Here is a 72,089-nt window from a genome sequence, read left to right as displayed (position 1 = left end):
CCCAATTAAAACAGAAGCATTCCAGTGCAGTTGGAATTATAAATCATTAATAACAATGCACTCCAAGTATCCCTGAGGGAAGTTTGTATTTCTTTCTGGGCACATTTTTTTTCATAGATTCATAAAACCATAGAATGATTTGGGTTGGAAAGGACCTTCAAGATCATCCTGTTCTCCCCCTGCATTGGAAGGGACCCCTGCCACTAGACCAGGTGCTTAGATCTCCATCCAGCCTTAAACACTTCCAGGAATGTGGAGTCCACAGCCTCTCTTGGCTCACCATGCTTATAGTTAAGATTTTTTTCCTAATCTCTAATTTAAATCTCTTTGTACTATCACTATCTGCCCATGTGAAAATTGCTCATGTTTTTTCCTAGGAACTCTTCTGCTATGGCCAAGGGAAGCTATTAGTCTTTTTGCCAAGGTATTTCCCCAAGTCCCTCCTGTTTTTCACAGACCACCACACCACTGGAACAGCAGCAATATCCAGCCATGTGCCACCTGAGAGAGCTGTGTCTCATGGGAAACCAGTGTGGGCTTGTCACACTGGATGACCAATTGTCCCTTCTCCTCAAGTGGGTAGGTGCAGGACCAGTGGGTTTGGCTCATCTGCTTTAGCATGAATACAGTGTGAAAATGGAATCTTATCACTCTCCCTTTCTAATCACTCGTGAGGGAAAGACTCTCCAAGGTCCTACTTGCCTGGTCCATTTTAGACATCTGCTTCTGATAAAAAGTGATGCTGTTGGCACCTGAAGGATGAGATGCCACCCTGAGGGACCTGGACAAGCTCAAGAAATAGCCCCATGGGAATCTCATGAGGTTTAACAAGGCCAAATGCTGGGTTGGGGCAGCCCCTGGTGTCAATCCACGCTGGGGGATGATCAGACCAAGAGCAGCTCTGCCAAGAAGGAATTTGGGATGCTGGTGAATGAGAGGCTGGACATGACTCAGCAATTGTAAACTTGCAGTCCAGAAAGCCAAACTTGTCCTGGGCTGCATCCACAGCAGTGTGAGCAGCAGGTGAGGGGGAATTCTGCCCCTCTGCCCTGCTCTACTCTGCTCTGGTGAGACCCCCACTCTAGAACTGCACCCAGCTCTGGGGTCCCAGCACAGGAAGGGCATGGAGCTGTTGGAGAAAGTCCAGAGGAGGCACCAAGATGATCAGAAGGATGGATTCCATGAAAAACCATTTGATACTGTGCTCCTTGCTGGGAGATGGCTCCCAGTTCCTTGTCTGCAAAGAGATTCAGTGCAGCTAAGCCAGGTGTAGACATCTATATTTAGCAGATATATCCTGGTCTAAATGATGTAAGCAAGGGCATCCCTAAATCTGTAATAGAGTAAGAAACTGAATAATTTGTTCCACTCTCTAGATCTGGAAAGTTACAAAAAATAACAAATTTTTGTTTTATTCCCATGCCAGTAATTAAGAGATGCATCAAATATATGAATAATACCTGCATTTCTAATTAAGCTGTCACAAGTGCCTTAACTCCACCCTCTCTACTCTCACACAAGGTCAGTGAGATGATCTTTAACTACTCTTTTCCAAAATTATAGCTGTTCAAACTTCCACCTGCTGTCACAAGGGGTAGAACCTGTGAATTTTGTGGGGGGTGGAAATTCAAGCTCTCAGATTTTGGAGTGGTTGTTCTCAGCCAATAATAATTTAGGGCTCTTATTTCTTGCAGTTTTGTATTTTCATTTCTCATATGTTTGAACTCAGTTGCTTTAATGGCTGCACAACACTTGCCACATGCATTCTGAGGTCTGGTCTCCCAAAAGAAAATTCAGAAGTGGCTGGCAATCCAAGCAAGTTCAGCTGAGGATTTATTAAGTTACATCTCAATTAGTCATTCATTAACAAGCTGTCCTTGTGTCTCACTTAGCAGAATTAACAGAAATCATTGCTTTCTTTCAGCTGTGCCCATATTTCCCAACATATGTGGATGACATGCAGTTGGTTTGAGAGGGAACTCAGCAAAATGGAAGTCAAGAGAAGGACAAAATCTGCAAAAATGAGGCAGCACCACACACCAGACAGGTCACATTTCCACTGACAGCAGAGAAGAGTCTGAGAAATGGGAAACTTGTGGGTGTCAGCCCAAATCCCCCCTTCCCCTGCCCTGTTCTACCCCTCTTCCCAGCCACAATTTGGGAAATCTTCACTCAGGAGGAGGCTGAGAGGGGGAGAGCAGCAGCATTTCAGACACAGCAGGGGTAGAACCAAAGCCTGTCTCAGCTGTGGCACTGATTTGTGGGCAGAGGGGTCCCAGGACATGTGTGAGCCTCAAGGCCAGGGACAGGTAGAGGGTTTCTGCCACATCTGCTGCCTGGAATGAGGGAAAACCACAGGGAATGCTGCACCCTGAAAACCATCACTGCCTGGGCCCATGGAATGCCCCTGTGATAATCCCAGGCTGCAGCAATTTGTGTGTGTGAAGTTCAGGATCCCAACGTGGAGCTCAATATGGGCAATAAAGAGCAGATGTTTGAAGCATTATGGTCCCCTAGACAAAGCCTCAAATGGTTTTTGGAGAGGGAGATTAAGCTCTCAAATCTGTATGATGCTTTAGACTACTTCTCCTTGTCTGTCTGTCTGTCTGTTGGCCTCCCAGGCCTTAATCTCAGCTGAAATAACTCAGAATTGTGGTCAAAAAATCCATGTTCAAGGATGTTTCACTCCAAACCAAGATGTCAAAGCCTGGTCATTCACAGGTAGTCTTCAGGCAGTACCAGTGAGCTTCTTGGAGTATGACAAATACCTCTGTGAGTTCAGGAGCTGAGATCTCATTTATTTCAATTTACTGCCCAGCTCCTGAAAATCAGGCACTGTCTGAGTCTCCTCACTTTGTCAGGCAGCTTCTCTACTTGGCATTGTCCAGTGGCACTTACACAGGTTATCCAAAAGGCATCTCTGAGGCTTTAATTTTAATCCTGATTTAGACAGACAGACAGAGGATTGTCCTTGACCCACTTTGGAGATATCCTTCATTGTGGAGGGAAGTGCAAAGGGAATTGGAGACAGAGAATGGTTTCAAATTGAAACAGAGTAGGGTTAGATTAGATATTGGGAGGAAATTTTTCCATGTGAGGGGGGTGAGGACCTAGCACAGGTTGCCCAGAGAAGCTGTGGCTGCCCCATCCCTGGAAGTGTTCATGGCTGCAGAGGGCTTGGAGCAACTGGGATAGTGAGAGGTGTCCCTGCCCATGGCAGAGGGCTGGAATGAGATGGGTTCCAACCCAAACCATTCTATTATTCTGTGATTCTGTGATTTAGACCTACACACAAATATGTTTATCTTTATGTACAGATATACACATATTGCTCTGCTGAAGTCCTGAAAAGTGAATGACACTGGTTTAAAGCTGTCTCTGTTGCAACTTGGATCTGTCACTGGTTGGGAAGTTGTTTTCTACCCGGAGAGAGCAGAGTGACTTATTGGAAAAACAGAGTACCTAAATGAGACCTTTCCTGTGTATAATGAGTTTTGTCTCTGTAAAGCAGGTTGCAGTTTCTGGAAGCCAACAGTACTGGCAGGCATTGGACTTGGTGATCCTCCTGTGTCCCTTCCAACTCTGGATATTGTATTCTCTGATTAAAGGATCTTCTCTTTTGGAGGGCTGACAAATGGAGCATCACAAAACCTAGAGCAAAGATACACAGCCAAGGGTCAGAGACCAGAACACAAGATATTTGCTTCTCTCTGGAAGCACAACACAGAGAAAACCAGTCAAGTCAGTGAGGGAGGGAATTTATCATGGCCTGAGAGGTTGAACTGAGAGTTCTCTCCATTTCAGTCTTCTGGAGATGTGCAAGAGCATGTCACAATTGCCAATGGAGACAAAAATTACAAAAATAATCACAGTGGAAATTGCCCTGGTACCATTTCTGTTGGTGGACACCACATGCTGGACCCTTTAGGATTTGTCACTAGTTTTCAATTTTTTATTCCCCTCCTGGGGCACAACCCCAAACTTTTGCTGCCACCAGATCCAGGTTTGTTTCTGCTGCTGCTTTGATCTGTGTCTGCTGCCTGCTGTGAACAGCTCAGCCTGGGGGGAAACCAAGCTCAGCTGTGGTACCAGGCAGCCAAATCTCCATCAGGGGAACAGGGTAGGTGGTGCTGAAAGATCTGGAGGGCAGGACAGTGCAGGGAAGGCTGTGGGGGGAAGCAGTGGCTCTGAGCAGGGCAGCACTGCAGGACTAGCAGATCTTTGGGAATAATCTGACTCACAGGCTTGTGGTTTTACAGCACCTTTAATTGCTCTCACCACTCTGCCTTCCAAGAGATCCTTGGATCTGTCCTCACAACCTCTCAGTGAAGGTTGTGGTGTGTGCTGCTAACCCTACTCAGCAGGGCAGCAAGAAAGGCATTTCATGGTGGAGAGATTTAACTGAGATCACAGAATTCATTGAAGCCAAGCCCTGAGATTGAAGTTGACCTTTTTGAATCCCTTTGAAATGTTTCCTTACAGCTGACCCTGCAGAATCAGTTCTCAAGCTTGTAAGATTATGTGTTAAAGCTTTGTGTTGAAATGTTCCTTAAAAAGAGAATTGGTACCAATAGCTAAATCATCATTCACACCAAGACATGCAGGGCTGAAGACATGAAGGTAATGCAAATATCAGGTGCCCAGAATTTTACAAATATAGGTGCTTCTTTAATAAACTGAAAAATATGTTCTCATTATGAACCTAGGACTCTAATTTAAGAGTTGCAATGCACAAAATATTTCTTTTTGGACAAAACTGAAGAAATTCAGATTCAGTGGGCAAGGAGAACTTTTCCATTTGGAATGATTCCTGTTTCTGTGCATGTCTCCTACTGCTTTTGTGATCTGCAGAAAAATTAGGAGGAGTACATATCTACTGGCACCCCAGTGCCTCCATTGTTACAATGAAAAAAGAGAGAAGTCTCAGAACCTTTAAAAATCTATTGTGAAAAATTGATATTCACTTCTATCTATTTTTTCATTTGGCTAATTTAGAAGTTGGCTGAAATTTCTGAGGAAAAAACCAGTTGTGTGTGAATCCTATCCTAAAAATAAAAAAAAAACTAATTAAAAAAAATAAAAGGTAGGAAATAGTGCAGTTTCATTAGAAAAACATAATTTTTTAAAAGCAGTGCTTTTTTTTTTTTTTTTTTTTTTTTTTTTTTTTGGTATCAGCTTGAAGACAAGAAATGGAGAAATCTTTCCTCTTCTTTTGGGTGGTATGGAGAACTCAACTCAGCAAGACTGACCACAGTTCTCAGCTTTGTGCTCCTTTTGACCTATCCCTTGGCACTTCTGTGGGCCTTTTCCCCATCTATGGAATTAGAAAAACCCACCACTCTTCTCTCCTTAATGTATTTTATCTTTAAGCTCCTCTGAGCAGGAATTTTTCTTACTTCTGTTGTTCTGTAAGTAGGAAATGGATGGATTTGATTCCCTAAACAGACATTTAAAACCAAAAAAAGTACCTTAGTCCATTATATAATTATTTGATGATATAACTCAAATGTAAGTGAATGGGAGGAAAAGTCTGTGGTGGATGAACCAGGTTGTAGCTAGAATTTTTGGATATATTTACCAGTCTGTCCCAATATGGCAGCACCAGCTTTCTCCCAGTCCAAGATGCCAGGCATGAAATGAGCATTAACATGAAATGAGCATTTGAAGATGAAAAGCAGACAAAGCAAACCAGCCATAAATGTGGAATGAATATGGAGCAGCCTGGTTACACTCCAGACTGAAAGAAAATTTCATCCACTTTTCAGTGAATTGCAAAGTTAAGTCACCCCAGTAGCTGTCAGGAGTGACAAAGAGAGAGCATCTCATACTTGTGCAGGAATAGTACATTTTATGACCAGGGCAATTTCTTTTTTTTCCTATTGGAAAATGAATGTTTTTCCATAGAGCTGCTGGGACCCAGCCATCCTCCAGAGGTGCTGGGGACACACAAGAGGTTCTGAACACGACCATTCCCTGCTGGCACACAGTGACTCTTGCCACACAGTGACTTATGCAGGGGTTGCTCTCATCAGTCCTGGTTCCTTTCACATCCATCCCTGCATGGGACAGGGAGGGATCCCTCTGACAGGCTGGTTCTGAATTGCTTCCACAGCCTGGGCTGACACCCAGTTTCTGAGGTGATTTATTCAGTAGCTTGGTAGAAGCTGGTTTATAATGCAGTGTGGTCTAAAGTGATTTTGCTTGCATCCATCCATCCATCAACACACTCAGAGTCACTCTGCTGGCCACTAAAAGGGTTCCTGGCAGGTGTCTTTGCTATGAGGCTTCTCTATCCTGTTCACACATATTTTTTAAGCTATTGAATTAGAATTAGTTAGAATGCCAAGTTTTCAGCTGAAAAAGCTCATCACAAAGGAACTTGGCCTCTGAATCCTTCTGGAATTGCATATCATCTTCTGGGGAAATCACTGGAATGATATTTTTTGAAGTGTATTAGGATATCAAAGTGCCTCATCTTTGTACTAAGTTCTCAGATGTGCTCACAGGGAGAGAGAGGGACACAGAGTGAGAGTGAGCAGGGACCTGGTTCTCAGAAGTATTAGAACTTCTGCAAAGCCCAATGAATGTTAAACATTAGAGTCTATATTACACCTGAATGCATTTTTACAGACTTTTCTTCTCTTCTTCTTTCAAAGAAGAATAAAAATGAAATCAGTACATCTGAGCATGAGGATTGTAAGTTTATTTCAAAATCAACCAATTTAGAGTGTGGTTGTTCTGCAAAGATTACTGCCTGATGGAATTCTTGTTTGCCATTGCTTTCAAGTAATTTGTGAGCATTTTCAAACCAAGTGTTTTCTAGGAAGGCATTGTCATGGCAGAACATTATCCTTGAACTGAATGACTGAGAGTTTAAAAAATAGAGAGGAAAGGGGATGGATTAAAAAATAAATAAATATTTTCACTGTAAGAGCATCTTGTTGGAGCAAGTCCTGAGGAAACCATGAAGATTAGAGAGATAGAATACTTCTCCCATGAAGAAAGACTCAGAGAGTTGGGGTTGTTCATCTTGAAAAAGAAAAGGCTCTGGGGAGACCTTAGAACCCCTTTCAGCACTTAAAGGGGCTTAGAGAGCTGGAGAGGGACTTTGGACCAGGGCCTGGAGTAACAGGAAAAGGGGAAATGGCTTTAAACTGACTGAGGACAGGTTTGGAATCAATTCTGGGAGGAAATTGTTCCCTGTGAGGGTGGTGATGCCTGGCACAGGCTGCCCAGGGAAGCTGTGGCTGCTCCATCCCTGGCAGTGTTCAGGGCTGGACAGGGCTCTGAGCAGCCTGGGACAGTGGAAAGTGTCCCTGCCCTTGGCAGGGGGTTGGAAATGGATGGTCTTGAATGTCCCTTCCAACCCAAACCATTCTCTATTATTTCTCTGGGACACTTGCCCTGCAAATGCTCATCTCAGCTGGGATGGGATGCAGTGGAATTTCTCTTTCTATCACCAAGATCTGTGCATGGCTCCAAGCACAAATATCACAAACTCCAGTCGTCCTCATGCCCACTAAAGACTGGCACAACTCTTCTGCTTCTTTGGAATCAAGATGCTTCTCCAAACTTAGCATTGAGCACGCTGAAAATCCACTTTAACTTCTCCTTCAGTTAAAAATGTGATGGTGAAAAGGTGAGAGGGAGCCTGGATAGTGTGAGATGAGTAGGAAAAAATGTGCAGTATCTCAGTTTACCAAGAATTGTGGATGGGAGGAAATACAGATTAAAGCGAATTTTTCTTTTTCTGGTACTTGTGAAATGTTGAAGGCCCTTGTTGAGGCAGGAACTAATTTGCTGTGCCAGGCTCTAGTTAGGGCAGAATTACATCCTCTGGCTGTGTGGAGAAGAAAGTCACTTTTCATGCTCATGCATCAAGGGTTTCAGTCTTGTGTGAGTGCGCTGGAGCTTTGCCTCTCTCAGAGAGCTCATTTTGCACACAGAGCTCCCTGGCTGGTGCACAGTACCTCCCTTCATTTTTACCTCTACAGTAAAAAAAAAAAAAAAAAAAAAAAAAAATCAAGGCAATATGCTTGTTCAGTTCTGTAGAGACTTTCACCAGACTCTAAGAAAACCCTTCTCAGACCCTTTCTAACACTGTGGCTGTTCAGAGGGTTGATGATCTTCCTGGGAGACGCTGCTCAGTTTGTTTTGAAGATGAGGAGCATTTTATCTTTTGCATTTTGCATTACTAGGAAGGGCAAATTGCCCATTCACACTTACAGAAGGTAGTTTATTCAGCTGTTATTGGGTGTCTGGATGTCTTTTCCCAAATAATCTCAGATCCAGTAGAGGATGTCCCTTCAGTGTTTCTGAATATAAGGTCACTAATCCCTTGAATTTATCTGTGTTCTCCAAGGTGGGTAACCCCAGGGAGCTCTTTTAACTTCCCACAGGCTGAACACACAACTGGAAATAGAAAATACAGAAAAAAAAAAAAGGAAAAAAACATCTCCCCACCAATACAGCAAGACAGTCAGGAAAATCAGGAACTTAGATTCATATGGCCAAAGCCCAGAGTCAGGACCATGTGTGGGAACACACAAAATACTCAACTGCCTTGAGAAAACACTGCCAGAATTGCAGTGAAAATTAAATCTCTCCCTTTTTCTCCCTTGTGGGTGTCTGAAAGGGCCATTTCTGCAGCAGATGTCTTTTTAGGCTCCATAACTCATCCTGTCCCTGGTCCCTGTGTGGACACAGCTGGGAGGAAGCTGAGCTCAGTCCAGTTCCAGGGTGGAAAGGGCAGTTGTCACTTGGGATGATGCCTGCAATTATTCCTACCTCTGTAGCTCTGCTTGCTGATGAAGAACTTGCTTGAAAAATAATTTGTAATAATTCTTCTCCTGGCTGCCTGTGCTGTAATTATTAATCATTCTTCATTTTTATGTGATATGTACTTGCTTCCTGGTTAATATTTTAAATTGATATTGTGTTGTTTTTGTAATTATTAATAACAATACTGTTATTTGAGCATGATGATTGTGATTAGAGGTAAATGCAATTTCCCAATGGAAAATTATTAAGCTAAAAATACCAGCTTCATCAATTTCTATAATTTACAGTGGCATCTTTACAATTAATTCAGAAAGCAATAAGTCAGATTAAAATTCATGGATTTATGTTCCAGCATTTTGCTGAGCACAAACCTCCCATTATATTCATCAAATCTGGAGGAATGGTTAAGTGCACTGTTTAAGATGAGTTCATTGGTCATACTTTGGCTCACTGTTGCTAACTGATGTGATATATGATATAATCATATATGATATATGATGAGAAATATGATATAATCATATTTCTTCTTCAACAAAATAAATTTCTGAAGGAAGTGTCAATAAAGAGAGCAGAAAACTTTGGTCCACACAGCTCGGGCTCCACCTTCTTTCAATGTTTTTACCACACTCTGGACCATCTGGGCATCTCTCTGCATCAGGCAGTGACATCTCGTGTCTGGAGCACGTACTGCAAACAAACCTGTGCCAAATGTCTGTCCAGGACATTAGGAAATGGCCAGAAAAATCACAAATCACAGGATGGTTTGAGTTGGAAGGGATTCCTTCAACATCATCTTCTTCCATCCCCCTGTTGTGGGCAGGGTCACCTTCCACTATCCCAGGTTGCTCCAAGCCCCATCCAGCCTGGAGTTGAACACTGCCAGGGATGGAGCATCCAAAGCTCTGGGTAACCTGTGCCAGGCCCTCACCACTCTCACAGGGAACAATTTATTTCTACTATCTAATTTAAGCCATTCCCATTTTAATGCCATTCCTCCTTATCTTCCCAGTTTGCATCAAACTTGCCATGATAAAGGAGAAAAGCTCAGAACTTGATGCTCTAAATTAATGTTACCTCCCAATATTTTCAAAATTTTGTGTAAAATACCTCCTATGGTGTTTTCCACAAAGTGTTTGGCAGACACTGTTTCAGGCTCTATGATTTACTCAGCTCTAAGTCTCAGAGAGACACAAAATGTGCTTCACATTTTTAGGGCCACAGTATCTTAAGCTTTGGGTGGATTTATCCAAAACCCACACTTGGATGTATTTAAAAGTAATTTTCAGGATCCCCTCTGTGTTGCTTGGAAAAAAGTGGCTTAAAAGGCAGAAGAGATGCAATATCATAGAATCATGGAAACACAGAATCATTAAAATTGGAAAATACCTCCAAGACCATCAAGTCCAACCTTTGACTGAACAATGTCATGTCCACTGAACCATATTGTGAAGTGCCACATCTACTCATTTTTTGAATAATTCCAGGTTGGTGACTCTACCACTTCCCTGGGCAGTCTGTTTAAAAACTCTTCCAAGTGAAGAAAATGTTCCTAATATCCAACTTGAACCTCCCTTGAAATATATACCCTTGTGAATATAATTTAAATATTTAGGAACTAGCAAAGACATCTGGCTGTTCTTTATGTTGTGGAGAAGTTCTGCTGCAGCATAAAGCAAAGATGAGGACTCACTCTGGACCTCTTGCAGAGACAGCTACAGGAGCACAGTGTGCAGCTTTAGACCTTCTCAGAGGAGTTTGGAATGGAAATGGTGAGGCTTAATTAGCAGGCAAAGAGAAATCAACATGGTTCATATAATAAATTATGTGCCACATATAGAACAGGCAGATTTATTTTATCATTTGTGTGTAGGGATTAAAGTTTAGTTGATAATTACTGGCAATCACATGTAGAAAGTTCATATATACTCCAGATTTTGTGGTGTCTTTCAGAAGTCCCAGGCTCCAAGTGGTTATCCTGATCCATTCCAGAGATCTGATTCACTTGAAGATAATCCTTGTTCTCTTCTCCTCCTACTTCCATTTTTGTGTTTAATATTTTATAACAATCGACTGTGAGCAAGTTTAATATTTCCCCCTGCCACCAGCAGAATATATTAAGTTTTCCTTTAATGTGTCAATTAGCCAATTCTTTGCTTCATCAATATGCATTTGTCACCAGGGGCTTTCACTAAGCCAGACCAAAACACAACAAGGACACCAAACGTCTAGAGAGTCTTTCAGCCTTGCAGCTGCTTGGGTTTTTTTTTTTCAATTCCCCTGTAAGAAGCTTAGACAATGTATTAGAGAAATTGGTTAATTAAAACATAATTCCCAGATCCATGGCAATAGATACTCAGCCTTGCTGTGCTACTTCTGCTGGTTGGGTTAATAAATCACTGAAATGATATAATTGTTTTCCTCAGCATGTGGAGAGCTGAAATGATTTCTGTGGTAGATTTGTTGAGAATTATTGCAGCAAAATGCAACTGGCTTCCTTTGAATCCCAGGAACTTCCATTTCCAGGCACTGCACAGGAATAAAGGAAATTATGAATCCCATTTGATCTGGTGAATGGAGGCAATAGCTTGGACAGAGGGTTAGGCTGAATTTATTATACATAACAGATCATGTGATGCAACTACTGGCACAATTGCTTTTTGTTAGGAGAGGGTGGTCTGGCTTTATTGGCCTATTCTTCATTCAGAAACCTGCTGGAAGGATCCCCAGAATGCTTGAGTAGCTTTTTACACGACACTTTTGATGTTTAAATCACTCATGCACAGTTTATCACCTCCAAAGCCCCCCCAACAGGTAAGTAAATATAATTTCCACTCTTACAGATGTGAGAAATTAAGGCATAGAAAGCAAAACACTAAAGTTGCTCACCGATTAAACAGGAGAAAAGAAAGTCACTTATTTCTCTTGCTAAAAAGTAAATCCTCAAACCCCCCCCCCACCTTTTGTGGGGACCATAATTATTAGTAAACAGACTCACTTCAGCAAACATAGCATTCAAAATGTGTAAGGAGCAAAATAGATAATACATGCAATTTTCACAGCTCCTGAAAGAACCTTTATTTTTACTTTTTAGCCAAAAAATTATGTTTTCACTTAGGAATTGACTATTTTCTCTTAGAAAGAAAGGAAAATAGTTAAAAATAATCTGAACATAAAATGCCATATTCCAATTTTGATCAAAAGGAACATCTTGTTCCTTCTGGCACAAGAATATGTCATTTCATTTAGATTTTGTTGAGAAACAAAACAAAACCTTTCTTATCCCTAAACATCAGCTTGAAAACAACATTTCATTATTTTTCTTATTGTAACAACTCTTGTTCCATCAAAAGGATTGCTGAATGACAGATTCAATGCTTGCTGCTAACAGCTGAAAAACAGACAATTCTCTTTTTATTGTAATCTTCAGCTTGCATCATAGAACCAGAGAATCATTAAGGATGAAAAACCTCTAAGAGCAGAGTCCAGCCATTGACCCAGCACTGCCAAGTCCATCACTGAACCATTCCCCAAGTGCCACATCCACATATTTTGTGAATGCTCCCAGGGATGGTGGTTCCACCACTTCCCTGGTCAGCCTGTTCCAATGTCTGACCACACTTTCAGGGAAGAAATTTATCCTGATATCAAGAGAAGAATTTTTTTCTGATATCCTTCTAATATCTTCTAATATCCTAAAGTTGGAACTTGTGTTGTTGCAACTTGATGCCATTTCCTCTTATCCTATTACCTGTTATTTGAGAGAAAAACTGATTACCTGGCTAAAACCTCCTTTCAGGGAGTTGTAAAGTGCAATAAGGTGCCCTCAAAGACTCCTTTTCTCCAGGCTGAGCCCTCCCAGCTCCCTCAGTTGCTCCTCATCTGACTTGTGCTCCAGACCTTTTCAACACTTTCCCCATTCTGAAATGCACAAGTGCATCAATTATTTGCACCTCTGTCCTGTCCAGATTATCAATTTATAGAGCTGGATAATTCCAAGTCCTTCCTCTTTGGTTGCTAACCCCTTAATTGCAAGCCATGTCTTTGTGTGCTGCCCTCACCAACCCCACTGCTGCCCTGGTCCACAGCAAGGTCTGTAATCCACAGATAAAGGGGTTCTATAATTCACAGATAAAGGTGTTTTGTAATTCACAGATAAGGGTTCAGCTGCAAGTTAATATCCATGAAGGAGGCAGTGGGCAGATATTCATCTTGGCACTGACCAAGCGTGCAGCTGGGCCTGGCTGCTCCAGCAACATGACACTTTATTTTTATAGATGAAACACAAATTACCATCTTTGCCCTTCCTTCTGGTTCACAATGCAGTAACAAGGCTTGTAATGTACAATAAGGGCTTGTAATATTTGCATGACCAGATGCCTTAATAGCATTGGGTGCACCTGCCTGGATTTTATGTTCATCCTCTTTTCTCTGTGTGCCTCTGGGGTACTGACCACAAAAATATATATATTTCTCCATCTTCTTATCACCCTTTCTTCCTTCACATGCTTGGTTCTGCAAGAATGTTATTGCATGGCAGGATCTCTTCTGTAGATTAGTAAAGTATTTCCAACATTTATTTATTGCCAATAACTAGAAGTTTCACAGATTAACCATGTGAAGAACTATGTGTTTGTTTGCTGTTTTTTTTTTTTAATACACCATTTACTATCTAAATTGGATGCTTGCTGTTGCTTTTACTGAAAAGAAAAGTGAACATCTGATTCTTGCTCCCCTCCCCATGTCATTTCTGATTTGAGGGGCCTGCAACCTGACTGATTAGGAAAATAAGTTTGGGTCTGTGTTGTTGCACACACAAGTGGTGTGTAATAGATCCACTGTCCCAGGAGTGTGTCACTTACACCACTAAACATCCTTTTTACCATCAGCATAAATAATGCAAAGCCATGGAAGCTGCAGCCTGCTAAAGGAACAGCACAAGAAACTATAAATACATTAATTACTGAGTTATTTTGCAGGTGTTATTCTTGACAGTACATTTTTGTCTGGGAATTACCTCACAAGTGTGGCTGTGGCAGGGAGATGTGCAGAATCTCTGCCAACCTGATTAATCCACCGTGATTTGAGTGGCAGGAGGTTTTTTAATGTTTCCAGATTGTTCCTTTTCTATTCTCCAAAATGATAGATGTGGAGCAAACCCCATGGACTGATGGATGCTGTAACCATGGAGTGAGTGTTGTTCATTTTGACAGACTTATTCTCAGGCACTATTTTTCTAAGCTCCCATTTCAAACCCATCAATTAAAACCTGCTCTGCCCAGGGAGCTCAGGTTTAGCATTGTGAGTTCAGACACACCAGCCAGGCAAAAGGAGATGAGGAAAATGGTCCAGAGATGAGCACTGGCTTTGAGTGGTCAGAAGTTATAAAAACCTTTCAGCAGCCACACACAGCAGAGCTCATTCACAGAGGCAAAAGAGTGTAAAAACTTGTGACTATGCTACAGATTGCTGAGGGACAGGAGAGTTTTGAGCATTGGCCCAGTCCTCCCATATTAAAGATGGACTCTGGTTGTCATTTGCTCCTTTCTTGCCTTTGGGCATCACTTTTCTCTTCCTTCTAAGTTTTTCTTATTTATCAAAAATGTTAGTCAAAACAGTTTCTGTACCACTTTGATTTTATATATCCCTTGCCTGCAATTTCCTTTGGGAAATTAAATAAAGTCCATGGGATAAGGCAATGCTTGTTACAGGCAGAGTGGTGGGGGAATTATCAATGTGAAGCTTCATCTTGAGTATGCAGAACTCTGGGGCAGACATCACAGTCTACCTTACCACACAGTTTCAAAAGAACAGAAAAGCTCTTTCTGAAATGAGGAAAATCCAGCAGATAGTTTTGTTTGGGTTAGGTAACATTTTCCAAAAAAATGAGAAACCTGATTTCTGTGTTGTACAAATGAGTCGTCATAGTATTTAATTCAGAAGAAAACAAAATATTAAAACAAACAGATCAAACTATTAAAAGAAAGGGGAGGAGAAAAATGGAGGAAGGAAGGAAGGAAGGAAGGAAGGAAGGAAGGAAGGAAGGAAGGAAGGAAGGAAGGAAGGAAGGAAGGAAGGAAGGAAGGAAGGAAGGAAGGAAGGAAGGAAGGAAGGAAGGATGGATTAGATGGGAAGGTGAAAATTTTGAAAGAGAATTGAATAACCTGAAAATCTGACTGTGCAAGAATCAGAGAAAGATAAATGTGGTTGTTAATCTTTCCACTGTCTATTGCTTTCCATGGAGCTCAATGAATTGCCTTTCTCTTCTCCTGCCACCATATCCTGCCATCCTATGCTCCTGGCCAAGGACCATGACATTGTCCCCATTCCAGCATGGCAGAGTGAGCACCCAGAGCAGGACACAGAGCTCAGCTACAAAACAAGACTGTGCATGGCTGTGAACTACAAACTTCTGGCTTTCTCCCCCCTGTAACTCAGTGAGCCACCAAAGAATTTGATATCTAATATCAACATATGATCTGACATTTGGCATCCCACCCACAGGATTTTCAGGAACCTGAGAGACATTTCCATCCAGTTCTTCATCCTTCTGAAAAAGAGGTGCTAAAATCATAAATATACAGTAAAGTCATGGGAAATGCAACATGAAATGGCTGAGTTTGGGTCTGTAAGCCTGGGGAAAGGGTCATAACTTAATCCTGGAACAAGATGCATGTTGGAAGGTCCCCCAGATCCATCAGCAGAAAATACTTATGTATTTTATTTAATAAACTCTTCTTTTCTCCTTGTCAATATGGCTTTAGCAAAACCAACAGCACAGGGCATGGAGCTCCATCTGTAGTGTATAATAAGGGGGTGTTGTACATTGAACAAACATTATGATTTATTTTCAAAAGGAGAGAGGTGCCACAGATCCTTGTGCTCTCAGAGACTCTAATTTATTGCCTAATTAAACACTTGCTGCCAAATTGTCCATCCTGTCATTTTTAATTCCTGGTCTAATATCCCAGACAACAGAACACTTAAGGAGGCTCCTTTCTACAAGTGAGGCTTAAATGAAGAAAGATGTTAATGTGTGTTTCCTAATCAAAGTCAATAGGCTATCAGGAGCAATTATTCTTTAGCAAGTCTGTTCTTCTGGCACCATGAAATGTGTATGAATCTGCCAAGGTCTGCTGACACTTTATCCCCTTGCTGTCGAGGCAGAAGTGAGGCCAGCGACTCAAAACTGAGAGAAACCCTTGGGAACACATGAGGCAACAGGGACAAGTACAACATATTTCTTTTTAGCCTAAAACTGGATTTTCTTCTTTCAACAAGTGTTGTTTGGAATGAATGCCAAGGCATCTTGAGAAAGGGGACACCTTAGGACATTTTCTCTTTGACCACCATGTACTGTCACTGCCTTGTTTATATGTTACCTTTTCTCATTCCTCTGAGGTGGGGATGCTGGGCCCTACTGCTGGGAAAATGGGCCCTAACCCTGAATTTTACAGAGTCACAGCTCTTCTCTAGGTCTGTCCTAGAAGTCTTACAGAGGACTGCAAAAAAGTAAAATTTAGGAGAGAAATAGACTTGAGAAATTCATCCTCTCTTAACAGGAATCACAGCTTTGTCCCTGTAAGTACTGACATGCTGCTTTTAAGTCCTCCAAAGTCCTAATTTCTCCAGGATAAACCATCCCAATTCTTCCACCCTCTCCTCAGCAGCATGTGATGATCTTCTTGTCCTTTAGGTGCTTGGAAATAAATTATATGAAGCTTTGTTCTCTAATTTCCCCAGGAAATAATGCAGATCAGTCTGTAATTCCCTCCATCCTCCTTCCTGCCAGTTTTGAAGGTGGACATGACAGCCTCTGGTCTTGTCTGTCCCTTCACTGCACATCCTTTTCCCAGTGTGTCCATGAGCTGGCTGGGACTGTAAGCCATGGCTTTGGATGGAGGGTGGCTACTGTGGTGTCTTCTGTGAGAACCTTGCAGAAGATTCCCTTTGGTCTGGTGTGGTGATGTAGGCTGTGGAGAAAGGAGCCCATGCCAGGCTTGCTGGCAGAACTTGTGAATCTGTGGTGGATCTGAGTTCCTGAAGGACTGACCCCATGGGAGGGGTTCTGACTGGAGCAGTTTGTGAAGAACTGAGCCCCTGGAGAGGGCTGATGTTGGAGAAGTTCATGGAGAGCTGTCTCACATGGGAAGGAACCCACATTGGAGCAGAGAAAGACAGTGAGAAGTTCTGCCTTTGAGGAGGAAGCAAGGCAGAGACAATGGGATGAACTGACCATAATCCCCTTTCCCTTCCTCTATGCCACTGAAATGAGGAAAAGTAGAGAAATCAGGAGTGGAGCTGAGCCTGGGATGAAGGGAGGGGTAGGGAAAAGGCATTTTTAAGGTTTGGTTATACTCCTCTGGTCTGACTGATAAAAAATCAAACTGATTTCCCTCAGTGGAGTCTGTTTTGCCCATGCTCACAGTTCCTGAGGGATCTTTCCCTGTCCTTGCCCTGATTTCCTTTCCCTGTCCACCTGAGGAGGGGAGGGAGAGAAGTTTTGGTGAGCACCTGGTACCCAGCCAGGGTCCACCCAGCACAATGCTGCACCCAGGATGTCACATCCAGGGTGTGGGCTCAGTTTCTGTTCAGCCTCCTGATGTTGGTTATCCTCTGTGAAAACCTCCTCCCAGATTCTCCCACCTGAACATGGCCATGGCCTTATTTCTCTTTGGATCCAGCAAAGCACAGTGGCAATAAAACAATTTGCAGTGCCTGTGAAACTGTCAGCAAGTTCAAGGGCAGCAGAGTAACTACTCATATTTTTTTGCTAATTTTTTTTTGCTTAAATTTTAATTTTTTTTTTAATTTTTTTAAAATTTTAAAATTTTAAAATTTAATTTTTAATTTAAAAATTCATTGCTTAAATTTTTTTTTTTTTGCTTAAATTCTTTTTTTTTTTTTTTTGCTTTCTTTTGCTAAGAACTTTGGACATCCCTCTAGATGTCAGCCTTGGTGGTCTCTTTCTGCAGTTTGTCCTCATCCATCCTATTACCCCACATCTCCCTCCACCCCTACAATATTTAAATACAGACACCTGTGTTTGGTTCCCTGTTTTATTTACAGATATAAAGTTCCAGATTATGATGTTCTATTATATGTTGAACAGTAGCAGGTAAACTATTTGCAGTGCCTGTGAAACTGTCAGCAAGTTCAAGGACAGCAGAGCTGCAGGTAACTACTCAAATGTTAGGTTTTTGTGGGGCATTCATCTCCTCTGTGTCTTTTCTTATTCATCCCTCCCTCCCTATTCAGCTTTTGCTATTTTATCCCTCAAATTAGTGACACGATGCTTCCTGTCTCTGCTTGACAAGTCAGCATGAAGGCTGAGAATATGTAAATGGGGTGTGAGCTGTTATTATCACCTCTAGATAAACCTGGTAATATCTCATGTCAGAATTTATATCCCTTTATAACCAATTTCTTTTCACAGTATCTTTTAGCAATTGCTGTCTGTAGATTTTTTTGTCAGAAAGGTAAGCAAAAACATATATATATATGTGGGTCTGTCTATGAATTCTATATGTGGACATAAATGCAAGTTATTTATCAGGTTTTTCTTCCCTGTAAGTTAATTTGCCTAATGACAATTCATTATATAATATATTTCCTCTACTATTTATATGATTCTTTGTGACCTTCCCAATAAAAAATTGCTTCTTTATTATCTTGGGGTTTTTTTAAAGCAGTATTAGGAAAAGTCAATGCCACCATTATCTTCTTCACTAATTGCATAAAAGGAATTTTTGAGGTAATTCTTTCTTTTGCTGAGAACTTTGGATATCCCTTTAGATTGTCAGTCTTGGTCTCTTTCTGCAGTTTGTCCTCACCCATCCCATTACCCCACATCTCCCTCCACCCCTACAATATTTAGATACAGACCCCTGTGTTTGGACCCCTGTTTTATTTACAGATATAAATACAGACTATGATGTTCTATTATATTTTAAACAGTCCCTACACAGCAGAGCCTTGACTTTAGGTGGCATTGCTGTAACAGAGACTTTTGTGCCCAAATGAGTCTTTGTTCTTCTCTTTGTCTTCTCTGTCTCAGTGCAAGCTCCTGTGTTTACTGTAAGGATTGTATGAAACAAGACTTGACTTGTCTATCTCAGGGACAACAAGGTGCTATTGAGTGAAAAATAGATTTTCACAGGGAATCTGTTTTAGCTTACTTTGGGTCAAGTGGGAAAAAACAAAAATTAAAAAAAACCAAACTCTTTTCCGTCAGCCCTGAGGGCCTCAGCCAGCAAGTGATTGAGATGGATGGATGGATGGATGGATGGGTGGATGGATGGATGGATGGATGGATGGGTGGATGGATGGATGATGATGGGTGGATGGATGGATGGATGGATGGGTGGATGGATGGGTGGATGGATGGATGGATGGGTGGATGGATGGATGGATGGATGGATGGATGGATGATGGATGGGTGGATGGATGGATGGATGATGGGTGGATGGGTGGATAGATGATGGATGGATGGGTGGATGGATGGATGATGGATGGATGGATGGGTGGATGGATGGATAGATGATGGATGGATGGGTGGATGGATGGATGATGATGGGTGGATGGATGGATGGATGGATGGATGATGGATGGATGGGTGGATAGATGATGGATGGATGGATGGGTGGATGGATGATGGATGGGTGGATGGATGGATGGAAGTATGGATGGGTGGATGGATGGATGGATGATTGATGGGTGGATGGATGGGTGGGTGGATGGATGGATGGATGGATGGGTGGATCAATGATGGATGGATGATGGATGGAAGGATGGATGGATAGATGGGTGGATAGATGATGGATGGATGGGTGGATGGATGGATGGATGGATGGATGGAAGGATGGATGGATGGATGGGTGGATAGATGATGGATGGATGGATGGGTGGGTGGATGGATGGATGGATGGATGGATGGGTGGGTGGATGGATGGATGGATGGATGGATGGGAGACTTTCATGCCAGTTCTGACTCGTGCATCTTGCTGAAATCCCAAGCTGCCTTTAAAGCTGTTGCTTTTCCCACAGATGGTTGTCTCTGTGTTTCCACTTGCTGTAAACTCCCTTTTGAACAATCCCATCTGTGTCTGAAAGGTGCTGCATTACTCCATGTACACAAAGATGTCTGTGGAGTGGCATTTATGTTCCCCAAATTCCACTGTGTACATTACATCATTCTGAATTGCCAGGGCTCCTGTTCTAGTTGAGACAGTTGAAATACTGGGTGGAGTTGGGTTCAGCTCAGTTTATCAGAAATTGTGTCAGTGTTAGGATCAGGGGTGATGTCACTCACTCTGTTGAATCTGCTGTTTTGCTGTCTGGCTTCCTCAGGTGAAGGAGCCAGCACTGCAGACCACTGCATTCAATCAGTCACATCTTTCATAATGAATACCCCCTGAGGTTTGATTTAGAAGGTGATGGAGACATGAATTCACATGGAAAAGCCAGATGAGTTTTCCTGATATCTGGCTAAACACTCACAAGAGGGCTTTTCTTGCCTTGATTGCCAGGTTGTGCTGCAAGGCCAAGAAGCTCTGCTCCAGCTCTGCAGTCCCTGGAGGACAAAGAAATCCTTTCAGTGCACTGAGAAAAACCATCTTTCTTCAATTTAGCCAACTCTTTATGGTCTGTCTACCTGCCTTTTCACTCCCCAGATGCAGCAGCTGGTAAAGAAATGCCTAAATTGCCACTAGACTCTGAAGTTTGTTTTTGTCTTCAGTACAGAGACAGGGAATGCTGCAGGCACCAGTTTCACTCACTTAGAAATGATCACTATTGAGAACTACACATTTTCCCTTGATATTTTTACCTAAATGATGGTCTTGAGGATAGGCACAACAGATTATATTCTGCTCTGTTCCTCTAATGGCTGAAATGATGCTCCATAGACTTACAAGAAATAGGACAATATGAATTTTATAAAACAGACAGAGTGCATGAAAGAACTGTGAAAATAGGTACATTAGGAGCTGTGGGGTACTCAGGAAGAAAAAGCAGCCATAGAAATCCCTGAAGAAAGAAGGAGGAGGCTAAATTAGAATTGTGGTGCAACCTTTTTGTACTTCAGGAACCCAACTGCCTAACAGTGAGAAAACTGCAGTTATTAGTTCAACTTACTTCTGTTTTAACTGTCCAAAGGAAATTCTTTTGTGCTAATAGATTGTTTTCATTCAGGGCTGCTACAAAAATTCACATAAGTTTTAAGTATTAAAAAGTGATGATATAAATGAGATAATCAGAAATATTAATGGGGTCTAGAGATGGACATGCAAAAACAGGAAGGAAAGAGGCAAAAGTGGGAAGGAAAGAACCAAGAGACAACAATGTGACTGGAGAAATAAAGCAAGTATATGGAAATCTGCAGAAAATGTAGAAAAGAAATTTGAAACATTTGGTTTAAGATAAAGAGCAAGTAGAAATCACTTTTATTTTAAAAAACTGTCTGTAGTTGATAATTTTCCCAGGGAAATGCTGCTTCTCCAAGCCATCCCAGAGACTCTCTCCCTCCTGTCAGTGCACACTGAAGTCCATCATCATCATCTCCCTCTCCTCCCTGTGGAGTTTGACTTTGAGGATTCCTTCCTGATCTATTTCTCCCTTTAAAACTGGTTCCATCCAGACTTTTGGGGTGAGTTTTTACAGACGTAGGGACTCTAACACACTTCATATCTTTGCAGGAGTTTGGCCAGGCTCACTTGCAGGGGTAATTAGCTGACAGCCAGGTTGCACAGCTCAGATGCTCAGAAACTCTCTGCTGACATAGTTTTGCCTCTTCAAGTCTGGAGTTAATTTGTCAGACTTTTCTCAGTGTTCTTTGGACCCTCAAGGCTCAGAGATCTTTGCAAAATGCTTTGTAAGGAAAATGATTGCAGGCTAAATATCTCTTCTATCCCACTCTCTTTTTTTTTATTTTATTTTTTTATTTTTATTTTATTTTTATGTTTATTGTTTATTTTTTTATTTTGGTAGGAAACATGAGAGTGTGAGAAGTACCAGACTGGATGTAAGGCAGTGGTAGTTTGTGCTGTGCCCTGTCCTTCATGTCAGGGAGCACTGAATGTTTCAGAGGAAACTTTTAAGAATCAGAGATTTTCCTCTTAGTTTCTAGACCAGGAGCTGGCCTCTTGTAGGCTCTTGATTCATGGGCATTAATGTTGGTGATTTTCTCTCATTCATTGAAGGACTCCTGAAGTACCTCCCAGAGTGCTGCTGAGACAATAGAAAAACTTGTATTTATTGTTTGTAAATCAGTGTAGAGGAATTTGTAATCTCAACTGACACTGAGAGAGGAGTGAAAGGATCTCCTGGCACTCCTCCTCCTGACTGTCAAGTGCCACTTTATGATTCTCTACACAATAACTCTGGATTTCTCAGTTTTAGCAAATTCTCAGTGAGATCTTTTTTTCCATCACAGACTTTTGCAGGCCACTCTTGAGCAGTGTTAGATGAAGATCCTGACTCAAAAAAAGTCTCTTTGCCAGTCTCTTATGGAAGGAAGGCAGGTTTTGAGGCTTGTGGATCCATACAACATCCTAAGTTCACCTGAAAGCCACGTTTGGGAAAGCATCAGCTTGGCTCCCAGCAGCACTGAGAGGGTGCAAGGAGCCGTTTAGACCTCTCATCACAAGTGGGGGAGAGCAGATTTCCCAGGTCCAAACCCCATTTCTCTGAAATAACTGACATGACAGCTCTTTGATAATGGAATGATGGCCAACCCTCATTTTGCCATGAAAATGTCACTCATTACACTCTACCAACTCCAATTCTGTGCTTTGTTCTCAGGCACGATGTGCCAGGGTGCATCTCTGCTGAGAAGAGCAAACAGTGCCATTACCTCCTGGCTGCAATGAGAAGAAAATGAGTGGAGGCTGAAATGTGAAGTGCCATTATAGGAAATTGTTTGGTTATTAGACTGTATTTGCTACTGCAGTTGCAGAGATCAGTTCTGTACAAAAACAAAACCCACAAAGCCCAGAAACGTCTCGTGGCTCAATTTCCAGATGCGTGCTGGCAGCCCTTGGTGCCCCTGTCACTGTCCCCATGGATTTCCAGCCTTGGACTTCCTTGGCAATAACTTGGCTGATCCACAGGCAGTGTGGCTTGACTTTGATTTATGTGACTCTGGTTCAATCCTTAACTTTGTAAAATAAACATTATTTTTTTTCCTTGCAAAGAAGCTCCCTCTTTTGATCAGAACTTTTTCTGGGACAAAGAGTGTTTCTCACTGTGTGCTGAGTGCCACAGGCATTGATCTCAGATGGTGACTTGCTTTAATACAGTAATTAATGAAACAGGAACCAGACTTCCATTGTGCTACGAGCTGTGAGCAGGTTTCCGTGGCAACAGCCCATGCACAAGCTTCTTGCCTGTAGCAAATGTGAAGTTATTTGAATCATTCACATTCTTTTAAAGAAAGAGGGCTGCTGTGACTCAAATTAACTCAGATTTACTGCCAGATGAAAGTACACAGAGGGGCAGCTACCTCAGGTCAGCTGATGCACAGAAACCTTTTACCCTGCATTAACTCACTCCAGTGTTTGAACCTTCCAGGCTACCATAGGAGATTTTATCTCAGAACTGTAAAATAGTTTTGGTTGGAAGAAACTTTCAAGGTCATCTAGTCCAGCACCCAAATATAGGAAATTTATGTATTTGCCCCAACTTTGTTTTTGTCTCTCCAGCCATTTTCTGCCAACAGAATCCATATCCATTTTACACTAGGATAGCATCAGATCTTCATCTTTATAGTCCTGAGAGGAAGGAGAGCATATTCTGGCTTGCCTTCTTCCAAAGCCTTTATTTCCCATAGCCACACTCAAGTGCTAACCAGAGGTGATGGATGTTAGGGATGTGTCTGGTTGTGGTGGATCCAGCTCAGCTTTGCCTTGAGGGAGACAGATAACAACACAATAGCCAAGGATTGGCAATGCACCCTCACCCCCCAGACATTGTGCTGGTCAAGCTCTGGCTCAAGCCAAGTGTGGGAGAAACTAAATTCTGTAGTCAGTGTGCAAATATCACTGTAAATGAGTCATTTTCCTCCATGAACAGTGGACAGCTCAGAGCTTCTTGAGCTCTCCTGCACATCAGCAGGTGCACATCATCACTTTCCCTTGAGTGGGGACTCTTCTCAAGGTTACTCCTCCAGACTGGAGGATCCTTATTTTGTGAGATACTCAGTGAGTTCAAAATACAAACAGTGAAATGTTGAAATCTTAACTAAGTGATGTGGAGGACTGATTATGCACAACTAATGCTTCAGACAAAAACAACTGACTCTGTTTAGAACATAATTGAGCCCCTCTGAACCTCATGACCCATTGAGAGAGTGTCCCTCACAGTTTTGTCTGACCTTGTCCTCTGTGCAATAAAAAATCAAGAATACCTTGCTACCCAATCTTGTAAAACCACTGTCCCAGTTACTATCAAACTCTGCTAAATCTCTGGTTTATAAAGATAAATATATTGCTGCTCCTCTGTTACAAGTGAAGTGCGTCACAATATCCTCAACAAGGACACAAGACCCTAAGCCGTACAATCCTTTTTGGTTTTTGATCCCCATATTTCTCTCTGCCAAAAGAGATGATCCTTATGACCAGATGGTGAGGCAGTTCCAAAAGAGAACGTTTGGAATGGAGAGAAGTATTCTAGACCAAAGCTTTTTGTAATGTATTCCCTATATCAGTGAGTACTTGAATAGTCAAAGAGAGTCAAAGGAGCAGAAGCCTTCTGGAGCAAAGGAAAAGTATTAATTATCTTGCAGATCTTTTAGGTTTCTTCTTTGTAATGCAGGAGGAAGTGCCTCAGCAGATCAAGAGACAGACAATATCAGTAATCACTTGCCTTCCCTTCCAGTGGGCAGTTGTGGTGAATTAATTTTTAAAAGGCTTTGCCACCAATTTTTAAGGAAAAAGACTAAAGCAAATATTTTATCCCAATGATATTTTTCTTGTATTCGTCTGCATCACAGCCTGGAGCTGTTGCTTGGCTTTATTTTTAAGGCCTGTATGGACCTTGGTGCATGGATGTGAAACATAATGAAGTGGAATATCAACAAAATTCATAATTGGGACCTGGTCTGAGATAGAATATTACAACTGGATAATTTAATAGTATCTGTTGGTATCTAAAACAATAATGTTAGTTTAACACCTTGGCAACATTGTGGAAAATAGTAAGGATATCTTCAGCTAAGTATTGAACTTAAAGATAAATTTAGAAGAGATCAGAGTGGGACTTTTGAGAGTATCAGTTGATTTCTCCTCTATGAACTGCGAATGTCTTTTTTACACCACTTTTGTCCCAGTCTTTGAGTTCAACTCCTGGGGACAAGGCACTGGGATAGAAGGACAGTGAAGCCAAACTACTGGACTTCTTCACCTATGGAGTCTGGAAATGTGACCAACTAAATCTAGGCCTGGAGAAGATCCACATGGCAGAACCCATAAAAATCCCCAGAAAGCTGTGTTACTAAAAAGCTCCAGCATTCTTAGTTTTTCCAGTCTAAAAATACTTTTATAATAAAAGACTTCAAACTGGTTTTTGTGCTAAACACACAAATGGAAATCTCGCTGCACTGCACACATTATATCACTAAAATAAATATTGTTGTCTTTAATATTTAAAGAGATTTTTGAAACAGCCACAGAGGATGAAAAATACAAGGCAGCAGAAGCGTTCCGTGTCTCAGCGCCCAACAGAGGCGTATTTCAATTCTCCTGCTTTAATTTCTTCAGCTCTCAAGGAACTCCAAGGTCTCTGAAATGGCATGCTGAGCAGGGAAACAGAGCTCTTGTCCCCAGGGTTCCTCTGGCTCTTTATTATTCACCATCACAGGAATTTTTCTTCAGTATGGGCTGAGGAGCTGCATGATTTACACCTCAAAGCTGTGGGAGTAGCAAATGCACAAAGTCCAGTGCATCCCAAACACCATCAGGCACTGATGCCCAAGGTAGGACAGGGGATATGGGATGTTCTTAATCCTGTCTCTGCTACCAGAGCTGAGTTCAGCCCCGTTGGAAGTTAGTAGGAACTTTACTATTGGCTTTTTTGGGGTAAAGGAGAGTTGGGATGAGCAGAAACTCTTCCCTCACAGACTGATTCCAGATGTGGTTCCTTGCCTTACCCCTGCCCCAGAGCTGTGTGTCTGACCCTGCCAGACCTGTTCCTCCATCGCACTCAGGACAAAGTCAGGGTGCCAAACAGCAAGCCTATGTTCCATACATCCATCCTTCCTCCAGGTGGATTCTTGGGACACTCAGATTTTCTGTGTCAAATTTTACAGGTGCATGACGAGTTTAGAAAGTTGTGAAGGAAGCACACAGGCTAATTCTCAAGCTGGAGATGTCAGGCACCAAGTGCCTTTGGTTACACTTACTGGGACTGGAAGTGAGAGCAAAAAAGCAGCCCCTTGTTCTCTGGATGCCTTTAATTCATTTAACCACAGTAATTCATTTGCCTACAGTAAAGGGAGGGAGAAACGACCCAATGTTGATTCTGGAGAGGAACTTATTGTAAGGGCATAGGATAAGGGGGAATGGCTTTAAGCTGGAAGAGGGCAGATTTAGCTTGGCTATTATTAGGAAATTCTTCCCTGTGAGAGTGGTGAGGCCCTGGCAGAGGCTGTCCACAGAACCTGTGGCTGCCCCATCCCTGGAAGGGGATCCAAAACCAGGCTGGATAGGTTTGGAGCAACCTGACCAAGTGGAAGGTGTCCCTGCCCATGTCAAGGGCTTGGAACAGCATGAACTCGAAGATCCCTTCCAGTCCAAACCATTCTATGTTTCTGAATATACATATATATATATATATATATATATATATATATATATATATATATATATAACATCTTCCAGCATTAGGAAAAAAAAATCTGTTATATTGGAGACTCATAAAGTTAGGAATACTCATATGGCTCATACCTCTACATGTACCTGGCCATTTTTGAATTCTGCATTTCTGGATTAGTATTTTGAGATCTGACTTTTCTCCTGCAGGTATCCCAATGTAGCACTGGAGTCATACTGTGATCAATCAGATCCTTTCTGTGCACAACATGCACAATCAAACATAACTCAGGTGTCATATCCAGTGTTCTTAGGGCTACACTTCAATGCCCATTTAAAGCAGAATACAGATGCCTTTCCTTCATCAGTTTATTCTCCATTTTTGTATTGAATTGTAGCAGTGATTCTGTATATTCCCTACATCTGGCATCATAGTCCTTCCTGAGGGTGATTTTGTATTTTCTTCTCCTATTCAACTGGAAAAGTTCCACTGTAGAGCAGAGGAAGGATTGTCAACAAAGGCTCATTTGGATACTGTTCTCCTTTATTTTCAATGGACTTGCACTTCCACAAAGTCTCATCTCACAGTCAGAGAAAAGAGGGTTGAAAGGCATTATTATCTACTCCATCACGCTGCCCTAGGGCAGGGTAGACTCTTTATGGGCTGGTTAACCACCCTTTTGTATAAATTGTTCATAGACTTTATTCACATGGAACCAAGAGTGCCAAGCACACACTCCCTGGGTCATGTCACCAAAACTTTCACTGGGAAACTCCTCTTCCTTCTCAGCCTCTTTCTTTCTCAGCTCAGAAATCACACCTACCTATAACCTCTCCCTGAGCACAGTTGGACTGTGGCTGATACTCACCACTGACCTGTCTTGCTGCCCAAACCAGGGTTGATGCAGCCAAGCTGCCAGCTGGGAACAGTCCCTGCATTGTGTCAGGGGTTGTGGGGAATTGTGCAGGATAATGAGCTACTCCAGGCTGCAGCAGCACCAGGGACTGGTTTAGCAGAATAGGTAATTAATTCTGAGTGTTTAGCAGTGGCTCTGCCACTATCTATTGCTAGTATAGGTCCAGCTTTGGAATTTTCCTTCCTTACATGCTGAGCAGCCTCATCTTGGTCCTCACATCATCATTCTTGGAGCAGTGCTGAGCTCACCCAGATTGAGTGTGTGGCTTGGAAATACTCAGATTTGGTGGCTTCTCAGCTAATTTATGTTGAGAAATGCTGGTTTCCTTTATAGTTCTGGCCACATTCAGCTGATAAGATTTTTGTTGTGGAAAAAAGGGGAGATGTTCACTGTAGGGCACTGCTTGAAAGGAAACTCAGTGGTTAAAAAAAGCTGCTGTTTATTGAGATAATTGTGGCTGCCCTGTGCAATGATACAACACAAAGTCTGACCTGATTACCCTGCAAAGGAGTATTTTCTACTGATGATGTGACAGGAGACCTGGGCTTTTTAGGGTTAGGGATGTCCAGACTCTGTCCCTTGTGCCCTGGCATGCAGGGTGTTCACTGAAGCATTTCTCAGTGCTTGCTGCTTTATTACTTATGCTTTATTATTTATGTTTAAGCATTTATACAGCACACATGGCCTTGTCTCCTTGCTAGTCTTGCTGCCACAAAATAATGCCAGAGAGGGGCTCAATAGGTTATTAAATATCTATATCCCAGCTTTTCTTTCCCAGCCTTCACCTTTTGTGTGAAGGGAGCCTCTCTGCTCTTGGTGAAAAGCAACTAAACCTCCTCAGCCATCTCCTCTCTGGCCTCTTGGTGGTACTCTTAACTCAGCATATTCACCAGCTGCTCTGGCTGCCTTTAAAGGCATCAATCTCCATCCTGCTCTAGGAGAATGAACGTTTCTAAGTAGATACTAAATATATACAAACTCTATGGACACAAAGCAAGATTTTTTAAAGGATTTTCCAGAGATACAGAAGCTCGACTCACTGATCCACACTGACCTACTTCAGGGCTTCACCTGTTATGCAAAGCCCAGTGCTGAGATCTGTCAGATATCCCTGGAGCACAGATGTTTGGATCCAGTGCTTACACTGAGGAATGCAGGCAAAATGAAAAGGGAGGTTGTCATTTGCATTCCTAGCAGTTTGTTTAGTGCCAGGCAAAAGAAAAGGGTCCCACTGCTGTCAGGAACGTGCTACAGGGAATATTGTGGCAGATTTAATTCAGTGTCTGTTCCAGCAGAGACCCAAACATCCAGGGAACAGCCCCACAGAGGCAAGCACTGTGTGGAGTCTGAGAAATTCAGGGTGCATGAGCTTTCCTGCAAAAACTGTCAAAACAGGGTTAAAACTTATCTTCATGTCTAGAAAATCCACAAGAAGCACTTGATTAGGGTGAAACTAAGGATACTTTCAGCTAGAGTGGTTAGAGTCTAAATCTAAGCCTGGGATTTAAACTTAGAATCCCAGAATCATTAAGGGTGGAAAAGACCTCTGAGATCATTGAGTCCAACCACTCACCCAGCACTGCCAGGCCACCACTAAACTGTCCCTCAGTGCCACATCTGCACATCTTTTAAATGCCCCAGGAATGGTGGCTCCTCCCCTCCTCTGTGCAGCCTGTTCCAACATTTGACACCAATTTAGATGCAGATTTTTTTCCCAATACCCAACCTCACCCTTCCTTGGCTTTGTACAACTGCCCCAAGCTTGGCTCTTGATCACCAAGAAATGATTGGCAGATAAAACTGGCCTCAAAGGTTAGTTCATTTGCTCAGAAAAAGTAGAATTATGCACTGAAAGTTAGACTTTCTGCTAGTCAGGACTTAATTTTCCCGCTGTAGACCAGCCATATCCTGCAAATAATTTATTTTGTTTTTTTGCTAAACATTTGTCAATGGGTTTAGAGCAAATTCATACCATGGATCTGCTGACAGTTCTCTTTGCTGACTTTGGGTGCTCAGACTGCACACAGATTCTGCTCTGCTTTGAGTTGAATGAAGGCTTTTTGAAACAGAAAATAGTTACTAAGGAGATAACACATAAACAATATTTACAGATATATGTGCTAAATGCATATCATGCACTGAAGATATTTATTGCAGCTGTATTTAGGCAAAGGGAAGAAGGATGAAAAGAAATACAAGGTGGAGGCAGGAGAGAAAGGAAGAAAGTCAAACATGATTATAATGAGATAAAGTCTTCACAATTACAGAGTTAGAAACAAAGAACACTACAGATATACTGCAGTTCTGTCCAACCCCTTCTCTATTCCCACTCTCCCCATCAGGCAGAGGTTTAAATGAAGATAAGTGGTTCTTAGATCCTTTGACATTCTCTGAGACCACTAAAATAGAAAATGTCCAACACCTGCTGCAAGCATATTAATAATCAGATGAAAAATTAATGCCTACAAATCCTCAGAGTTAACTCTTCCCTTCAGCCATTAGCAATTAATAAGAAAAAAGATGCTGCAGGAAGGAAACAGATACAAAATCCCTGCCCTAGGAGGTCCCCTTAGGGATCAGAATTGCTGGCAGGGTAATTATTAGGACAGGGAGGGTAGTGATTAGCACACAGGGACTTTTGCTGGCTCCTCAGTGGAGCTTAGAGTGCTGTGTGTGAAAACACTGCCCCTGTCACTGGTGTGCAAAGGGGCTGCAGAGGGGTGCAAAGACCCCTTCTTCTCTGTGCATTGAAGGATAAGCCACCTTAGTGGCCCAAACATCCCAAAGGGGAGCCAGGAGACCTGGCTCTCGTCCTCATTTTGTCTCTGGCTGGGTCAGGCTGATCAGCTGCCACATCCCATGTCTGTGCCTCCATTTCTTTTGCTGTAAATGCCTTGACTAGGACATAATTTTCTGTAAATACCTTGAGTAAGAGAAATTAAAACTTCTCTCTCTGAGGCTTTGCCTCTATTATTCATCATAATCTAAAAGAAGAAAATCAGTATTTTTGCTGGTCTTCTGTTGATTCTTCATTCCTCAGCCCATCTGGGCTCTCTCTTCCAGTCTGCAGTGTTGTAGCTCGAGGCCAGCCCAGAGTGGCTGTGCTGACTCCAGGGAGGATCAGGCACTGTCCAGGTCTGTGGTTCTGGGGCCCCCTTGGACACAGAATCCCAAAACCACCTCCTTTCTCAGGATCCCCTTTCCTTTCCCCCACAGGATTGCTGGCTGCACATTTCCCCTTGGAGAGAGAAAGAACCACGGTGAAGGCAGAACAAACCACCAGGATTAGTTCCATGTTCCCCAAGGACCTGTCCTTATCTGCTGCCTGCAGTCTGCCTCTGCTGCCAGATATGAACAATGGCAAGAGAAGGTGCCAGGGAGGCCTCAGAGCCCTTTTCAGTTCTTTAAGAGGCTCCAAGAGAGCTGCAGAGAGATTTGGACAAGGGCATGGAGTGGCAGGACAAGGGGAATGGCTTCAAACTGACAGAGAATAGATTTAAATGAGATTTTGGGAAGAAATTCTTCCCTGTGAGGGTAGTGGGGCCCCAGCACAGGTTACCCAGAGAGGTTGTGGATGCCCCATCCTTGAAAATGTCCAAGGCCAGGTTGGATGGGGCTTGGAGCAACCTGGGCTAGTGGAAGGTGTCCCTGCCCATGACAAGGGGGTGAATTAGATGATCTTGAAGGTCCCTTCCAACCCAAACCATTCTCTGATTCTGTGATCCCACTGGACAAAAGGAACCATTTTTACTCCATGTTTTTTTCTGAGATAAAGCTCTTATTACCCAATGCTTGTCATTCCCTTCTATGTCTCTGAAGCATTAAAACAATATTGAGAGGAGTTTAAAAGTACAGCTAAAATTCTTGGCTTTTTCCTTGCAAGGACAACAGGGCAGCAGCTCTCTGAGGCCTCACTGAGAGTGAGAAAGGGATTTTTGCAGAACTGGGCTGTGAGCAGTATGGGACAGGATGAAATCCAGTGACTTTGTGCATGGCCAGGTGAACTGCTGCAGAAATGAAAAGTTAATCACACCTTTTTTCTTGCTGTCTCCCTCTTCACTTCCTTCTGCTGAAACCTTGGAGCTGAAGAAAATAGGTGCTATTTTGTGCTCCAAGTGATTCACAGTGACAGAAAGGAAGGGAACTGTCCATCAAGGGTTACAATTGCTGGAATACCAGAATAACAAAATATCATCTTGCTCAGGTACCTGCTGCCCATCACTTTGTGGCAGAGGTGATGTGGCTATTTCCCTGCAGACTATCCCATCAGACAGGCTTTCTTCTCCATGGGCTGCAGAGTTTTGGCACAGGGGAGCCACAAACTGGCCCTGGGCTGGCTTGGGATGCTGCTGAGAGTTGTCACTTGCATCTGGGAAAAATTCAAGGCAGTGAAGAATTTCTTTCATCAGTGGGTGGCTGCCTTACTGTCTACAAATGGGATGAACTGTCTGCATTTAGTTCTTGTCTGTCCTACAAAAATTTTCATCCAACTTGGTAAAGGCAGCTGCCTCAGTTTGTCTTCTGTAGCACAGAAATTTCTCATAAAGCAATGGTTCCCCCACAGTTTGCTGGAATGCTTTGAAAATATTTTCAAATCATGAGCTGTGACTGTATCATCACTGGACTCCCCATGGTTAAGGATTTTTTTTTTTTCCTGTTCTAATTTTTGACTGCAATAGTAGAAATTTCACATGAAGCCCCATCCTGAGAGAAATATAATCTCTGATTCAACTGACCTTGGTTGGAAATGCAGTCTTGGAAGGTTCTGTCTGCCCCATACACTCTTCAAGTATTGGCCATTTGGATGGATAAAAACTTTGCTGAATGTAGGTGCAGCTCTGCCAGCAAGGTAGGGCACTTAAACATTGCAACACTATTTTATTTCATTATTCCTGTTTCTCCATTTGTCATTTGAGCTTGGCTTTCTATAAATTTCTGACTCCAGGGCTCTCTGTTGTGTGGACTCTCTAATACATAGCAAGAGTTGGGCTCAGTTTATGTTTTCCTACAATGCAGGAGTTAATAAGGAATTTTTTCCTCTTTCTGGCTGCTTATTTTCATGAATCATGCAAGACAGTATCTTTGAACTCCCTATCCCTGCACCAAACTTTATTTAAATTTATCACCAGGTTAAAAATAGTAAGACAAATGTATGCATAGAGGTGAAGGGCTCTTGTGTTCACATCCTGATGCATATGAAGGGAAATAAATCCTCTTTTTTCTCTGATTACAAAGGAGGAAGGAAGGGGAAATGCCCTTTTAATGGAAATTTGATATCCAGCAAGGTCAGAGTTCTCTTCCTAGGAATGTTCAGAAGACACTGAGAGGAGTGCATTGTATTTGTTGTTTTGGCTGGTTTTACATCCCCAACAGTGCAAACAGCTTAATTAACTTGAATTAATTTAATTATTGATTGTTGGATTAATAAAATGTATTTCCAAATTTTAAAGAAGAGAGATTTAGACTAATCTGATAAGGCACCACTAAGGTGGCTGGTGGAGAAATATTTGGTGCTATAACTACTGACCAAAGGTGTGGTTTCAGCCCATAATGTTGCTTTTACAGTAACAAACCTCACACACTCAGTTGTTTTCTGATCAATTTGTCTCAATGAGCTCCCAGAGATTTGGGAAGCTTGTTTGGTCAGATAAAGAAACCAGTTTCTTTTTTTATTTTTATTTTTTTTTTTTTTCTAGTAGTACCATTTCTCAGTGACCATTTCACTACAATAGCTGATGGGAAAAGCAAAATACAGAATCAGAACATCTTGAGATTTAAGGGATCTACAAAGACAATTGATCACAGTCTATGATAGGCTGGATGTTCCCTCTAGATCCACACTTGCTTGTGTAACATGTCCACCAAAACACCTGGCAATTTTAGCATCTGACTCATTCTGTGATAAAGTTGAGCCTTAATTTTTTTTAATTTTTTTTTTTTTTTTTTTTTGTACTCTAGGTCCAGCAATGGTTTGGGGATGAATGTAGACACTTGGAGCTCTTGGTTAATCCCCACCTCTTCTTGCTTTCCTACTTCTTTTATATTTGCACAAATGGATTTCTACAGATATTGTTATCCACATTTTCTCAATTAAAAACTCCTTTTTCAAAGTCCATCAAATCAAAATAAATGGTGCTCTAAGAGCAGACCCTTGCCATACTTCATAGGGATGTAACTGACTGAACTTTGCATTGTTCTAGACTCATCTCTTATTTCTAAGATAATCCTTAATTGCTTTAGGATTTCCTTTCCATAAAAAAAAAAAATGAGGATTTCAAAAACTATATAATATATCAAGATTTTTTCACAGATTCTTTACAGAAAAAAAAAAATCTATTTTTTTAATAATGTACCACCAAACCCCTTTATTAAACTATTTTTTTTCCAGATGCATGGTGAGGGAGAGTATTTATGTGCATTGCAAGCTGTTTTTCAATTGCAGTGGAAAGTATTTATGAATAATATTACCAAATTCTCCTTGGATTAATGGTGCACCCTTTCTGTGCTTGTACCCATCATACACACTCATACACCCTGTGGATGTGTGTAAACAGGCACTAAGCAAGCTTAGCAACACTTAACATTTGCATTTTGTGACCTTGGTTATGAACTGCTGTTTGATAGAAAAAAGAAAATGTTGTCATCCATGAAAACATAATTTAAAAAATCAAAATTAAATAAAAAATCAGTAGCTTAAAAAAATTAAAATATGAAACAGAACAGACTAAAACATTCAATGCTCTCCCTGTTTCGTGATCAGCAGAGAAATCTTAGTGATGATAAATCTTCCTTTTATGTTTGGTCTACTGCACTCACTGTATACACACATAAGTATTACCATCCAATTATAATCCATTAAATCAATTAAATCATCTTCTCTGGTATTTTCCATTCAGGGAAGTAAACCTGTTAATCTGCCCTGTTAACTGTGGAGAATATTGATCACTGTGTGCAGGGAAGACATCCCTTCCTTGAAAGATGCAAAGATCATCACGCTTCTGGGACTCACTGGCTTCTTTATCCCACAAATCCCCCACTGCTGTGTCTGCAGAGGAGGAGGGTGAGGAATAGGAGGAATAGATCTGGAGAGCAATTGTATCTGAGATTTGTGCTTTTGTGGGACGAGCCCTGGCTCAGCAGAGCAGTTCCCTTCCCAGGATCCTGCTGCCAGAGGCAAACACAACATCCTCGGCTTGGCTGGCTTCTCAGGAGGAGCAGCACTGAATGGGAGTCAAATTTCTGATGGGAGCAGCCAGCCTTTCTTCTCCCATGCACATTCTGATGACACTGACAGCCCTTCCTCTTGCAGACAGCCCTGATTCCCAAACTCAGTGTCTCAACAGTTCCTGGTACACCCTGTGACATTTCTGTTCCTCTTGACTTTCACTGCAGTCAAGATTTCTTCTTCTAGGTGGAGGGTTTTTGGATGAGCCAAGGATAAATTTATTTTTCCTCAGCACCATTGTTGGCACCTGCTGGCTCCCAATGTGACAAAGGGGATCTGAGCCCTGGGATGGGTCCTGAACATGTGTGGAGGAGCCAGGGTAAGAATTTCTCTGCAGGCTTGATGACCAACGAATTGGAGAAGTGTCATCAATGTCACAGCAGATCCTGTCTTCATGGATAGTGAAAAAGTCGTGGCAGAATGTAATTTGGATTCCATCCAAGTGTCCCACGTACTGTATGACCCTGCAACCCTCAGAAAGAGTGGCAACCTTTCTAGACCAAAGGTAAAGAAGATTATAAAGTGATCCAGCTCCTGCATGGGAGATTGAATGCAGCTTGTCCCAGAAATGCATGTCCTGGCAAATTATTTCTTAGGATGGGTTGGGATTCCACAAAGATGCTGAAATTTATGTTCATCCCTAATCCTGACTACTGAAGGACACCATCTCTTAAATGATGAGGAGTGCTGGGACCTCATTTCCAAATATTTATCTAAAAAACCACCCCTGGGCTGGCCCCACAGATTTAGCAGTGATGCAGTGACAAGCTGTATTTCTGTCCTTACAGTGTAAAGGATTTTTGTGATCCAACATAAAGTGTGATCCATTCTATAGGGTCTCCTGTGCTTGGACCAGAACATGGAAAAGGAAGGTAAATTCTTCACTTAAAAAGGCTGATTAGGCACCAGCCAGTTCTGTGATGTTGGACACAGGAGGTCTTTCATAAAAAATGTGATGATTTCTTCACCCAAAGATTGATAAAGATTTTAGAAGGAAATAATCTTCCCTGTGGAGACACCCACTGACCATAGCAAGGAGCTGAGGGCAACTTTTCCAAGAGTCTGTTGTCAGGTGAACCCTCCCTGCACAGCAGGGTTAGATATATGCTAAAATAACAGTTTTAAAAGCTCATGGCCCCTAATTTTTGGGGTCTGATAGTCAGGTGATATTTAGACAATATCTTCTGGAGATAAAGTCCAGTTCCTCAGCTCTCTTCCTCAGGGTTCAGGTAGGACTGGTTTGTTCCCTCTGTCTGTTTTGATCTTCTTTTGGGTTAAGAAAAATCTTGCCCTACAAGGAGCTGGGGCAATGTCTCTTCAGTGCTCATGGTCACAGAGCAGAGCCAGGGGAAAGGAAAAAAACCTTATTCTTGGCAAAATTACAAATCTGCAAGGACAGGATTAGGTCTGTGTTAAGCAATGCAGGCCTGGGTCCAGCTGTCTCTCATGTGCTGCTTTAGCTGTTTCTGGCTATTCTTTGCTTTTAAGTTGTTGTGATAAAGGTTTATCCTGTCAGCAACAAGAAAAAATCCTAGAGGTTTTTAGCGCTTGGGTTTGAGCAACTACCAAGCTGCTCATTAGCTTATGTCCTTATTTTCTGCTATTAAAATAAATACTTCTGCAGTCTTTGATACATCTGTTTTATTGCAGATATCAGGGATTTCTGTGATAATTGTGTGTTCTATTTCCCCCTGAATACCACAAAGCCATTAAAATGGTTCCAATAAGTTGTCCACATGACACATAAGCAGATAAACTGGCCTGGCCTTCAAGACAGGCAGGGAGAGGTGGTGTAATTTAAAGGAAACTCTGAAGTTACCCATAAACCCAAATGGATGCAATAACCACCAGCTAAAAGTTCATGGGCTGTTTGCACCTGGGATTTGTCAGTCACCACAGGCTGGTGGTGGGGTCACATGTAAGAGGGCTGGTTATGTGCTATTTTCTTTTTATAGCTTAAATCAATAAGCTGATTGAGCTGAGCAGATCGATCCTCCCGAGCTTTATTTACAATTATCCTCTAAAGGCTGATACAGTGGTGCTCTAGAAGTGAACATGCTACAGCAATTCTTTTCTGAGGCAATATATCTTCAGCTCAGGCTGAATCCTGCTGGCCTCGAGGTGTTTGGGGCAGTGTAGCTGTGCTAAAGCTCCTGCTAGATTGGGGCTGATGCAAGGATTTGCAAGATGATGGAGGGTGGTAACAAAGGCTGTGTTAGTAAAGGGACAACAGAGACATGATGTTCCCTCAGTGGATGAAGAAACAGCCTCCTGCACAGGGCAAAGCAGTGCAAAGGTGATTTTCTGAAGGGAATTCCATTTGTTTTTGTGTGAATCTCAGAAAAATCTGCTGCATGCAAGTTTGGCCTTTTGTGATCACCCTTCTTGGCAGGCTGTCCTTAACAAACAACCTCTCCCCTCTTTTTGTGACCTCCTGCCCAATTTATCATAGAATCCTAAAACAGTTTGATTTGCAAGGGATCTTTGACATTATTTAGTTCCAAACCCCTGCAATGGGCAGGGACACTTCCTCATCCTCTAGACCAGGTTGATTAAAGCCCTTTCCAACCTGGCCTTGAACACGTCCAGAGATGGGATTGCCCAAAGTCATCCCTTCCTGCAGTGTGGAGATGGCAGCAGCTAGGGACAAGAACTGCTGATGAGAGGGGAGCAAGAAGCAGCTGTCCTTTCCAAAGGTCCCCACTGCTCTTGGCACCACAGAAGAAGCTCAGGGTGTTTCTGGGAAAGGCTCTGGTGGAAGGGCTGGTGGAAGATGTCCCTGCCCATGCAGGGAATTGGAGCAAGATGATCTTTGAGGTCCATTCCAACCCAAACCATTCTATGGTTCTTCCCATCACAGGTCTCTCTTCTAAAAATTCACCTAATATAACCTTTAACCTTTATTTAGTAAAGTGCTAAGGCAGTAAAATTTCAAATTACAAAAAATTAGGTTCTGATCTCGGTTCTGTGCATATAAATCAGGATTTCACCCACAGCTCAGTTCTGTAACCATATCCTTCTAGAGATGAGAACACTGTCTGAACTCTCCAGATGAGTGAGGAAGATAAATAATTGCCTGAGGAATTTAATTAATATCCACCTACTTTTGAGAAGCCTCAAATTTCTCTGAAGGTTTAAATCAGTTTATTCATCCATGCTGTGAAAGCACAATAACATTGAGATACCCGGAATCAGATCCAGAGGGTTCCTTTGTCACAGAGAATGAAACTTCAGTCTAATGGAGATAAGAAACAAACTTCTTTAAGCTTCCAGCTGGAACCATGTTCCCTTTTCCCAGAGACCTTAAGCTCCTTGCCAGGTACAACTTATACAACCATGTCAGCCAAGAATAGACTCAGAAGACTTAAATGTTTTTTTTTTTCTTTTTTACAATAAATGTGATGTATCTCAGTAAAGGTGAAACTATTCTTTAATTTTAGAGTGACAAGAGACATCAGTCTAAAATACAGTTAAATCAAAGAAAGTCCAACACTCTAGAAAAGTTCCTGGTAAAGCCCAAATCAACAGATGATGTGGCTCACAGTGGCTAATGAATGTCTCCTGGCAAGTGTGAGGCAAAGAAAATTAGCCCTGGTCACAGTCCTGATGAATTCAGTGAGGAGACAAAAAATCCCACAAAGAAACACTTTCCCTTCTGTTTCTTGAAATTTGAGAATCCTACCAGAGAACGTGTCAACCATATTAAAGTTTTCAGGATGTTAATAAAAATTTACAATTACATAGATGCATTTAATTTTGTCTTCATCCTACCATATAATACTTGAAACTACAAAATCAGGGCCAGGAAACAGCAACTCTTTTTTTTTTTTTTTTTTTGAAGGGTTGAAGCTTCACAGTTTGTTTTCAATTTTGCATCTGAACAGATGGCAACTTTTGCTGTTACAATTTTTCATCACAAAAGGCTGATTGATTCTCTAGTTGTTGGGGCATTTACCTCTTGTGGGGGAAAGTTAAGTTCAGATTCCTGCTTTGAATCAAATAAGGCAGATTTTTTTCTATGCTAACTCTAAGCTATCATTTTTTAAAAGGCTATTGATTTTTTTTTCTGAGCTAGCATCCATCTCTATTTAAGTTCTGTCTTGTATGTGAAAAATATTTCTTGAGAAAAATTTGACTGAATGTTGTCATCTGCAGTCTGAAATTCCAATAATGGCTTTTTCTGATTAGAGCATTTTGTTTTGTTGATCATGATCCTCAGACCTCTCCACCTGTTTAATTGAAACAAAATCAAAACCAAAAATCTGCTCAGCTCTATCCCACTTTTCCTTTCCCAATATCCAGAAAATTACTGCCCTCAATAAAAATTAATTTAAACATGATAACTTTCTAGGAGGATTTCTGGACAACAGTAAGTTTCACTCTTTAATGTCTTCCAGTTCCTAAACCAAGGTCTGGGACTTATTAAACCCACTAACTGGAGCTGAAAGAAAAATAAAATGGAAAGATCATGGGCAGCAAAATCTACAATTGTGACTTTTTAATTTCACTTGCTGTTACAGTTTCTTTGCTTTTATCATGAGACATACCTGGTATTTAAGACCTAATATTGCAGGAATTATTTTGTCTGATGTTATCACAAATATTGTTGTCCTGCTGATGTTTTTCCAATATTCCTCTACTCTTTTCCTGTAATTTTCTCAGTAAATACTGAATTTTCAATTATTATTGTGTATATGTGTGCATGTAGTGACATTTTCACAGCTAAATATCAGAAATTTACTTCAGCTCTTTCTTCCAAATAGACCAGGAAAATATTGCAATCGTTTGCTCTTTCTATCTGCTGCATATTTAAGCAATTATGAATTCAATTTCTGGGTTTATTTGAAATCAAGAGAACAAGAAATAATTTTTTTCTGACTCTCAAAAGATAACAGAAATTCATTTATAGCAAAGTGGTTCATGGGACCTGGAGTTTTATAAAAATAATAAAGCCAAAGCCAACTAGGTAAGTCTTTCCACTGAGCTGAGAGAGCTGCTGAAGCAGCAGGAACCTTTTCTTTACTGCTTTGGAATTCCTCAATATGTTCAAGATCCAATCTTTCTAAGAGAAGTTGTTTGTCTTCTGATGCCTTTTACATGAATTGTCTAAAAATCTGATCCATTGAGGAAGAGCCAAAGGCAAAGCCATTGGCAAAATTAATCCTTAGGGTCTGCTTGCTTATTTATTTATTTATTTCCCCCTCTCCCTTTGCTTTCTGGTAGCACCAGGAATAAGACACAAACCTTCCTTCTAGCATTCAGGCCTTGGATCATGTTTTTAAACCATGAGGAAGTGCTCAGACATGTGCTGAAGTCTGGTTTTTCTTTGACTGAACTCCTCATTGATGCACAGTTCCTTAGAAGCTGAGAAAAGCAGAGTCTACCCCAGAGCTTCTCCAGCAGGATCCTATTTCCTGACAATCTTTCAGGACACCCTGGAGGAAACAGCTTTCTTTTTGATATCCCTGTTGCCTGGTATTTTCAACACCATGGATAAATTGTCATTTGCTTATTTATTTTTGGAATCTGTTGATGCATAAACATGAAACAGGACTGAGCACATGTGTAGATAGAAAACCAGTGGGGTAAAAAACTGCCATTTAATTTTGGTAAGTTTATTTAAGTCGCTTTTCAAGAGATTTTGCTGCTTCTGCAGTGTTGTTTCAATGGTTTTAATGTGGTTGCACTAAAAAAAAAAAGGAAGGAAAAGCTGTACAGTCTGCTGGCAAACTCAGGCTGTTCTGCCCTGTTCAAATGGAGGAAAAGAACCTTTTCCCCCTGGTTCCTACCCTGTGATGAAATCTCCTTCACTGAGCTGCAGTTTTCCTGTGTGTGGAAACATCCTCACCTCAGACAGGATGAAGCAGCCTCTAATTCCTCCTGTTTTATTCTTGAGGATATAATCTATATGTTTTTATTCCAGGAAGAAGGAAGGAAATTTGGGATGAACACATACTTTTGATATGCAGAAACTGTAGGGAAGGCAGACCAGTAGGTCAGGCACCAGAAAGATTTCAAAGAGCACCAGAGAAAAAAGGAAAATAATTGAGTGCTTCTGAAGGTGCTGTTTCCATAGTTCTTCCCTTCAATGACTTTTTGAGGTCTTTTGGGATTACAGCAATTCACCTGCCAGAGATTTGGGTTCAATACAGAATCAGAGAATGGTTTGGGTCAGAAGGGACCTTAAAGATCTTCTCATTCCAACCCCTCAGTCATGAGCAGGGACACCTTTCCCTAGACCAGGTTGCTAAAATAATTAATTAAAATAATAATAATAAAAAAAATTCCCTGGAATTTATCATGTTGTTTGTGGGTTTTTTGACACAGATAATTGGATATCTCAGATAATTTCTCACAGCAATAACTTTACATAGTTAAAGTTAAGATATTTCTTGGTGCTAAAGAGTGTACTTAGTCTCTTTTAAATGCTCTTTTTCCCCACATTGGTGTTTTCCAATGTGAAGCCATAGCTGAAGTTCTTTCCTTGCTCTCCTCTTCTTCACTATTTGAGTTTAGTCATTGATTTGGGTCTTTGCAGGTCTGGTCCCACATCTGACCTGTTTCTGCAATTATGGTTTGTCCTCCTTGAGGAGCTCCTGAGTGCATTAAAGGTGTCTCTGATCCTTTTGGGCCCAAGACTTTGCCCTTTCTGCCTTGTGAATGATAAATCATGTGAAACCTTTAATCTATTCACTCTTCCACTGCTGTGTGTGTGTATGAGCAAGTTCTGAGTTTAAACGAATTTAAAACGAAAAAGTTACTTCTTTTTCTTTGTACTTTTTTTTTTCTTTTAAATTCCCAGATTTCCAAAAAAGATTTTCCACTTTTGCTCTTTTACTTATCCTGTGTCAGATGTCTCTTCTTAGCCTTTCTTCTTCTTTAAGTCTCCCTGTGCAGCCCTGTGAAGTGCCATATGCCATGTGCAGAGCCATCAAGTATCATGTATTTAGCATAAAGTGTCATAATTCTCACTTTACTTGCTTGCTAACTTAGTGAATACAGATGGCTAAGTATAAAAAAAGTGAACCCTTGCTAGTGCTTCCCAAAGAAAACTGCAAAGTGAATTCAATGTGCATAAACCAGAACAGAATCAAGGCAAGAGACACTTCTAACCCATGCATTCATTTTATGGGACATGAGAAAAATGTAACCCCAGGACAGACATTTCTTTGTGAATCCCTTTCAATGAAGAATTCTGCTTTCATAAGAAATATAAGGTTTTAGTTTTGCTTTTGCTTTGTTCATGAACATTGCTTGCTCTTGAACATTTTAGCAGTGCAAGTGTTGCAGTCTTTTACTCAGATTTTAGGAGCATTGTTCTCTTGCTGCAGCTGCACCAGCTGAAGAAGATAATGCCTTCAGCTGCCCCTTCCCAGGATTTTCCATCTCCTCTTTTCTGCCAGATGTGCTGTCTGAATATTTGTAATCCTTAACATGTGCAGTGCATAAAAGGATCATCTACATGCTTTAAACCAGTCTAGGGTTTTTAAACCAAAAACTTGTGGAGGAACAGTCAAGTCAACTACTCTGTCAAGAGGTGGCTGGGACATGGTGTCCTATGATCTTTGGACACCACAAAGAAAACAAGGGGGAAAAGTGTGAAATACATTCCCACATAATGAGATTGTGGTATTCAGCCTGAACTCACTGAGGGGTTATGGCTGAATGTGTTCCAATATGGTGCTGAATATCAGTGATTAATCCCATTTATTCCCCTCTCACTACTGCAAGCAACTAAGAAAGAAAAAAGGGTTGGGATTATGATAATCCAGGCTGGAAACCAGGATAAACTTGGGTGCAGGAGTGACAACTACTGTAAACATCTCTTATCAAATCCAGACTGCTGCCCTGTGCTGTTCCCAGAGCATCAGCAGCAAGAAAATTGGGCCAGACAAATCTTGTCTAGCTGTGGTAACTGTTTTCTACACTGGCCCTCTGAGAGCCCTTGCTGGAAAGCATGAGGTGTGTTTATCCTGTTTTGAATCTACAGGGAGAAATCTTCCTGATCCCTCCAGGAAGTGGCCTGCTTATCCTGCCTGTGGTGCTATGTGAGACTTTGGATGTTGAAATAAAAGCTGCCTGTTGGATGCTGGCACAATCAGCTTGAAAGACTGATCAAGCTTATTTGCCTCCTGCTTAGAAACCTATCCAAAAATGCCAAGAATTAAACCCTGGGATTAGGAAATCTGCCATTTCCAAGATTTGTGGCACCAACAATTGACTTCATGCCTTGGTGAGGAGCAGGCTGGAAAAGGATTCACTCATGTGTCTTCTCTAATTGTTTGTCAGGGAAAGGATTGCCTCAAATTCCTATGAAAACTGGGCAAAATATCACAGTGGACCCAAGCTTTGATTCAGTCTGTGCCAAGGGATGCTTTGATACCCTGACTGATTATTGGATATGTCTCATACACATGTACAAAGACCAGTTTAATAGTCTTTATGCCACATTTGTGAGACATCTTTCTCCTGGTTTGAAGGACAGGTGTCTGCCAATAAAGGCAGAAGCTTCTCTTTGAAACGGAGAATGTAAACCCCCTCCCTCCAAATTATTATTATAATTTTGAAATTAAAGGGCTCTCAGGCAAAGATATGGGAATTAGGAATAAAAGTTCCTCACTTGGAAAATTAAAATAGAAATACAGTATTACAAAGAACAATCCCAACCCTAACAGAGTCAGAATACAACCTGACACCCTGTCAGTCAGTCAGGGTGTTGGCACAGTCCCATTCAATGGTGGCTGCATCCTCCTGCAGTGGCAGATGTGGTTCAGCTGGAGCAGTGCTCCTGGAGAAGGTGCAGTTTTCCTCTGAAGGTCCAGAGATGATGTGGAAAGGTCTGGCTTTCCTCTGGAATCCAGTGGGAAGATGGTAACTTGCTGCTCAAAATCTCAGTTTTTTATCTGGGTGGGAAAGGTTTCCCAGAGGAATATTGGATGTCCCAGCCCTGGAAGTATTCATGGCCAGGATGGGGCTCTGAGCCACCTGGTCTGGTGGAAGATGTCCTTGCCCAGGAGGGTGGAATGAAATTATCCCTAAGGTCCTTCCAACCCAAACATTCTATGGATTCTGTGTTCACATCCACAACCTCCTCTTGTCTTCCTTCTTTTACCCAACTCCTGCTCACGAATCTCTCAGGCCAATCCCCTTTGATTTAACCAAGGGCTTTCAAGGAAGGGACATTTTTCTGGCAGCTCCTCAGAGAAAGCTTTGTGCAGAGCTGACAAGGACACCACGGGTTTGGTGGGGCTCAGCAAACCACTGAAAACGTGGGAGGTGATTAATTGGGAGCAATTCTGCTCAGACAAACAGCCCTGGGGGAAAAACATCTAAAGTCACAGGGGGCACATAGGAAGGGCACATAGCCTGCCCTTCTGCACAGGGTTAGGCTATGGAAAGAGGTTGATGCAGCTGAACAACACCACAAATATGGAGCTGGCTGCTATAATTAGCAACTTCTGATATAGCCTTCAACCCACCCTGCATAACAAGCATGGTGTATATCTCTCCATGAGATTATCTTACAGGAAAGTAATTTTTGCTTACGTTTGTTTGGCCCCCTGAGTTTTATTTTATAGCAGAAGCGCAGCAGATAAAGGTTAGCCTAGTCCCACTGTGATGCTGGTTTACATGAAAAATCCTTTGCTCACATCCTCAGGGAAATATTTGTCCAAGGACAATAATATTCCTTATTCTCAAGGTTATTGTGAGGTGGAAAACACTGATTGTAAAATACTTTGAAGCTGTGGAGCGAAATAGCAAAGTCTGATTTTATGCTATTTATTATACCTTGCATTCATTGTGTCTTGAATTGACACTTTTTACTTTTTCCAGGGAAAGCAAAAGCTAGAGAAGGGGCTGAAGAGTGGGCTTGGATGTCATGGTGGTAAAAATTGGACCAGAATGAAGCTGAAGTGAACTTTAATAAATGATTTCAGTAAGAAGGCATGATAGGAAAGTTTGTTTTGTGATATATGTGCCCAGTGTAGCCCAACCTCCCCGTACATAACTGTAGATACACCAATCAATTTCTAGTAATTTAATTGCTTTCTTGCAGAAAATTGAACAACAGCAGCAACAACAAAAAAAAAAAAGTCAAATGAAACAAACTACAAAGGAGGACAAAACAAATGTCTCCTAAACTGAGTGCCACAGAGAGTTTTTCTTCTTGGCTACACTGTGTGATGTTTTTCTCCACGTTTTCTGCTCCGATTAAGAACACTTTCATCTTCTGTGAGGTTACTGGTGCGTGGGCCTGTACAAAAGCATGCACACAAATGAAGACTAAAGCTTCATCTCTGTTCAGCAGCACTGGCAATTTACCATCAATCTTGTTTCTGTGTAACATAGAGGCACAAGAAGAGATGTATCTTCTCAGCAATTCAAGGAGTGTGCTTTCACTGCTCAAGTTAAAAAAAAGGCAAAGACATGAAAAACCTGGATCAAAACAGAAAAGACTACAAGCAGAAATTCAATCCAAAATCTGGGCATTGAATACTCTCACTAAGGTACAGAATCGTTGCAGTTTCCTGTCATTATGTGACAATGTCTAAAGCTACATAAGTACCTGGAATTTTTCATATAGAGGCACATAATAAAACACTGCAGTATTGATGTACTGTGTGCCTCATCCATCTGCTCATACTCAAAAGGTGAATATTTTGCACCTTCACCTCCTGGGGGCTGGGAGTCCTGTTCCTGGGAGTTACTGATGAGCTAAGAACAAGAACCAGGCTGGGAAGCCTTCCTAAACTCCTGCCTTTAGAGTGCTCACTTAAGAAGAAAACCAGCCTCTACCTTCACTCCAGCCTCTCAAGGGAGCACCTTACCAACGTTATAATTTAATTACTTGCCTCTTAGACACAGCTGATTAGGGAAATAGTGGATTGTTCAAGCTAAATTTGCCAAGCTGCCTAGAGCTTCTTGTTTGCAGAAGATCAGCATCTGAAATTGCTGAAGGCATGGTTGTACATTTAGGAACAAAGAGGATGTCCTGGTCTACAAGTCAAGGGAAAGCACCTGCATGGCACAGTGGATGAGCCACTTATTTAGTGCTCCCTGGGCTGCAGAGCTATTTGGAAAACAATACCAATGAGATCTTGGGTGCATGAAAGACAAGCTGATGTTATTTCCCCACCCACAGCTGTGGCAATGAGGACACCAGCCCTGGAGGTGATGGCAGACATGATTTGCAATCTGGATATAAGACTGGACAGTGATCAAAATAAATAACTTAATTGTTTCAGTTTGTGAGAAAAAAAGAGGTTAAAAAAATAAACCCTGGAAAGTGCTTTGTGCACAAGGTATTAAAGGTTTTGCAAAGGCAAAATACTGAGTGGTAAAGAGTACCTTCAACCTACCAGAAAAACACATTTCAAGAAGGAGCAGCAGGCAAAGACAGACAAGCAAACACTAATAACTGGCATTTTTTAGCAGTAGGGGCTATTAGTCACTGCAACAAACAAGCAAGGGAAGCTGTGTGTTCCCTATCTTTTAGTATTGTCAAATCAAGTTTGAATATTTTTGTGGAAAGTACACTTTTTTTTCCATGCAGATACACAAACCAACTCAAGTTTAAAGAAAAAAAAGCCCAAAGCCACAGCTGAAAAGGATGCAGAGAAGGACAAATCATACTGTTGATGGAAAGGAGAAGTTGCTTCATGGAGAGAAAATGTAAAGTTGGAGAATCTTCAGTCTGGAGAGGAAAAATGTGAGGAGGGGCATCCTCAAGATTATTGTAACAAAAATGGTGGTGGTGGATGAGATCAATCCAATGAGTAGGGAGAGCTCCCTGAAATCACAAGATTTTAATAATGATTTTAAAGCATGGATTTTAAACAAACAAAGTACATAACTGAGGTGATTCATCTCCTCCACTGCACTCTGGTGAGACCCCACCTGCAGAGCTGCATCCAGCTCTGGGATCCCCAACACAGAAAGGATGTGGAGGTGGTGGAGAGGTTCAGAGGAGGCCACCAAAGTGATCAGAGGGATGGAGCAGCTGTGAGGAAAGGCTGAGAGAATTGGGATTGTTATTGTGATCTTCTGGTGCCTGAGAGGAGCAGACACAAAAAGATGGAGAGGGACAATTTACAAGAGCCTGGAGTGACAGGATAAGGGTAAATGACTTCAAACTGGCAGAGGGCAGGTTTAGATTGGATTTTAGGAAGAAATTCTTCCCTGTGAGGGTGGTGAGAGACTGAAACAGATTCCCAGAGAAGCTGTGGATGCTCCATCCCTGGCAGTGTCCAAGGCCAGGCTGGATGGGGCTTGGAGCAACCTGGGACAGTGGAAGGTGTTCCTGCCATGGCAGGGGGCTGGAATGAGATATCTTTAAGGTCTCTTTCAACCCAAGCTGTTCTATGATTCTATAAACCTGTATTTATATTTAAACAGAGTAGCTATAAATGTCTGGAGCTTTGTTGCCACAGGACTTGAGAAGACTGAAAATAGAAAAATAATATGGCCAAAATAATGTCAGGGAATATCTGTGAATGCAGGAAATAGGCAGGAGCTATATTCTTTATCATATCTAATGCATTTAGTAAGGACTAAAGGACTGCAGACAGTGACCATGTTTGTGTTGCCTCCTTATTTACATCTCTTTGTACAGGTTATTGGACCCAGTTTCTTAGGATATGTTTTATGTTCGTATATTCTTTTAATTAGAGGACAAGGCAATTAGTGGGGATGTGGCCTGTTCCTGCATGGGGTCAGATGATACCAGGCTCTGGAAGTGCTGTTTTTGGCCAGATGAGCAGAGTGAGGCTGGAGCAGCCCACCTGCCTCCTCAGGCTGTGCCTCTGGCCTTTGTGCTGGGGGAAATTGTGTCCATACTGGGGCAGACTGTGTCCATTCAGAGAAGTGGGATGGCTTGGTGGATGGATTTGGGAGAGGCTCCACCATGTGGATCTTCTAAAGGCAGCAGTGAATCCTGTGATCCATCCTCAGGTGTTTCCCTCCTGTGCATCTGCCTCATCTTCAGAGGAGCTGTGGTTAAGTGAGTCAAAGGGAGGGACCATCTGGGAGGAGGCCACCCCAGGACAATGAATTCAGGAGACAGAGGAAGGAGCAGAGGAAGCCCAAAGCTCTGTGGGGGACCACAATTCTGCTTTAGATGCCAAACCTCTTTCTAGTAGCTCATGCTGAGGGGCAGATTTATTCCCTCATGTCAGTCAGAACAGACTCTCAATTCCTTGCTAGTATATAAAAGCTGTATCCTCATGTGAAGGATTAAGGATTCCTTCTGATTTATAACTATATGTTCTGTATCTCTGTAGAACTGAGGAATGGAGAGCTTTGTTTTGTTTTGAAGTCAGATACAGCTAGGAAGAGTTAAGACATTTTCCAGGTATGTTTCTTTTTTTTCCTCTTAGCAAAACCCAAGTGACCAAAAGAACCAGGGAAGTAGAGGGTGTGCTTCTAGACATGCACACCCCTGCAAAAGGACTATTATTCCTGAACACCTTTTCTCTTATTGTCTGCAGAATTTCAAGCACTGTTTCCTCTCAACTTTCTCACCAGCATCCAAACCCACTTGAATTTTGTTTCAAAGTGCATCAAACCCAAGATTCACTGATGATGTACCAGCACTGGGACATGAGTGGTTGGGATTGTTCTCTTTGTCTGCCACAGAGCCATCATGTCACATTTTGCTCCATGTTAAATCACTGAGATGAAGAACAAACGTTCTTGTGGATTAGCACAGGATGTAGCCCCAGGAAATGTTGGCTCAATTCCCATCTTGGTCACACAAGCAGCAAACCCATCACAAGCCCCTTGATCTATCTGGAATCAAATCCACTGGCAGAAGAGCAGTGAAACCTGCAGGTCTCATTTCTCTATTTGTTAATGAAATGGTCATAATATCCAAGTCTCTTGCAGAGTTTGAGGATTATTTACCCTAACACCCAGAAAACCATGATATTTCTCTATTAAGCATTATACAAGAATCTGGAGGCAAAAGCTAATCATACATGAGGGAAACAAGTAGGCAATGGATTATATGGGAGTAATTCCATGTGCAGCATAGTCTAATAAAATTAACATTTGAATGGTGACAAATAGAGAGCCTTTGGGGATGAGAGTGCTGGAAACAAGGAAATAATGAAGAGATTTCTAAGACATGAGAAATAAAATGAGATCTATTTTTGCTCCCTGCCCGATGCTCTTACATTCAAGATTTTCGTTCAGGTGCTGAACAATAAGTGATGCAAGCAAAACCATCTGTGTCTGTGCCAGATTTTATTAAATGCTGATCATAGCAAATGGACACATAAAGGAGACAGAATGGTAAACTAAATACAAATTACTGAATAAAAAGAAATTAAATTTTATCATATTTTATCATTTATACATCGCAGGAGGTAGTTTCTTGTCTGGATTGTCAATGAGAGCACTGACATCTTGACTTCAGATGTTCCTGTGAGTACAAAAAATTACACAAATCCACTTGTAGAGGAAGACTTCCTGGAGTCAGAGACCAACAAATACAGAAGGAGTTGTTGGAAGTCATTGGACATAAGCTCACATTTGAGAACGGGTTTTGTGAGTATGGAAGGAGAAAGATAACACAACACCACTGCAGCAGTGACAATTCTTGAAAAAATTTCCCTTACAGACCTTCCTAGAAGGTTCTTGTGAAAATAATGTAGAGCACAGAATGAAGAGGTTAAGCCCTGATCCTGCTTGGAGAAGAGCAGGACTTCCAGCACAGCCAAGGCTGGCTCTGAGAATGGCAGTGCAAGGAACATTTCACAGAAACCATCTCTCCCCTAATCTGTGCAGGGCCAGATGCAAGCCCAGAATGGGGAATGGTCTTCTACCAAAGGGTGAAGGCATCAAGGTTTGGTTTTGTTCCATATTAAAAATGAAGGAGCACCATTTGAAATCTTGGAGGGAAAGGAGAGTTTGGCAAGAAAATGCCAGTTCCTGTCTCCTTGTAAGACTCAGAGCAAGAGGGATTTCATTTCCCCCTGTGCTCAAACAGCTGCCATTGACTAATCTGGAGTGCATTTAGACTCGTCTTACAAAAGTAAAACTCTGAAATATAACATTTTTCCATTTTCATATTTTATTAAAACAGAGCTGTGAAAGAAGAAACAAGCAAATAGACCTTTAAGAAATTGGCATTTGTATCAAAGCAGACTTGACCAGTGTTGTACTGCCCTGTATCCTGCACTGACCTTGTGTTGTTGTCTTCACCTTAGTTAAGCAATTTTAACTTAGATAAGTTAAACCAGCTCCCCTACACCCTGTGTAAATTTAAATAACCTAAGGGGCTCCAGCAAGTCTGTGCTCCCTGCTGAGACAACTCTGAGCACAGAAGGAAAAATGCATTAGCTGATGGAAAGATATTAATAGCACAGAGAAAGGTAAGATTCTTTCAGCTCTGCTGTAACATATCCAGGCTGTTTGGGATATTTGGCTCTGACTGTGTGTGCACCCAGCGAAGCGTTTACTTTGATCAAGACATTATGGCAACAATCTCCACTGATAAAATGGGCTTCTGTTAATGAGATCACCTGGACCAGTGACTGGAGAAATGACAACTGTGTGTTCCTTTCTAGGTTGTTCAGATATTCCCTGCTTCGTGTTCTGCCTCCAGTCGCAAAGTCAAAGTAAATATCCATCAACTCCACAACACTTCTCTGGCTTTCCCCTTGAAATCACAGTTTATTTGCATTGGACAGCTTGGCAGCAAGCAAGAGATAAGACAAGCCAGGGGAAGAAAATGTGCAATGTGCACCGTGCCTCAGATTTCTCTTTGTGACACACGGAATAAATGAACTTGAAAAAATCACTTTGATTCAGATGCTGATAAAATTAAGGTCATTATTTTACCTTTCCAAGGGGTGGGGAAAATCATGAGGTGTTCAGGGCTAAGAGAAGCTTATTCCCCATAATCTCACTCCTGTACAGGTTACAGGCCAGTTGAGAGTGAGAACAGCTTGGATTGTCATTTAGAGTTGCCCTAAATTATGTCAACAGCCATCAGAAAACTCACCAGCAGCTGGGAATGAGACTGAAATGGAAATGCCAGTGCAACTCTGATTATAATGTTTACAGCAAGAAAATTGTCAGAAGGATGATGTTAGTAAAAGGTTTGACTCATGCAGCTAAGCTCTTGGAAATCCATTCTGCTGCTTTAATGTTTTTGTTGTGACAACATCAGTACAAGCCCTAGGAGTGTAATAAGGGATATAGTTCAGTATGAATAATATCTGTGGTGCTGATTTCCTTCTTTCTATTGTCCTTTTCCAAGAAGAATTGTATAGGCAGCACAGAATTTTCTTACAGGCTCCATTGATTTTCTCCTGTATTTATGTGGGAGGTCTTTACTTTGAGAACCCTGTAAGGCACTTGAGGATCCTCATGCCTTGGTGGAGATCATTCCACAGTCCTTGACAAGCTCTTCTGAAACCTCTACCTTTATTTGCATGAAAAGGTGAATATTGACTCAACTTTTCTCCATCTCATGCTGAGCCAAGCCAGCAGTCCAGACTCCTGGTGCTGAGTTCCGGATGGGAATCAATAATCCTGGAGGGGAAGACAAATAGCTTTGGAATAGCCTGACAGCAAAGAAGGATCTCATGTTTTCAGCTCAGCACCAGGGTAGATTGAGCCTATTTCTGCCTGTGGGTTCTTCTCCCTAGGTAGAAATATTCTCCTAGTTATTACATGGGGAAATCATTAAGTATGATATTCCCTTTTATCATGTCCTGGATTAGCTGAACTCCCTCCTGGAATTCTAGATATGAAGATAAAGACCCAGAAAGATGTCAGCCTTTAATCTCATTCCATTTTATAAGAATAAGAATAGTGAGAATGATGTGGCAGTTTTGTGTTACACAGAATTAATGCTGCTGTGACTGAGTCTCCAAATCCATTTTCATTTCCCTCCTTTTTCTTTTTTTTTCCAGGACTTCATAACATCCCCTTTGGGAAGTACAGGTGAGCAAGGAATTTTGGAATGAGCCCACTACCCACTGACACCTTCTTATTTGTTTTAATTACTGGATTGTATCAAGTATGATCCTGACAGCAGAGCACTGGTGCCAGAGGGGAGGTTGGCAGAGATTTTCCATTCTAAACACTGATATTTGTTTATCTACAACAACCACTTATTCCTAGGTTAGCATCTCCCCCCTCCCCAGCAGTTGTCTTGGCAAATCGTGCCTTATTAACTTTTATTTTTAGAAAACTTAAAGTGGGTTTGCCCATTTTCAGGAGTCAGGTTAGTAAAATATTTCAGTTGTTCCAACATTTCTGAAAAATTCTGGGGATTTTCTATTGCTTTTGCTTCCAGTGAGCATTTCAAAAGACCTTTTTTTGTCCTTGAAAAATCAATCTAAATCTGAACAAAATGCTGGTCCTTGGAGATTAGACTAACACTAAATGCAGAATTCCCAAATACGTTGTCTGTTCTGGATGTCTTCCAGCCAAAGCTGAGCAGGATTTTCTCTGGACTAAGAGTTCTGGACTATAGCAGGTTGAATATTGCAGATGCAGAGTTTTAATTATGGTTCAGAGCATAGAACCTGTGGAATCTATAGGCCTGGGGAATGGGGGATCATGTTTTGCAGAATGGAAAGGGTTTGCACAGCTTTAGATCCTATTATGAGAAAAATATGATTCAAAGTCTCACTGTTCTCCTGTCTTCATCAGATACTACAAATATTATCAAATACCAAATTTCCTGGTGGAGTTTCCCAAAGATGAAAGCAAAAAGATATTTCTATGGTTAAAAGTATATGAATAATAGCATAAATGTATGTGGGATCTAAATTATGCTGCCAGATCAGATTAATAATTCACTAACAGTTAAAATCCATTGTAGCATTTCCAAAGCTAGGAGTGCTTGAGTTAGTAGTGGTATCAATGTATTTTTATTGTTATTTTTTTGGTGTGTAATTATAGTGTAGGCAGATGGGAAAACAGGAATAAATGAGAGTTGTTGGATGATGCACGTTCCTGTTGACCTCATTGATTTGCTTCATGGTGAGCAGAAAAACAACAAGATTTCTGTTCTCCTATTTTAAAATCTTTTCTAGCATATAAATGTTTTTTTTTTTTTTTTTCTTACAGACATTTAAAGATTATTCTTATTATTTATATTTAGAAGACTCCTGACAAGGACAGGAATCTAACATTTTAATCATGTCATACACTAATAGAGCATTTTCACATTTTGTACACGTGTTAGGAAATGCAGTCAAGGACACAGAGTTTTTCAGAGCAGTGCCTGATCAGGAGGATAATTCAGGTGTCCTGTCTACCACCCTTGCACATGTACCCACCACATGATCTGACTGAATGCTGGAAGTTTGTCTTCAGTGGTTCCCTCCATCCCTGGGTGGTTGATGAATTTTATCTGCATTTGAGCAGACTGAAAACACCTTTGTTTTTGCAATAAAACAGGAGCTATTTCTTCAGAGAAAGGGCTGTCAAGCACTGGACCAGGCTGCCCAGGACAGTGGTGGAGTCACCATCCCTGGAGGGATTTAGAAGACAGGTAGATGTGGCACTTGGGGACATAATTTAGTCATGGCCTTGGCAGTGCTGAGCTAATGGTTGGACTAATTGATCCACCCTAAATGGCTCTATGACATTATTTCTCTCTCAACTCACACCTTCCCCTCAAGGTAATTCTCCTAAGGAGCCTGGTAGGTTACTGCCAATGAAGTTGGGAGCCTTTGTTTCCTGGTCTGAGTCACCAGCAAAGCAGGTTTGGGCTGTTCAAATGCCTCATGATTCTAATAGTGCTCATCATCATCATCATCATCATCATCATCATCATCATCATCATCATCATCATCATCATATCATCATCCTCATCATCATCATCATCATCATCATCATCATCATCATCATCATCATTTTTTGCTGGGAAATTTAATAAATGAATGTGATCGTGGGTGAAATCTCCTTCATGGGGTGCAGGGTGGTTCCATGGCAGATGTAGGAGGGAAGAGGACTTCTTGGATGTCCTCTTGGCTCCTAGCCCTAAAACAACCCTGCAGAGGGAGGGGGATGCAGAGAGAGGGGTCTGAGCATTCTGTCCTAAATATTTCTTCCTTGTCCAGGGTGGTGAACTACAAACTAAACTTTGATGATGTGTTCACTTGTAATACCAGAGAAATAAAGTGATATTCCCTTGACTTCTTGAGATAAAAGTCCTTGGGGGAGGATGAATCAGCCCTGCAAATGTCTGTCTGCATATCAAAGTGAAACTATCATTGCTTCAACCAGTGGTGCTCCATCTGCTTTTGTGGCAGACAGGAAGCAGCTGGAGTATTTTGCAGCAGGAAAAGGTTTCCTAAACTACAAGAGAGCCTGGGGAATCCTTAAAATCTGCTGAGAAGCTTCAGTGAAGCTTATTCATAGATAGAAAAACCTTGAGAGTCAGTGAGGAAAGATGTTTAGAGAGGTTGTCAATTCTGAATAGAAACAGTCAGATGGGAGAAGGGATCATGACCTTGGATCCCAACACAGTGGTGTCCCACAGGGCAATCCAAAGTGGCAGCTAGAAAAGGAGACAATATAATCTCACTTCACCTTTTATTGGTTTTTATGTTTCTCTGTTTATTTCCAATTTTGCTATCATGTTCCTAAAGAGTTTTTTTTTTTTTTTTTGGGCAAAGATAAATCTGTTATCTTTCCTATGTTTGTTTGCTGTCAGGAGCATTCTCAGGTGAATCTGAAAAGCTCAAGCCCCTCATTTTCCCAGGAACTAGGAAAAAAAACTCAAGTACTGACTAAACAAATCCTCAATGGAAGTCTCTAGGATATGTTTGAGGCTGACAAATCTGGGGGAGAGAAATTCACTGTTGGACATAAACCAATGGTTTTACAGCCAATGCTGCTCTCATCTGTAGAAGTCACATCTCTAACCCAAGAATAATGTCCAGGGCCTGAAATATTAGAGTCTGGAAATAATTTTCAGCTTAGTCAAAACCAGGAAACCCAGGAAACTATTGATTCATGGAAACACTGCAACACAACCACTTTAATAGATTTGCTTTTAATTCTCCACTTCTTAAAATATTTTTGTTCAGGTTTAACAGCAAACAAAGAAGCAAGTTCTTGGTGCCTGTGTGTCTGCTTCTGGAAATAACTCCCAGAGCCTTGAGCTCCCCAAAAATGTATGGACCAGAAGAGTTTCTCTGGGGAACAAGGATCCCTGATTGAACACCCTGTATTAGTGGAAATTTGCAATAACCAGCAAGCCTTCAGGAAAATGTGAATTCCCAGCAGTTAGACCATATCTGAGAAACCAAGTGCTGAAATTACATATTATATAAGTGAGCCATAGAAATAGAGGTTATTCAGAAATTAGTTTCCCAATGCTAAAGGGGTACCAGATATTCCAGCTCAGCATTTTTTTTTAGAGAAAGAGTGTTTCAGAGCTCTCTTTCTGTCCATTCCCCCACCCCTACCCCCCCACCTGTTTTTTAAATCTGCCTGTTGTTCTTTTTCCATTTTTTTCGAGCTATTTTCCATTAGGACAAAAAAAAAAAAATTGCAAAAATAAGGAAGTATTTTTCAAACTTTTTTTACTGTTGTTCTTCAATCCTTTAACTGTGTGAGTGTCAGGGGTTTTATGCAATGTATTGTTCTTTGATTTTTCAGCTGGACATCTTTTCTGTCACATCCTGATCCACTTCTTACCTTCTTACTTCAGATTATTGTCCATGCTTTGTTACAGTGTGGCATTTTCTGTGAAATCGAAGCAACTCAGCCTTGGTTTTGTTTTAAGCAGAACAAGGATTGCACAGGAAAAGGGTATTTCAGTTCACTGACTGACCTACAAACAAATAAACCATTTCATTTCAAATTGACCAGAAATGAACAATTTTTCATCCCTGTGGAAATGGCTGTGTATCCTTATAATGGGGACAGTTAAGATAGGATCAACACACAGAATAAATTCTCTGGATCAGACAAAGGATTTTAATCCCTGTGTCACATCAACAAGCTTCACATCCTCTTCTTTTGAAGGATATAATTTTCCATCTGCATACATGAGCTCAGCCATGCACATAATTTTTTCAGCCAATATTCCTGAAGAGTTTAACCTAGAATCATAAGGAGTCTAACTTACCCACTCCCAAATATATTGATTTAGAAAACTAAAGATACTGAGGTGGTATTTGAGCTCTGTCAGAAGAGATACAAATTTAATTTCCAGAATGCCACTTGAATTGAACAGCTGTTGATTAACCTAATCAGTTTCCTAATTAGAAAGTATGTTGTTTTAATTAAAATAAGTCTCAAGTTTGGAAAAATGAAAACAGAGTGATGAAAATAAGATAGAAGCAAAAGACATCTCTGTTTTCAAGCCATGTGCTTAACTTCCAGAGAGCTAATCTGAAGATAAGACTTAAATTCACTCTTTTCCCATCTCTTTCCACCTCTAAAGATGACAATTTCTTTTCAAGGTGGATATGACATGACATCTCTATTTCACCATGCCAAAGAGACTGGAAGAAAAAGTTTGTGAAAAAATAAATAATTTTATTCTGAAATATGTAATTATAATTTTTCAAAAATGTATCTTTGAATCAACTTCAGATGGTAGTATGATCCACACCAAGATGCGCAGTCTTTATCAGAATAATTTTTCAGGAATAATTCAATGGAGAATTTGGGAATCTGTTGAGGACATGGTGTGTACACAGCAATATGAGGTGTCCAGATGGACATCTGCAAGCTCCATCTCAGCTGTTCCTTGTCCTCACGTGCTCTTACAAGAGGTGAATCACAACCTGGTGACTCCTCAGCATCTTCTCTGACCACCTTCTCCTTTGACTGTCACCATGGGGCACAATCAAACACTGCAGTGATTTTTGAGAGGCATTCTGAGTTGATTAAAAGATCATAGAATATGAGAATAGTTTGGGTTGGAAGCAACCTTAAAGATCATTTAATTCCAGTCCCCTGTCATGAGCAGGTGCAACTGTCACTAGATCAGGTTGCTCAAAGTTCTCCTCTCCTCTCCTCTCCTCTCCTCTCCTCTCCTCTCCTCTCCTCTCCTCTCCTCTCCTCTCCTCTCCTCTCCTCTCCTCTCCTCTCCTCTCCTCTCCTCTCCTCTCCTCTCCTCTCCTCTCCTCTCCTCTCCTCTCCTCTCCTCTCCTCTCCTCTCCTCTCCTCTCCTCTCCTCTCCTCTCCTCTCCTCTCCTCTCCTCTCCTCTCCTCTCCTCTCCTCTCCTCTCCTCTCCTCTCCTCTCCTCTCCTCTCCTCTCCTCTCCTCTCCTCGATGTTCAGCAGAGATGTTCCAGCCCTTTGACCCCCTTGGTGGCCTCCTCTGGACCCATTCCATCAGGTCCCTGTCCTTCCTTGTGCTGAGAACACCAGAGGTGGATACAGCCTTCCTCAAATCCATCCCTGAGCCTTGGTAGCATCTCGTGCCTCTTATTGTCCCAGTGACAACAGCTCTGCAGAGCAAGAGAAAACCTTCCAGCCTTCTCATCGGCTTAGGGAATCTGGTCTTTTCCTCCTTTAGACTGAAAAATGAGATCTTGGAGTCGAATTGCTCTGTGTTGTGAGTCAGTTCACAGCATAAATACAGCTGGAATATACACAAACGATTCTGCTCATTCCAGTGGTGCAATTTCCCATTATGCTAATTAAAGTTTCCTCTGAAGAGATGAAAGCCTGTGTTCCCATTCCTGCAAAGGCAGTTGTGGTACAGATGGGGGCTGCCCTGATCCCACTGAATGCATTTGGTCAGGCACTTCCCTTGCACTGCATGGTTCCCTTTCCAGGATCTTGCTTGCTCCATGTTAAAAGTTCTTTCTCATGTCACTTGTGTGCAGCACAATTCCTAAAGTGAGTCTTCATAAGGTTTGCAGCATTTCCTTTCCAAAATGTGATGTGCTGGGGAGATAAAGCCAGAAGAGAGAGAGGTTATGCCTGGATCTTCTGATGTATCTTCTGCTAATCAAGAGGAAAAACTCCAAATACTTCTCTAGTAAGATGTTTCTTGATTTTGATGTTGTATCAAGTGGAGTTCTTCAGAGAAGTTGACTTTCTTCTTCCAGATCTGTGATCCCACACTTGGGATCAGTTCAACTGTTTTTAATCATTCTTCTCTCCTTTCTATCACGGAGGTACCAGACTCAGAACTACACTGGAAGGGACCTTAAAGATCATCCACTTTCCAACCCCTGCCATGGGCAGGGACACCTTCCACTAGAGGAGGTTGCTCCAAACCTGTCCAACAAAACCTGGAACATCCCATTCCAGGCTGCCAGTTTGTCTGGGCAACCTGTGCCAGGGCCTCACCATCCTCATGGAGCAGAATTCCTTTCTAATATCCAACCTAACCCTGCCCTCAATCAGTTTAAAAACATTCCCTCTTGTCCTGCCACTTGAGCTCCTTGTCCAAAGTCGCCCATCAGCACTCTTGGAGCTCTTTCAGACACTGGAAGGGGCTCTGAGATCTCCCTGGAGCCTTCTCCAGGCTGAACAGCCCCAGCTCTCCCAGCCTGGCTCCAGAGCATCTTCACGGCCTCCCACATTCATCCTTGTTCTGTGAAGGTTCTGTTATCTATTCTGCCTTTTCAAGACCCACTGAGTCCTTTTTCCACACTGCCCCTTAGAGCAGCAGACATGGCCCTGAGATTCCCAATGGCCACTACTGTCTTGGGTTGCAATATAAGATGTGGCCAGAAATGTGTATTCTGTCACCATCTGTTAAAACTGGGTGGGGCAGTGATTTCCTTATCTCTGTGACACATATCTGCTAATGGGCCATCTTTGAGACAAGGTGAAGCAATCATCTTTATCTTTCCCACAGCCCATCCTCCCTCCAGGAAGATTTCATCTGCTGCTGGCCCATTGAGTCCCACTGTGTGACTGATAAAATTACATCATCCCACTGGGAGATGCTCCAGCCAGGGGAGGAGCCAAGCCTTTCCTACCTAGATAAAAACTGAGATTTTGAGCAGCAAGTTACCTTCTTTCCACTGGATTCCAGAGGAAAACTGGACCTTTCCACATCATCCCTGGACCTTCAGAGGAAAACTGCACCTTCTCCAGGAGCACTGCTCCAGCTGAACCACATCTGCCACTGCAGGAGGATGCAGCCACCATTGAATGGGACTGTGCCAACACCCTGACTGACTGACAGGGTGTCAGGCTGTATTCTGACTCTGTCAGTGTCTTGGGATTGTTCTTTGTAATACTGTATTTCTATTTTAATTTTCCAAGTGAGGAACTTTTATTCCTAATTCCCATATCTTTGCCTGAGAGTCCTTTAATTTCAAAATTATAATAATAATTTGGAGAAAGGGGGTTTACATTCTCCATTTCAAAAACAAGCTTCTGCCTTTATTGGCAGACACCTGTTCTTCAAACCAGGACAACTACAAACCTGGATGTATCCCTAGAATTATTTATGTCAACTTGGCCATATTATTGGCAGAGACAGAGTCTGTCCTGGTGGAACTTTTCATTCTCTGCTTGGAATAAGGACCCCAAGGAAAAGCAAAGGAAAAATTATTGCCTTTTCTTCAGGTATAAAGTAATAATGATATTTTTTCTGTAAGATGCTGTTGAGCATCTTACTGACTGAAGTGAGAGCATTTAGAGATAAAAGTGTGATGTACCACTTCTGCCTTGCCAGGGCAATAACAGATCAAACCTCTGCAAATCACAAACACAAAGAAAGGTTTTGCAGAGCAATCCACGGCAGGGACTGCAGGAGGGCTTAGCCTGCTGTGCATATCAAAGTTTCCCTGGTTATGCCTTGTCTCAGTTGCAGCTTTAAGAAATTCCTGAGGAAGGGCCTCTGCCTTCCTTAATAGGAAGTTGTACCACTTTTAAAGCTGCGTTTGTATCTCTCACACAGCAAGAGCTCTTGTCACATGGAAGCCATCAAATCAAAACACTGACATGGCAAGAGAATAAGCCGAGATAATGAAATGAGAAATTAAGAGCATGAAAAGCAAATGCTGTAGAAAAGCTGACACTTCATAATACTCCTACTGAACACTTGCCTGTATTTCAAAGTCAACCGATAAGAAATTATTTGCCTTTCTTATATAACAGAAATAGATAAAGGATTCTGTTTGGATGGGAGAAGATTCCACTAGGCTGCAATTTACGTATGAATGCTCAATATTTAAAGGAATTGCTTCTTTCACTTTGTCAACTGGCATAAATGTATGCTAAAGAGGGATTCATTAGAAAAAGCCATGCACTGCATGAGCTCAGCTCCAATAATCCTGATCTTGCCAGGCAGGTGTTTTGCATCCTATTAGGATATGGCACATGGAGCTGCCAAGCAGGAGGCTTGCCACATGGGTTCTGATGTTCTTTTCTGGAAACAGAGTAAGAGGATCTCACCTCTCTCCCCCAAAACAAAACACCATTTCCTCTCTGTGTGCTCATGGTGGAGATAGTCCTGTGTGTTATGCAGAGGGAAATAAATGCCTCCAGTGTGTGCCCCTGAGAATGAGGTGAGCCATGGGCTCCTCTCCTGCCCTCTGACCTTCTCTGGCACAGAGGGACTTAGCCATGCTGGGTCTGCCTGCAAAGGTGGGACATCACAGACCTGCACTTGGTCATGGTTGGATTGCATCAAATCTGCACCTGGGAGCAGCACCTCCACCCTGAGCTTGCCATGCCAAACACACTTACTGACCTGCTGTCCTTGTGTAGCCCAGCTCAGGGTTTGTACTGTGCTGCACAAATGCCCCTCCCAGTATCCTGGCTGTAAATCAATGATAATTCTTCCTTATCTTGCTAGGGAACTGTTTAAAAAAAATAGATATTTCCTGGAATGTCTCTTGTGCTAATCTGTTTGTCATATGCTTTCCCATGGTTGCTTTGATATAACAATTAACCCATTTTAAATGTCTGAATGAATATTCCCTCTAAACATGCTTACTTTGAAGGGATGTAGGAGTGAGTGAAACTCAAAACCAAAGGTTGCAGCTACTTTTCTTCCAGGAAGAACAATAAAACAGATTATATGCTGCCCAAGTTGGTTACCCAAAGACCCAAGAACTTTTCCCTTCCCCTTTTCCTCATGTTCTTGCTTTCACAAGTGCTTCATGCTTCCTTGGGATTTGGTCTGCTACATCCCTTGACAGTTGAAATACAAGAATTTCCATCAAAACTCCATTTAAAATTGAAAAAAGCTGGAACTCAAGCTGTGGGATTTGAAGTACAAAAATATACACATAAAAATATATATGTTATCATATTACTTATTTGTTGTGTGTTTTCTTCTATATTTAGCACACATACTGCACTGCCAGGTAAAGAATAATTGTGTTTATTTTTTGGCTGCTTTCTTCTATATTTAGTGCAGACACTGGCTTGCCAGCTAAAGTATAATGCCATTCTCATTACCCAACCTCAACTGCAAGCCACCTGAAAAAGACAAAACATTTATTTTCCTACATCCCCTGAGCATTACACATAAAGAATCTTAACCAGATCACTGTGGGCTTTTTAATTTGCTTTCCTTTTTTTTTTTTTTTTTTTTTTTTGTTTGGTTTTCATGGGGTTTTGTTGTTGTTGGTGGTGGTGTGTGGGGTTTGCGTTTTTTTGTTGGTGGTTTTTTATTATTCCATACTTGCTTGCCAGCTTTGGAAGCTGAAGATAATTACAAGGCATAAAACTTCCCATCTACTCCAAAGCTTAATGTTCTTCTTCAATGGTTTAGTACATTTGGAGTTGGTTAACAGGGAGAGAGGGAGGCTGAAAGGGTGCCTTGCATGTTGCTGTGTATTTTTCATGACTGCACAGCATTTTCTGGAGTTGTTCTCCAAGGCATCTGAGTGCTTGTTTACCAAGAGGCAGCTGTCCCCCATTGTAAAGGAAAATCAAGAGAGAGACCACTTTAAATTCATTCATTTCTAGCAGAAAGGACACAAACAAAGCAGAGAAAGAATCTGTACCCTGTTGGTACATGCTTGCAAATAAAGAGCCACTGTTCAGAAATACCTGAAAAGTGGGTACATTGCTTGAGAAAGTCAAGTAGGTGTGCTACAAAACAGAGTTGTTTATGCACTGTATTAACATCAAGAATTCAGTAGCAAAGCAGATAGGATGGGAATTTTAAAGGTAGTATTTCTACAAGGACCACATGCAAAAAGTCCTACCAATAAGAAATATTCACATCTGTAGTTATGCATTCAAGTGGGCTGCAGGATAAATGAGGACAGGAAGACTATTTTGAATGCTGCTGCCAGCTTAATATATAAAAGTCTCCCAAGATGAGGCGTCCCCTTGGTTTGACTATTCCTGAGCAAAATATTGAGCTGTGTCTTCCAGTTTGAGAAGCTGCAAATAACCTGTCTACACTTGGAATGCTGTAAACAGGAGGAATTAAAAATAAACATAGAGATCATAGAATCATGGAATAGTTTGGGTTGGGAGGGACCCTAAAATGATCTAGAGATGTTGGAATAAGTTCAGCATTTCAAGCAATTATTACATTGGAAAAAAATCTTGAAATTATTTAGTTATTTGATATTTTATTTTTAATCTGAGTTTCTGTCTCAGTATTTCATGCTGTTTTTTTTTTTTTTTCCTCTTGTCATCATATCTCTCTGTTTATTATCTGGATGTCATGATTTGCACTGAGCTGGGAAGTGAAAAAGTTGCATTTCAGGGACCTTTCCTGACATGTGCTTGCAGCTGATGAAGATTTTTTAGGAATACTATTTCCCCTTATTCATTCTCTCTCATAGCTAGATAAAATATCACTTTCCAGCTCTCAGTCTTCAGCAGAAGTAGCATCTCTTTGAATTTCTGATGGCTGTCAGCTTCATGTAGATGCTGAGAAGATGAACATTGGGAAGTCAATGAGAGAATCATTTAAGGTCTTAAAAATGAGAGACGTGCGAGTGTCAGGAAGTAATTTGTTTTCTCAAAGCATAATAAACCTGCAGGATAAACTTTCATCTCCAGTGATCACAGCAAGGTGGTGGTGGTGATATCTAAGAATAGACAAGCAGATTTCAGTGAAAGAGGATTGCTGAAAAATAAATAAAAAGAAAGACTTGGCATTACCATCGAGGCCAAATAACAGGCCAGATTTCACTCAGCTGCAAAGGCAGCAGCAGCTCTGACATGTGCAAGGGGAGCTAAAGCTGAATATTTATGTGAGTGATTCACTGCATCTTGCTGTTTTGAAAAAGCCATGGCTGGACTCTTAAGAGAGGCCTGTGTGTACCATAAAGGTGCATTTCTAGGGCTTCTACTCAGATGTTTCAGGCAAAATAACAATTCATCAGCCCTGGAGTGTTTCCTCTAAATCTTGTTAGGCTTGATGAACTTAGCTGAATTCAAGACAGGGTTTCCATGGAAACTTCTCAGTTTTATTTTTCATCAGCAGAGGCAAATCAGCCTTGTGGTTGAACCAAGGGCTCTTTCCCAGAATCATGGGATGGTTTGGGATGGAAGACACTTTTAAAGGACATCTTTGAAACCCCCTGGATTTCAAACAACTTCCACTGGAATATCCCCATCCAACCTGGCCTTGAACTCCTGCAGGGTGAGGCATCCAAAAAATTCTCTGGGCAAACTCTTCCAGTGTCTCATCATCCTCATGGGGGAGAATTTCTTCCTAATATCTCATCTAAACCTGCCCTCTGTCAGCTTTAACATTTTTGACCCTTATCCTTGTTTTTACAGGCCTTGTTAAAAAGCCCCTTTATCAAAAATTCTTTTCCTTTGGGATGATAACATCCCCCATGGATGGTCTTGGGATGGAGAAACCAACTTTTTCTGGGGCACTGAGCTGTTGCAAAGTGCTGGGAAGGTATTTTTATTGAGTACAAGTACAGGTATAGGAGCTGGGTAATAATTGTGGACTGAAAACAAAGTGAAAAATTGTAGCCCCAGATCACCTTTGAATCCATAAACTTTACTGAGACATCTAAAATTTCACTTAGGTCATCCAGTACCTGCAGTGATGTCCTGCTCTCATCCAAATTTCCACAAGATTGATTTTCCCAAGCAGTGTTTGTCCTGGTGACTTTTATCAGTATTGAGCTTTCCAAATGAAAGCACAGACTCTGAAAATAATGAAAAAAATTAATGCTTATAGGTCAACTACATTTACAAGTATGTTCTTATTCCATGTATGTTTTAAAAAACCAAATATCTCATTTTTAAAAGGCTTTAATTGTTTTACTTATTGATAATCAACTTCTCAGTTTTTGGTTGGATTGTACTATGTTAAGGAAATTACTGCTGGCTGACATTTTCACAGAGTAAAATCACTGATTTATGGATGAAACACAGGGAAAAAATAGGATTCTGAGGACTCTCTCTTCTGCCTGAGGGATCACTGCATGGGGTGAAGAGAGGGTTAAAGGAAATTAGCAAATCATAGGAAAAACTGTTTTGTGATAGGACCAGTGAGGGTTTGCAGAACATTTTTGAGGTGGTTGTCACACACAAATGACAAAGTCCTTGGTGTCACACCACCAGACTTTAGGGACACTCACAATAATCTGATAGGGTCACTGCATATGTGTGTGAAATGGACTAGGAGGCAGAAGTGTGTTGAGACTAAATCCATTGAGAAGCATTTTTTTTTCCTGGAAATTTTGGCTCAAAGAATAACTGGTAAAGAAAATGATTACAATGCACAAGTAAGGTCCTGGAGTTTATATAGAGTAAAAATAAAATTCCATGGTAGAAATGTATTTCAACTTCCTCAGGAGAATTCTTCCTATATGTTCTTTCATTCCCTTTCTGGATCTTTATTTGATGAAAAACTTTGAAGAATCTCTACCTTTGACTCCAACAAAGCAAAAAAACCCAGAATCTGCAGGGACAGAACAGTTCTGAAAAAACGTTAAATTTTTGTGTCAAAGACAATAATTAGATTAAGTTGTCTGATCTGAGGAAATGCAAGTCAATAAAGATTGCCCCAAATATTTCTGTGCTTAATTCTCCTCATCTTCAGTGTGAAGATAAAGAGCTAATATCACATTTTATTCATCAGTTCTTAATGTGCTTTAAAATCTATTAGATTATGAAATTTACATCTACATATATTTCATATATATTTATTTTTCCTCATCAATTTACAGACATTTCATAGCTTCAGTAGAATTGTGTCTACTTTGGATTTCTTTCTGATATTGTACAAAACTTTATTACAATTAAATTTGCACAAAAAAGATGTTGAGAATGAGATTACATTGATTTCCTTTTTTCATCCAGTCTAACCTGGGTACCTCTCTAAGGAGCATGGACATCCAAGGATCCTCAGGAGCCAGTGAAAGCAAATATTTCCAGTGGATTATAATGTCTGTCTACTGCCCTAACCACAGACCAGGAGCTGACCCTGCTCTGTTAGGCAGGGTAATTTCAGGATATACTTTAAAGGATCAACAGTGTTTAATGATATGTTATTTCATGTGGAAACTCTAATCAGATTGTGTAAGCCACCCCAAAACTCACAAAATTCCATTTCCCATGTCATTCTTATGCTCCACTGGAAACTGAATGACAATACCCTCATTCTTAATTGCAAATTAAAAGAGAAAAATAAACCCATTAGTCTTTCTTGAACTATTTTGCCTGCAACAAGCAATGCCAGCAAGTGGCAAGGAAATGTTGATAGTTCTATTGATATACTTTAAAATTGCATGTTAGAAGGATTCTATTTATCTTCTGAAAAAGAAGGGGACATGTTTTTGGATATAAAAAAAATAGACAATCTGACTTAGGAAGTTCATTTTGTTATTGGAAATACTGCACTCAGCAGAATAGAGGAGCATAATTGGAGTGATAGGGATTTGTGAGAATTCATTTTTCCACTGGGGCTGCCATGTTGTCTCTTGATCCAGCTCACTGTTAAGACCCATAAACTGTTGGTTTGGCAAAACTAAAAAGCTGTTGTGTGTCAGTGGGATGGAAGGAGAAGCAAAAAGTGGGTCAAGAAAAATCTGAGTTTCACAAGATGTGAGGGTGGTGAAGATCTGGCACAGGCTGCCCAGAGAAGCTGTGGCTGCTCCATCCCTGGCGGTGTCCAAGGCCAGGCTGGATGGGGTTGGTGCAACCTGGGATAGTGGAAGGTGTCCCTGCTTGCAGAGGGTTAGAATGAGATGATTTTAAGGCCCATTCCTACCCAAACCATTCCATGAATCTCTTTTAAGGTTCCATTTTGCTGTGATGCAAGGAAAGACAATTGTTATTTTTCATATATGTATGTATGTATGTATGTATGTATGTATGTGTCTATCTATCTATCTACACATCAAAGTTCTACTGTGATTAAGTAAAGTGATGTGAATACTCAGATACATCAGATTTTGAGTTTCTGAAGATTTCTATTTTTTAAGACAATGCCCAAAAAGAAATAGTGAAAAGGAAAAAGAATGGACTGAAACCTGTCATCAGATTCAATTGACGTCAGAGCCATTTTCCCAAGAGGGTAAAGCTCACCACAAGGCCAAAAGCCAGCTGAAGGCTTAGCATCACTTCAAATCCCTCCAGAAAATGAAATTTCACTGATGGGAAAGGCTCAGAGCAGGCTTTTACACAGTGGGGATTTTCACAAATGTGCAGGTTTTATTCTTTTGTGCTTTCTCAGTGACCTTTGACTAAATGTGTCTTTTCTGCAGCAATCAAGCAACATTAGGAATAAAACAGGCAAGATGAAAAGAACCTTGAGAACATTTGTTTTTATTGCAGGGTGTCCCATTCCCTGCCATCCTGGGGAAATGAAGCCTTGGAGGGATAGCAGTAGAAAGAGCACTTTATTGAATTGGCTCTTCCCACTCCCATTTCATAACAATGAGGGATGAAACACAAATTTTAACACCTTGACAATTCGTTTTAGCATAAACACACAGCTTTAAAAATTAATAAAAGGCTATATCAATTATAAAAGTGACTTACCAAGAAAAATTAATTTTGTCACCTGCCACTTTTATGCTTGTATACCTGCTCTCTCTCTCTCTCTCATTGGCTTTTATGCTTTCTATATGCTAAATACTCTCATGATCCTACAATAGCCTTCACAGGGTTTGACAGCCAGAGGGGTTTGTTACATTATCTTTTCTCTTTTTTGGTTGTTGTTTAGGAAAATAATTGAACTCTCAGTTTTATTCTGCCTTCACTTACCTACACTTGCATTCAGTCACCTTGGATACTTGTCTTGCTCATTATTTATCATCACCTGTGTGCTCTTGTTTAATGCCAGAAGCAGAGATGGGCTCTCATTTGCCTTTTTCACACACTGAATAAAATGTCTTAGTTCTTTTTGCATGAATACTATAAATTTGAAGCTAGATTGAACTCCTGTGTGATAAAATTCATCTTTATACAGCCTGAGTGGTCTGTAATGCTCTTCAATCCCAGTGCAAATGGTTTTGAGCTTAAATTTTTGCAAAAGGCTGCCATTTTTGGTTGGTTTTTTTGTTTGTTTTTTGGTTTGGTTTTTTTTTTTTTTTTGCATTTATTTCAGTTTTGCTAAAAGAGAAATTTGGAGTGCTAATATTCCATGAAGAGCTATTTTTTTCTCCCTGTTAATGGAGCTAAGTGGTTTTGATGCTGGAAACTCTTCTCACTACCAGTCAAAGCTTCAGTGGAATTTACTAGGGAAATATTATATTTTTTAATGAAAACTGACTTCTAGAAAAGCATCAGAAAAGCTTATAAAAATAATCTCCCTGCCATAAAGAGTGTGATATAGAAATAAAAATCATATATGTATAAAAATTGTAGAGACCTTGACAGAAGTCATGGATACTCATGGATATTCATGGATATTTCCTCACCCTTTGCTATGTCTAATATTATTTAAACTAAGCAAGCCCAAACTCTGACTTTCTCTTTTTGAGAAAGGAGTTTAGAAGCAGCAGCAGCCTTTCCACTGCCTGTTAGGGATATCTCAGCCAGCTCTGGCTGTTGTCTCAGTGCCATCCCACAGGATCTTGTCACCCAAAAGGGCAAAGTTCCATATGGAGCAGAGGTGCAGCAAGTCCCATTTGATGAAAATCTCATCTCAAATGCAGAAAACTCATGGAAAAGTGTTGATAAGTGACAGGCTTATCAATTTCCTGAATTCTAAAACTCTGAAAGCAGCCTGGAAGAGTTTCACAATTGCTGGATGAGCCAGTGAACAAATGGAGGCTTTTCCCAAGGTGGTGCTCCCAGTATCCCAAAAAAACTGGTGACATTGGGTGCTCCAGGCTGTGTTTGGAGCTGGAATCTGCTCCCAAGCTTGGATACACCTTTTGAGGTTAGATGTGGGCAGGTGGCTCAGCAGCAGGAGTGCAAGGATGTCCTCATGTTGTCCTGTCTCATCCTTTCCTGCAGTTTGTTCCTTCTCCAAGCTGCATTTCATCCCTGCACGTGAATTCATGCACCAGGATTCCAGCCAAATCTTTCTTTTGTGTTTAGGTACCTGAAAAAAAATGTGAGCTCATAGAATCATAGATGGTTTGGGTTGGAAGGGACCCTAAATATCATCTCATCTCATTCCAGCTCCTCTGCCACGTGCCCCACCCAACCTGGCCTTGAGCATTTCCAAGGATGGGGAATCCAGAGTTCTCTGCCCACCTGTTCCAGCTCAGTTCAACCACTGCTAAGTAAATCCTCTCCTCAGCTTTTGTCTTTGCTGTTTTCTGCCACAGAAGTTTGCCAACAGAAAATTTGTCTCCAGAGCTCCTCAAAGGCAACTTGCACTGCAAATTTTGTCTGTTTGGTGTCAGCTTAATCCTAAGAGAGGCTGGGGAAAAGTGTGTCTCATGGTATAATTTCCCTGTAGTGACTCTAATTGTACCAAACCTCGAGGGGTTCAGCAATAAATACTGAGTGCTGGAAGGAGACACTGACTGAAGGCAGGGAATCTGTATAAAACAAATACATCCTCCTCATAAAGAGCACTCAAGCCAATTAAAGGTTCTCATCACAGTTAGAGCTAAATTGCTCATGTCCAGTATCTATTTTTGAGTCATTAACTTTTAAAAGATGGAGCAGGAAAGAGAAGATAATTTAGTCCAAGAGGTAAAGGAAAACATTTCAGGACATGCTAACAGTAAAGAAGATGCTGGTCTTCTTTTGCATCTTTCTAGTATCATTTAGGCATTAAAATTGACTAAAATTCAAGTGCTGAGGCTGATGAAGTCTGAACTTGGTATTTCAGCAGTGCCATTGAAGAAGATGGTGCTGCAGTGGGGTGGAAGAGACCTGAACCCTTCCACCACCCCATCAACTGACCTCAGGGGATGAGATAAAATGTAGGAAAATCTGGAAATCTGCTACTTCCCGCTCAAGCTTCACTGCAGCTGCTCTTTGGAGGAGAGCAATGAAGGAAAGTGATGCTCACTGCATGTTCTGAGGACAGGGATAAGAGGTGATAAAGACAGGCATGAGGGGTATCATGCAGATTTCCTTGAATCTCAAATATCTTCATCACTTGTGGAGAAATTGTGAGTTTAGAAAACTTGTGTGATCCTACTGGCTTGGATTCAACCCTTGGTCTAACGTTAACTATTTACAAAATTTACATTCAGTGTTTTCAATAGTATTCACACAGGTCTTTGTTTCGAGATTATAACCTGTATATTGAGCAAGAAAAATGGAGAACTAAGGAAGCAAAACACAATCCATGTTTTTCCCCATTTTATATTTATAATATAAATAATATAATACAATGAATAGAATAGAATTTATATTATATTATATTATATTATATTATATTATATTATATTATATTATATTATATTATATTATATTATATTATATTATATTATATTATATTATATTATATTATATTACAATAATGCATTATATTACAGTTATGTATTATAATATATTAATATATTACATATATAATCATATGTTAGTATAATATATAATATTATAATAGATACTAATGGGAACAGCTCCCTGAGGGCTCACACCTGAATCTTTTGCACATCTCTGCTTAGATTTTCAATCCCCATGATATTTCAGGCAAAATAAATTTTGCTTTGCATGGGATTGTGGGAACTGCTACAGCAGGAGCAGGAAGGTGTTATAACAGGTGAATTTTTTCATGACCTTAATTTCTTAGATATTTAAGAACCTATATATTTAGACTTGGGATGCTATTACAGTATAGATAGGAATTTTTGTAGGACTTCTCTTTTTCAGCCCAAGATTCAGTGGTTTTACTCTAAGCATATTTCGTGACTGATATTAGCACTGCTTAGGCTACAAGACTCCCTAAAATGTTGTATTTATTCTAGTGATAGACTGTAGATTTTCCATGAGCATCAACCTTTAATGAACAGTAAACACCTAGGACTTACCTCAAGAGAAGGCAGGGACAAAGACAAGATGCCTTTATGGGTAATTAATTCATGATGAAATCATGTGCAGCTCAGGTCTGCCCATTTTATAGGTTGGCCCTTTTATTTCTTTCCCAAAATAAACACTGGGTTTTTTAATTCCTCAGAATAAGTCAGTGTGACAGTCAAGAACTGCAGACTTTGAGCCAAAAATATGTTTTGTTTCTGTGGGTGTAGCCCCTGCTTTGGGGGCTGTAAAAGAACTCCAAGACTGGTCCTGATCTCTTGAATCATTTTCGCTGTGGAGTTTTGCCAGACAGATTGTGGACTGCTGCTTGTGTCACAATAATAAATGCCAGACATTTCTCATGTAGATAGTGTCTCATGGGAGCTCTTTAACAGGAAAAATGAAAGTCTAAATGCATGAGCACTTCAGCTGAGGGCAAGGGTGTTGATATCCAGCAGAATACAAGGTGACCCTGCTGGTCTGATGGAAGTGGAGATTGGAGGGAAGCAAAGTGCTTTTCTCTTGGTTTTTCCCTTTTTTCTGATTTTTGATCTGTGTTTTAAGGCTTCTGTTCCAAGGCAGAAATGTAATTCTTGTGCATTTTCCACATGATTATGTGCTTCAATATAACCAAAGATTTCATTAAATGGAAGCCATGTTCTTCAAATTGCAGCAATTTGGCAACCTTTCCCAAAATACTTTCTGGCCAGGGTGAAGCAGAGGCTTTTAAGATTTATTATGAAATGTATTACTAAATGGCACTCAGTACTGTTGAGTTTTGCTCCAGGCACACCTGAATCTGTGGAAAAATAGGACTACTACAAGGCTTTTATGATCTTAGAGGACAAAAGGATTTACAGCCAGAGAAGCAGTGACTACAGATGCCATGACAAGTAAATACCACAATAAACACCATCAAGATTTGTACTTTGTAATCATGTGGCACATTTTAACACCATTTATTTATTTATATTTTCTAGAGTTTAATCTTTAATGTTCTTAGAGGAAGTTTCTTTGATCAAGATGCTAAAAGTAAGGTCCCAGCTCAGTGAATTATTTTACTCTATTGTAGTTCCTGTAGGGAATCTAGGGGATTGTTGTCATCTTTGAGTAAAATATTTTTCAAGTTTGAAAAATTCTGCTGTGGAATATAGAGCAGTTTAATGGCTTCACATTCAGCCCATGGGCAGGTAGAACACAGCCACAGGAAAAAGCAGTGTCTAAAATTATAATAGGAGAAAGACATAAAAGAAGGAAAAAACAGTGTCTAAAATTGTAATAGGAGGAAGACATAAAAGAAGGATTCAAGTAGAAGGAAAAATGTTTTGTGTAGACACCAATATAATGATTATAACACCTACAAGAATGGTTCCTACCTTCAAGTCATTTGAGTTATATTTCAAAGAAAATTGCATTTCTCCTCGTCCCTCAAAACAGAGCTAGACAAGGAAAGAAATTCCACTTACAGGAATTCCATAATTTCCAACCATTTCACTGTTTGGAAATGGAGCAAATACATTCCATCTCAATAGAACTTCCAAGGAAATGAAATTGTAAAAGAGAAAACTTTGGTTTGATACTTTTGGAATTGCTCTTTAAAAAATTCATTTCTTCTCTACCGAAAGTGCATTTCCAACTGTTTCATTTTCCCTTTCCAAACAGAATTTTAACTTCCTTTTCTTACTTCAAAATGTTTTCATTTAAATGAAAATGAAAGTGTATGATGAAAACATCTCATGACTAAACTGCCTAACCAACTTTTTCCGAGAACCTCCTTAAGGCTTTTGAAGGTTTTGTTCCAGCCCACACACTCGAGGAGCTTTGTGTGAGCTCCCTTTAGAGAAAGAAATGAAGTGCTTGGATGAACAACAATAAATGAGATTTCTAAACCCACATGTTTGCTTTCTCAGTAGGTTGCAACTATTTCTTTCAGAACCTGGTCCTTTCAGTCAGATCTCTGTTGTTGCAAAATGCTGTCTAGAGAGCTTCACCTTCAAACTAGCCAGAAAGTGAATCTTTTTTTGAAGGAAACATAAAACTGGTGGTTGGAATGCAAAGCCATATCAGGATAATTGAAGAACTGTGAGTGCAAAAGTCTTT

The sequence above is a fragment of the Oenanthe melanoleuca genome, chromosome 2 (assembly GCF_029582105.1).
Source record: "Oenanthe melanoleuca isolate GR-GAL-2019-014 chromosome 2, OMel1.0, whole genome shotgun sequence".
Taxonomy (NCBI): Eukaryota; Metazoa; Chordata; class Aves; order Passeriformes; family Muscicapidae; genus Oenanthe; species Oenanthe melanoleuca.
Note: the sequence above shows the minus strand (reverse complement) of the source record.